Source organism: Brachyhypopomus gauderio, unplaced genomic scaffold (genome assembly GCF_052324685.1).
Source record: "Brachyhypopomus gauderio isolate BG-103 unplaced genomic scaffold, BGAUD_0.2 sc104, whole genome shotgun sequence".
NCBI classification, from domain to species: domain Eukaryota; kingdom Metazoa; phylum Chordata; class Actinopteri; order Gymnotiformes; family Hypopomidae; genus Brachyhypopomus; species Brachyhypopomus gauderio.
The window spans coordinates 323,156-390,609 of NW_027506925.1; the positions used below are offsets into that span (position 1 = coordinate 323,156).

General features: G+C 40.8%; 8 protein-coding genes, 1 long non-coding RNA gene and 1 other non-coding gene across 17 annotated transcripts in view; 3 read left to right on the plus strand and 7 right to left on the minus strand.

Annotated features, from left to right (window-relative positions):
• The first annotated feature begins 388 nt into the window (after positions 1-388).
• On the plus strand, positions 389-20,281 carry fmn1 (formin 1). Its single transcript, XM_076993139.1, has 19 exons — positions 389-709; positions 1,312-1,360; positions 2,498-5,355; positions 5,782-5,887; positions 9,285-9,346; positions 9,489-10,402; positions 11,250-11,391; positions 12,150-12,237; positions 13,753-13,814; positions 14,146-14,234; positions 14,609-14,738; positions 14,908-15,054; positions 15,253-15,312; positions 15,393-15,513; positions 17,617-17,709; positions 18,641-18,692; positions 18,880-19,029; positions 19,427-19,508; positions 19,908-20,281. Exons 3-19 carry the CDS (start codon positions 3,220-3,222, stop codon positions 19,950-19,952), a joined length of 4,479 nt encoding a protein of 1,492 aa, XP_076849254.1. The 5' UTR covers positions 389-709; positions 1,312-1,360; positions 2,498-3,219; the 3' UTR covers positions 19,953-20,281.
• Positions 20,282-20,582: 301 nt separating this feature from the next.
• On the minus strand, positions 20,583-21,974 carry grem1a (gremlin 1a, DAN family BMP antagonist). Its single transcript, XM_076993140.1, has 2 exons — positions 21,833-21,974; positions 20,583-21,543 (listed from the first exon to the last, which is right to left on the minus strand). The coding sequence occupies exons 1-2, from the start codon at positions 21,862-21,864 to the stop codon at positions 21,012-21,014; spliced, it is 564 nt and encodes a 187-aa protein (XP_076849255.1). The 5' UTR covers positions 21,865-21,974; the 3' UTR covers positions 20,583-21,011.
• A 413-nt stretch (positions 21,975-22,387) lies between these two features.
• On the minus strand, positions 22,388-24,829 carry scg5 (secretogranin V). 2 transcript variants are annotated; one of them, XM_076993136.1, is made up of 6 exons: positions 24,717-24,829; positions 24,057-24,282; positions 23,653-23,802; positions 23,277-23,389; positions 22,819-22,872; positions 22,388-22,670 (listed from the first exon to the last, which is right to left on the minus strand). In XM_076993136.1, exons 2-6 carry the CDS (start codon positions 24,268-24,270, stop codon positions 22,554-22,556), a joined length of 648 nt encoding a protein of 215 aa, XP_076849251.1. In that variant the 5' UTR covers positions 24,271-24,282; positions 24,717-24,829; the 3' UTR covers positions 22,388-22,553. The 2 variants fall into 2 exon arrangements, with proteins under 2 accessions (XP_076849251.1, XP_076849250.1); XM_076993135.1 differs by having other exon boundaries at positions 24,714-24,829.
• Positions 24,830-29,481: 4,652 nt separating this feature from the next.
• On the minus strand, positions 29,482-32,708 carry actc1a (actin alpha cardiac muscle 1a). Of its 2 annotated transcripts, none has more exons than XM_076993172.1 (9): positions 32,560-32,708; positions 31,480-31,630; positions 31,228-31,356; positions 30,885-30,995; positions 30,683-30,767; positions 30,416-30,577; positions 30,125-30,316; positions 29,832-30,013; positions 29,482-29,739 (listed from the first exon to the last, which is right to left on the minus strand). In XM_076993172.1, exons 2-9 carry the CDS (start codon positions 31,606-31,608, stop codon positions 29,596-29,598), a joined length of 1,134 nt encoding a protein of 377 aa, XP_076849287.1. In that variant the 5' UTR covers positions 31,609-31,630; positions 32,560-32,708; the 3' UTR covers positions 29,482-29,595. The 2 variants fall into 2 exon arrangements, with proteins under 2 accessions (XP_076849287.1, XP_076849286.1); XM_076993171.1 differs by having other exon boundaries at positions 31,480-31,649; positions 32,560-32,696.
• A 3,791-nt stretch (positions 32,709-36,499) lies between these two features.
• rrm2 (ribonucleotide reductase M2 polypeptide) lies at positions 36,500-42,949 on the minus strand. 4 transcript variants are annotated; one of them, XM_076993170.1, is made up of 11 exons: positions 42,929-42,949; positions 41,692-41,756; positions 41,461-41,526; positions 40,308-40,454; positions 40,099-40,215; positions 39,540-39,673; positions 39,117-39,211; positions 38,878-39,011; positions 38,686-38,790; positions 38,481-38,594; positions 36,500-37,303 (listed from the first exon to the last, which is right to left on the minus strand). In XM_076993170.1, the coding sequence occupies exons 2-11, from the start codon at positions 41,725-41,727 to the stop codon at positions 37,151-37,153; spliced, it is 1,101 nt and encodes a 366-aa protein (XP_076849285.1). In that variant the 5' UTR covers positions 41,728-41,756; positions 42,929-42,949; the 3' UTR covers positions 36,500-37,150. The 4 variants fall into 4 exon arrangements, with proteins under 4 accessions (XP_076849285.1, XP_076849284.1, XP_076849283.1 ...); XM_076993169.1 differs by lacking the exon at positions 42,929-42,949 and adding an exon at positions 42,225-42,887; XM_076993168.1 differs by lacking the exon at positions 42,929-42,949 and having other exon boundaries at positions 36,500-36,776; positions 37,113-37,303; positions 41,692-42,116.
• Positions 39,369-39,506, minus strand: LOC143497284 (small nucleolar RNA SNORD94). Its single transcript, XR_013125769.1, has one exon. It is a non-coding gene; the product is annotated as a small nucleolar RNA SNORD94 (small nucleolar RNA).
• A 594-nt stretch (positions 42,950-43,543) lies between the features above and the next one.
• LOC143497276 (uncharacterized) lies at positions 43,544-50,323 on the plus strand. 3 transcript variants are annotated; one of them, XM_076993163.1, is made up of 12 exons: positions 43,544-43,933; positions 44,631-44,846; positions 45,752-45,984; positions 46,404-46,537; positions 46,960-47,201; positions 47,296-47,493; positions 47,792-47,878; positions 48,417-48,670; positions 48,781-48,909; positions 48,983-49,123; positions 49,621-49,732; positions 49,811-50,323. In XM_076993163.1, the coding sequence occupies exons 1-12, from the start codon at positions 43,732-43,734 to the stop codon at positions 50,029-50,031; spliced, it is 2,169 nt and encodes a 722-aa protein (XP_076849278.1). In that variant the 5' UTR covers positions 43,544-43,731; the 3' UTR covers positions 50,032-50,323. The 3 variants fall into 3 exon arrangements, with proteins under 3 accessions (XP_076849278.1, XP_076849279.1, XP_076849280.1); XM_076993165.1 differs by lacking the exon at positions 43,544-43,933 and adding an exon at positions 45,470-45,536 and having other exon boundaries at positions 44,726-44,846; XM_076993164.1 differs by lacking the exon at positions 44,631-44,846 and having other exon boundaries at positions 43,546-43,933.
• Positions 50,324-50,699: 376 nt separating this feature from the next.
• On the minus strand, positions 50,700-54,653 carry LOC143497253 (uncharacterized). Its single transcript, XM_076993138.1, has 6 exons — positions 54,114-54,653; positions 53,576-53,709; positions 53,150-53,297; positions 52,809-53,057; positions 51,857-52,121; positions 50,700-51,300 (listed from the first exon to the last, which is right to left on the minus strand). Exons 1-6 carry the CDS (start codon positions 54,470-54,472, stop codon positions 51,103-51,105), a joined length of 1,353 nt encoding a protein of 450 aa, XP_076849253.1. The 5' UTR covers positions 54,473-54,653; the 3' UTR covers positions 50,700-51,102.
• Positions 54,654-60,543: 5,890 nt separating this feature from the next.
• Positions 60,544-64,274, minus strand: klf11a (Kruppel like factor 11a). Its single transcript, XM_076993134.1, has 4 exons — positions 64,098-64,274; positions 62,538-62,783; positions 61,414-62,323; positions 60,544-61,182 (listed from the first exon to the last, which is right to left on the minus strand). The coding sequence occupies exons 1-4, from the start codon at positions 64,134-64,136 to the stop codon at positions 60,887-60,889; spliced, it is 1,491 nt and encodes a 496-aa protein (XP_076849249.1). The 5' UTR covers positions 64,137-64,274; the 3' UTR covers positions 60,544-60,886.
• Positions 64,275-67,170: 2,896 nt separating this feature from the next.
• LOC143497262 (uncharacterized) overlaps positions 67,171-67,454 on the plus strand; it is a 7,271-nt gene continuing 6,987 nt past the window's right edge. Inside the window, exon 1 of the long non-coding RNA XR_013125764.1 lies at positions 67,171-67,454. This exon is cut by the window's right edge and continues 553 nt beyond it. This is a non-coding gene — a long non-coding RNA (uncharacterized LOC143497262).

Below are 67,454 nucleotides of genomic sequence, written 5' to 3' on the forward strand. Positions count from 1 at the left end.
GCACTACCGCTTAGTATCCATTGAGTGGCGCTCTTGGAATTCCCATTATGGTGTTCAAGTAGAATAAAAAGTTCAGGTTATGTACTGTACATGACAAAATTGCCATAAGATTTGTCTGGAGTTTCTGATTTATTTGTGCAGTATGTGTTATTACACTGTATGTGTTCAAAACGTTCTGGATCAGATTCAGTAGCTATAATAATTTATGCTGCTGAGAATCAGGATTGTCTTATCTAGGGGTGACCTGCAATAGTCGCTGATTCGACTATAGTCGACTATACCCCCTAGTCGACTATGAACGTCTTAGTCGAATGTACCATTCTAACTGCATGGAGGTGCCCAAGGATGCAGCTAAGCATTAGTTGTTACATGAAATGTCTTTGTTTTCGTTATATATAGCCTTTTGTCAAATAAAATCATCCAAATTTCTGTTAATAAATATTTAAAAAATGATGTTTGCGCATTAACAATAGGCATCTTCCTTACTACACATTAATACATCACACCCTGCTGTTGCACAATCCAAACGAGCGGAGCTGAACACGCTACAGAATACGCAGCATCTGCCGAGATTATAATGGCTACTAAAAAACTTCAAAAGTATTTTGAAAAACATAAAGATGAATCAAACAAAGTAAAGTGCAACTTATGTCATCAACGTCTTTCATTTCGCACGACAACAACCAATAGGGCATACCATTTAAAACGGGTAAGGCGAAAAAAATGTTTGTCGTTTCGGTCGTGTCGTCGCGGTGCGTCTCAAGTAGGTCTATAAACATTTTTTGTTGTTGTTTGCTTTTAAACCCCGTTACTTGAACCTTTCCTTGTATTTTTTTTGCTGTTGTGTGGCAATTTTTAAAATATTTTCAGGCAGGCATATTTTATTTAAAATATTTTTGACATTTTGCACGGTGCCTGTCTGACAGTTCGATATGCGAAATGCGCTCTGACGGTTAATGTTCTCTAACGTTTCATAAAAAAGTAAACAAATAAAAGCTGAATAAAGCCAACCTACCGTGTTTATTCATTTATCTAAGTGTTTTAGGTTTTTACTTTGAAGAGGAAAAAAGTCCTGAAGGAGAACGACCGTTTAAGGCGCTCTAAAAATAAATAAATAAAATAAACCCGATTCGACTATTAGTCGACTAAAGGGAAAAGCAGACGAATCAGATTCGACTATGAAAATCCTTAGTTGAATACACCCCTAGTCTTATCAGAAACATTTGGAATGAAAATAAATGTATTTTTAAATGGGTTTCTCAAATTTCAATTAATGTATTTTAATATGACTCATATTATTGGTCTCTACAGGTGAAGACACTTGGGCATTGGATCAGGACAAGAGTATGTCACACAGCAGGTCTGTGGTCCAGTCCTCTACACACCACCAAAACGACTTCAGTCCAGATCAGTCCAGATAAGAATGAGTTAATCACTGAGCCACGTTCCTCAGCTGCAGTTCATTGTGAGAGCTTCTAAATTAAATTATTTGTAACAAAATTGCAGTTGCATGCAGTAGAAAGTATAGGATTGTTCTGTGTCTTTTGTGTATTCATGCCATACCTGTGAAATGTACAGTATTGATCTCCTAAATTACACTTTAGCTCTCTGGTCTGCATCTGAGTAGATGTATTCAATTCTCACATAAGTTGAATATGAATTGGAATGCATATACAAGCTTAAGTTGTAGAGATGAAATGATGTTGTTTTCATTGTAATCAAACTGCATTGCTCATATTTCACATTTCCACTATATTCTGATTGCTGTTAAATGTCTAGTAACCTGACAATTTTGTAAACATGAAGCTGCTATTAAGACATCTATTTTGAACTGCTTCTCAACTGTCACATTTGTCTTAATGAATTTAACAATATTTCATTTTGATTTGTCGAGCTGGCGCCTCATGCCACTATATACACCACTATATTTACACAGTAGATCTATCACTCTCTTCAATGTGCACTCTCACTATTTCTCACTGGACTGAGTTCAAGTCATGTTACTCTAAACATAGCAATATGTTTCCTGGCCTTGTGTATATATATATATATATATATATATATATATATATATATATATATATATATATATATATATATATATATATATATATATATATAATTTTTTTCCGTGAACATTTTTTAGTATTTTCCACAGCAAAAGTCTCTCTACTCTCATTAATATGGGGAATGGCAGAGTAAGAGGGTACAGGCAAATTCACAGTGGACCATCTAGGTTGGGGGGCTTGAGACAGAGAACCTGCTTTGCTGTGTGCTAAGCTAAGGAGATCTACGGCCAGGGTAGTACATGGCCCTGCGAGTACACCTTGTACCAACCCAGAGTGACTCCCGGCTGGTGTCACATGTGTGTGTGTGTGTGTGTGTGTGTGTGTGTGTGTGTGTGTGTGTGTGTGTGTGTGTGTGTGTGTGTGTGTGTGTGTATGTGTGTGTGGGTGCATTTTCGAGTCTGTGTGTATACTTCTGTCTCTTAAGGAAGTCTGCAGAGGGTGTAGTCAATCATTGTGTCACCTGGCAGAGGACAGGAGGTGGGACACTCACTGCAGGAACAGAAGTGTGTACATTAGGGAGTGCACTTTGGGATGTGGTGGTTCTTGACAGGACGTACGGATTAAAAGGAAAAAGGATCTAAGTTACTGTTCCTGCAGATACTATTTGAACCCAAATCTGGAAATACAAGAAGCTCAAGAGAAGACAGGATGAAGTAACAAAAGTCACCTCAGCTGCAGAATGATTTAACTTTAAACTGCCATTATCGTATCTTGGATGCTTTTTCGTGCAATCGACTCCTCCGGGCTGTGACAGACTCAGGAAGAACTGAAGTCCACTTTTGTTTGGTCCAAACAACGTGATTTTCCTGGCCTTGTGTTTCTGGAAACTTCAGTGAAGTCAGGACATTGCAGTGACTTCCAACACACTACAAAAGGGCATGGAACAGTTCGGGTGAACCATTACATTTCAAAAATAAAGTTAACAAGAGAATGCAAAAAAAAATTCATGGCGATTAATGACATTTGACCCAAAAAGTCAAGGTTTTCCAGCTTGAATCAACATACTGAATGGATTAAATCATTTTAATGCTGCAAAAATTGAAAACTTGTGTCGGTGTTTACTAGTAAATCGTTTCCTTGCTTTTTCATAGTGGAATGTTTAAGTATGTATATGAAATAAATCCAAAATACTTTTAATCACAGGAAAAAAATGGAACGTGATGCTGCCACTTCAATTTCTAAAAAACACACTAAGATTTTTACTCATGAAGAAAAAACAGAGCAACAGATTCTAACTGGAAAAACACCTGTTTTTGCATTTTTACGTTCTTTATCTGAGAAAAGCCTTGCATTTCAGAATGCCAGCAATCAAAAAAGAAATTCAAAAACAGAGGATGAATTAACAAAAACAGGTGAATTTAGGGGTTCGGCCAGCACTGACAGCAATTTGGGACAAAGATCACTTCTGGAACAATTGAGTAGTGATGTTAAAACTGAGAGTAGCATTAACACTGACCAAGAGGGAATAAAGATTTGTGAAACAGCATCTCGTACAGAAAAGGAACCGTTGGACCTGCAGGTCAGCACACCTAAAGAAAATTCCTGCCAAGGCTCATCATGGTCTTGCCAAGCAGGTCGAGGTGTAGCAGATGGTCATGCTGACTTGTTGTCCAAAGCACTTAGCCAGGAGTCAACCGATGGCAGTCTGAGTTATGTAGTGCCAGCAGAGAGTGTGGCTCTATCAGATTTCAGTAAAGCAGATATGGTCAAACGAACTGCTCGTTTAAACAGTACAGCAGAATTAGCAGAGAAAGCTGAGGTTACGCTAGATGTTAATGACAAGGATGTGAGCAGTAATAAACACATGTTCAGTGTTGGGGAGAGTCAGGAGAGCCCTCTAAGCAGGAGGATCCTGGAGATGGTTACAAAGCTCACAAATGAAGCAATTTTGTCCATTGTCCAGGAGGAGAGGAAACGTCAAGAAAAAACTAATGCGCTTAAATATGCTGAAATCAAAACACTGCATGACTTGAGTGTTAACAAAACTAAGGACTCATACACGAAGTGTGAACATAAAGTGATCTCTGAAGACATCAATGATCCAGCCTCTGTTGATAGCAGTAAGGAGTTTATCAGAAAGAACGATGTGGTGTGTACCACTGGAAGTCTGGTTATATCTGGTTATAAAGAGCCTGTTCACAACCCATTAGAAGACACTACTTATCCCCAGGAAGAACGGGCACTGCAGATAGCTAATACAAGCTCCATGCCTCCAAGCTCACCAGCATTCTCAAAGACTGTGGTGATCACTCTAACACGTCTTGAGACTTTCAGTGACCACTCAGACGAAGACAAAAATAAAATTCATCCAGAGCTGGTGCAAAGACACACACTGGAGATGTGTGATGAAGGTGATGAAAAATCAGACAAGGATTCCAATTCAATGGAAGGTCATTTGCCAACCATGTCACTGGACTCTGTATCTAAAGAGCTCTCTGCTAGTTTACCGGACATTCCTGCGACTGAAGGAGAAAACAGTACAACTAACCTACCCGCCAACTCCAAAGGCAGCTCTGACCACTTGTTATTAAAATTAGAATTACCACCAGAGAGTCAATTTAACACACAAGAGGAGAGAGACTCGAAAAATGAAACACGAGATGATGCCGAACTAGAAATGAAGGAGAAATACGGAATCAGTGGAGGGGAAAAGGTAGAAGATGAGAAGCATAACTTAACACAAGAGAGAGGAAATGATACTAACAAAGACAAAGCCATAACGAAAGAGGAAGATCTAGAGAATAAAATACAAGGAGACACCAACTCCTCAAGCTCTGCTCCGGGAACAACCCAAAATTCACCTACCACGGAGAGTGCTTCCTACCATGATCCAGCTGGTCCAGAACCAACTGTTCCCGAGCTAAAGAAAGGGAAGTCTATTAAACGTAAACTTTTTGCTAATCAGCGGTCCAAAAAAGTAGTGAAAGGGAGCTTCCTTGAGCAGCTCTCCCAACTCCTGAGCTTTGATGCCAGCAAAATAGACCAGAGAAGAGACGAGCCAACCACAGCGGGGCCTCCGCTGTCTCCTTCCAGCCAGGGTTCAGAGTCAGAGGAGGCCGTCATAGATGAAAATGTAGAGGATCTTGATGTTGTTTCATCAGATGATATGAGCAAATCTCAAAATGCAGAGACAGCCCTAGAAGCCTTCAAGGCTTTCTTTACCCCCAAAACATCTAAGAGGGACACCTCAGATCGTGTTGACTTGAAGACGCTCAACAAAGAGGCCATACGTGCAGTCTTTGATAGAAGCCCAAACAAGTCTGCAGACAATGAAAACACCCCCAAAGTATGCAAGTAACAATATGTTTTGTAATTCATTTGTTTTTTAATAATTGGCAGTTTACAAAATCTTTCCAGGAGAAACAAAGTCAGAGTCTTTTCACAAAGATTGGCAGACCTAGAATGCTTTTAAAACATGGCTATACACTACACACATTAGGAGATGTTAAGAAATTGTATAGGATTTCATGTTCTCATTACCCAGTATTAAGAGCATGAAGGCTTATTTGGGAACTATACAATTCATACAGTTATTTCCACGACTTGGCATATTTTCTAGTATTTTGTGTAAAAAAAAGAATTACACAATCATTTCTAGACCAAAATATATATTCCAACCGGCATTTGTACTGTATTGATAATATGTATCGATTACTTGAAATCTGTTGATATATTCATGTATACATGTGTCATGGTTTGTATTTGCCTACAGTCACCTGAGAATGAGGAAAGAACTCCGGGGCGTCTGCAGGCCATCTGGCCCCCACCCAAGCCCAAAGACGAGGAGGAAAAGATCGGGTTAAAATACACAGAGGCTGGTAAGACCATACACACATGCAGGAAGGCAAAAGCAAATGTTTGCCCTGAGTCAGATGTTTGCCCTCTATCTGATGGTACAGTGCTCTCCAAACAAATGCAAATGTTTCTCCACCCACTATAAGTCTGCGGGATAAAAAAAATTACTTTGTAGTTTGTTAATGATGATTTCTTTTGTACATTTGAGTGAAAAGTGTTTCATGATTTTTTAAATGCAGTCTCTGCTTCTATCAGTGCCTTAATATACAACATGTATTAAGATACTTAAGGTAAACTGAATTATCTATACTCTGTTCTGTTACTCCAAACGTACAATGTTGTTGCTAACATTCTGTGTATGCTCAAGTAGCCTGATGTCCTGTAGACCAATAGGATGTGGAAACTACAGACACACCTTAGCACACAGTAAGATAATAGGCCTATCTCGGATATGCTTATACCACCCATCCATTCACCTATGCAAAGAATGTGACTCACATATCACTCATGATCAGATTTGAACTCAGTCACAGCTATACTGCCATCTTGTGGAAGATAGTAGCATTCCTTTTGAGTAACCGTAGTACATACGCACAAATATATGTCATAATACAGGCATTTAAAATCAAATAATATTCAAAAACAACACAACATTTCACATTCCCATATCTTTAATTAAGTCATGGTTTAAATCAAGGCAATACGTTAAAAAAATTGAACATATAAGTAAATGACACCATTAGAGTCGCATGTTCCAGTCACTTCAAGTTTGGCTTTGCAGATATCACGCAGGGAATATAACAGAATTATGTTGCATTATATGCAATTGATACAGTATGGCCAGTGAAATATAATTTCGCAGAACATTGCTTTGAAGAATACCTATTTAAACTAATTAGACAGGAATTGGTTTCAAAGGAAATTTTGGCCTCAATCAGGAGGCACTGCACTTGACATCAACATGCTAGACTCATTTGTGTTCGTAAGTCTAGCATAACAACAACACTGTGGGAGATTTCTGCAGAGGAAGCCACTGGTCTTCAAAAAGAATCAGTTGCTGCTTCAAGTTATTGATTGCTTCGATGTTCTAAACCACAGTTGGGTTCATCTTATTTGGACAGATGAGACAAACATCTTGGTAGCTACATGCAGTATTTTGTCCCCCATCAAACATATGGGGCTGCTTTATTGCCTGCATGCTTGCAATCACTTATACTTTTCCATTATGCTGGAGTCCTGACTAGCAAAACTTTTAAAGGGCCCATATGCAACATTTTTCTTTTCCTTCCATTCTTGATCTCCACTTATAAAGTTTGTATGACTTTTTGTACCAAAAATGATCGATGCATCAAAAATTATGTCTTAATGATTTTTTTACATCAGCCTTTAGCAATGTATCTTTACTCAATGTGTTTCTGTTACTGCTCCTTTAAGACCAATATGAGAAAGATGAGTTCTGTTCTGATTGGTTGTTTCTGGTGCCTCTGTTTAAAAGCAGTGAGAACTGAACCATGCCTGAGAACTGCAGTATAAGTGGGCGGGGCTAAATGTTTTTTAGGCTGAATAGGCAAATATATGTAAATTGGTTTGAGCTGTTTTTACAGCTTGGATTCTATATATGTAAACCTGAGGGAGGTGCGTTTTAAAACTTCAATAATATTCACCTGTTACTTCAAAATGATTTTAGGAAATCGAGGGAAATTCAGCTCTCCTCACAGAGACCCTTTATGAACAGACCCCTGTTTCCACTGATTTGAGAGTACAGTGATTTCATATCTGGATGTGGCTGTTCCCTAGACCAGAAGCAAATGTATATCGTTTAAACCACATGGTAAAAACGCTCTCCTTTGAATATTTTGATCCATGTCTACTGTGTATGCTGTTGTTCTTCTGCTTTTAGCTGTAAATAGCAGAAAGGCACCTCTCCAAGTACCCGTCGCTGCAGAAGCAAAAGTCCAGGGGGTGGAGCTGGATCTAAATCCAACTCCTCCCACCGTCCATAGTTTCTTTTGGTCGGTCCAGGGGGCGGAGCTGCATCTAATCCAACTCCTCCTACGTGTCGCTTACGTTTTCCGACCAGGAAATATAAATCCAATAAATTCACCCTTAAGACTTTTACCGTTTAAAGATCAAAATGTTCTTCAAATGTTAATTAAATAACACAATACACGTTTTTTAAGTTTACAAGAAAACGTAAAAGTGGACAGGAATAATGATATGTGATTGCCAACATAATAAAGTACAGTACATTTCTTAAATATGTACTATTTCATATTTTTTTATATACTTTTTTAGTTAGGTACACTTCAGGTGTTCAGAATGGATAGTGGTATTTACTGCAACATGTAGTGCACTGCACAACTGAAAGCGTCTGTCCTTTTTTCAAAACCGTGATATGCATCTATAGATGGAAAAATATAAATAGCATTATATTAGTTGTTGTGAAGTTTTTCAGTGAACTGGTTAATGAGGATCATGGCCGTTACATGCACGCACTACTGAATAACAATCCTCCTAGAAGTGTCCATGCGGTACTGAACACCACAACCATTACAAATTATAAGTAACTACAGCAAACACGAATTAATTTAACAGTTTATGTCCAATATGAAGAACACAACATACATAAGCATTTAATACATCTGTATTCTGTTTAGCTAACCGCTCGTCTTCTAACATCAGTTTTTACCATCACTTAGTTTAGACACCTCAATTAGATAAACTTAACAGTGGTTGTTTGTGTAAACACAAATAGATTTTGTATAATCACCAAAAGAAACTAGTTACTAGCATTAGCGAGATGAAAATTGGTTTATTATGAATTTACTTTCACATTCGTGATTGTTCACATATGAATGGCAAGCGAGTAAATAAGAATACAACTCCTCCTACGTAGTGCAATTACTTCAGACCAATGAAAACACGACGGTGGGAGGAGTTGGATCTAAGATTCAGCTCCGCCCCCTGGACCGTCCAAAAGAAACTATGGACGGTGGGAGGAGTTGGATCTAAGATCCAGCTCCACCCACTGGACTTTTGCTTCAGCAGCGACGGGTATCTCGAAGGCAGGTGAAGAGCGTCAAGTGGGGGTACTAGGGCACCACCCACTTGCATCACTTGTTCATTGGTTTTAGAGCAGAAAGATTATTGGACCACAAGGACACTGGTTTTGCCAGCTGAGATCCTTTTTTTGTGTTAGAAAAGTGTAGATTCATTGACGATATTGGCCCCAGTATTATGCCAGTGGAAAGTGCTATGAGAGACAAATATATTCCTCACTGTATGAGGAAACTCTGAAGTAAAATGTCAGGTATTATGGAACTGAAACATCTCAAAGCCTCTCATTTACCATTTTTATCCACCTCTTCCTAAAGTTACGATCAACAATGATCAACTTTATTTGTTTGTTTGTTCAAATAGAGCACCAGGCAGCTCTTCTGCAACTGAAAAGAGAGTGCAAAGAGGAACTGGAAACATTAGAGGCAAGTCACTCCTGACAAAGACTTAAATTATATAAAGATGCAAAGCTGTGCTTTTCAGTCACTTTATAACTGCACACATGCAACCGTTTATCAAGGGATTTACCAAAAAATGTCCCTCTCTCCCTGATTTTATACCGTACAGGCCGACTATAAGCTCCAGCTCTTCCGCTTGAGAGAGGAGAACGGCGAGTATGTGGCTGGACTGCAGGCAGCCCTGGCAGAACTGAAAGAGGAGACCATGCATTCCCATCGTGACCTTTGTGATGTGGCAGTGTCCACCGAAGACACCATCATGGCCCGTTCCGTACGCAATGTGTGCGTCCAGACGGACCGAGACACCTTCATCAGGCCCGAGGCAGGGGCGGTTCTGATTGCAGGCCTGTGCCCTCAGCCTTATGCACCTAAGAAACTGGATCTCACTTCAATTCAGCTCAGTCTTTCTGGAAAGCAAGAGCCAGCTTCCAAGCAAGGGCAACACCCTCCTCCACCTCCTCCTCCATCATTGCCTGGTCCTTGTGATGGTGTTTTTTCAAACCCTGATCAGCCATTGGATGGGCAGGCACTGTTGAAACAAGGCAATGGCCCGTCATCGGCCCCTACAGTCGAACATGGTCTTCCTCCTCCACCACCGCCCCCTACAGGTGGATGTGGTCTTCCTCCTCCACCACCGCCCCCTACAGTCGAACATGGTCTTCCTCCCCCACCACCGCCCCCTACAGTCGAACATGGTCTTCCTCCTCCACCACCGCCCCCTACAGGCGGATGTGGTCTTCCTCCTCCACCACCGCCCCCTACAGGCGGATGTGGTCTTCCTCCTCCACCACCGCCCCCTACAGGCGAATGTGGTCTTCCTCCTCCACCACCGCCCCCTACAGGCGGATGTGGTCTTCCTCCTCCACCACCGCCCCCTACAGGCGAATGTGGTCTTCCTCCTCCTGCTCCAGCAGGGTTGTCCATCTCTGGGGCTGAGGAGTGGCCACTCCGCAAGCCCAGAGTAGAGCCTGTTTGTCCAATGAAGCCACTCTACTGGACCCGGATACAGATCCAACACAACAGGTGCTACCCAAAACAACGCTGTCATTCACAACACTCACAGAGCAGTTAGAAAGACAAAATCTTCACAGTGCACTTACAATGATGCTATTGAGAGTTAATGTCTCTTAGATCCTGTTGGGCCACAATGATTTAACCACACAAATAAAAAAATGTCCAGGGCTTCTAACATTTAAATATTTCCATTACATAACTGATCACTCACCTCGTGAAAATGTAGATTTGCGAGTGAAAACGTGAAGCAGCCGGCCTGCTCTGGCCTCGAGGGATTATTAATTCTAACCACAGCAGACTGAGGGCTGCCTGAGGGGCCTGCTGTAGGCTGAGCGGGGCCCTGCAGGGCCTGTGGTGGCGGTTTGGGGTTTCTGTTGGATTCTGTACACCAGACATCTCTCTGTTGTTGCTCTATTCGACTCCTCGTGAAACCCTTCGGGCCCTCAGTGCGCATCCAGCAGGCCAAAGCTGTATCCAGCCAAGCCTAGCCCTGTTGCCTTCTGCTGGATCGCTAATTGTTTTCATGGGAGTAAGGGTTTAGCAAACCCGGAGGCCTCACATTGAGCCCCACTGATTTTATGTGTTTTTGGGCATCGTTACACAGAAACGGCAACACGGTATGTTTCCTTTTAGTTTCTGCATTTACTTGTATTAGTTGGTCTTTCCATAAGATGCCCGTCGTGTCTGTTTGAAGTGTGAAAATTGAATCTTTTTAGCTTCGTGGCAATGGGTGGGGGAAAAAAAGCTTCCCTATCCAGTATTATGTCAAATCCAAGAAGGGAAGGCGGCTGCTTGTCACCGAGGCTGAGTGGTGTCGGGATGTGTGTGTTCTTCTCTCCTCTGCATCGTCTGCTAGGAACGACACGCTGTGGACCTCACTAAAGGAGCCAGCGATAATAAACACAGACGAGTTTGCCGAGCTGTTCGCTAAAATGGCCACACACACCAGGAAGAAGCCCCTCTCTGAGGCCTACGAGAAAAAGGTCAAACCTAAGAAGGTATTGAATCTTTCTTATAATAACAATAACAATAGTGATTGTAATTACAACACTGGCAATTGAACACTCCTTCAATTTACCACTTTGATATTTCAGCATTCTGTATAATCAGTTACAGAGTCATTGATTGTAGACACTGATCAAGCAGTACCTGTTTGAATATTTCTTGACTACTTTGAAGACACATTGCTGTAACCACTGTTTCAGATGATTTTGAACAGCCTTTTCACTATGTTTTTTTGGCTAGACACATTAGCATCAGTTTTGCTGACTACTCTCTTGTTGGTGAATGTCTGATTTTAATAGTTAAATTACAACCTCCAGTTCAGCTCAGGCAGGGCAAACAAGTGAAATGAGGGCCATTTTTAGGACTAATAACATGATACCCTAAATGCTTCTGCTGTTGTTCTTGAAATTGACATATGTAATTATAAGAGTAAAGGGAACTGGATGAAAACTCTCAGATTCTCTCCAACATATTTAAGACAGCTTATGAAACATAGTCATATTACTGTTACACTTGGCCAAATATTGAATTTTCCACAGTTCTGTTGTTAGTCGCTGAATCCCCCTCCCCCATTCCCCTCCCCCTCTCCGTGCCCCCCCCCCCCTCCCAACCTTCTTACCAAACTCATGGAATTTTATTCTTTTTCAAGTAAATAAAGTACTTTTGACAAATGAACTGTGTTCGTGGTGCTCCTATACCATGTCAGTCTCACAGCCCTTGTTGTTGTTTTGAAACCTTTCCACCTTTTCAGATCATTAAGTTGCTGGATGGAAAACGCTCGCAGGCGGTGGGCATCCTGATCTCCAGCCTCCATCTGGACATGAAGGACATACAACAAGGTAGAGGGCCTCCCACACGGCCCAACTCACCAGGCAGATGCTCCGCTGGAATACACCGTGCTGTTATGCTGTGCACAAGAATGTCTCTGTGGAGAACGTGAGATATCTAAGATAGAGATTTGTCGTTGCACTGACGGTCGACGGAAAGGCGGCGTTACACGTTGATTTCAGACAGCTATGTGCCTTCCCATAGGAAACGTATCAGTGTGTTTTTGATGGCCTTTCATTCTGTTCAGATGATCTTGCATTGCTGGCCAAGGCTTTGTCTGGATTTTCCTTGTATTAGCTCCTAAATTAGCCCCAGAAGTCTGATTCCTCAGCTAAACGCAGCATTTTCCCTGAAATAAAGACCTCTCATTTGTGCAAAGTGATTATTTATGCTAAGACATGAGTTCTTTCTTTAATAATATATAGCATCTTTAATTGTTTTGAAATGTTTTTCATCACATCAGTATAATTATTATAACATTTATAACATTTTTACTTTTTTTTTACCCCTTTCAGTTCCCTCTCCTTACACTAACAGTTAGTACTGATTAGTACTGGTGTAGAGGAACAGGGATACCTGTGTTGTGTGGGCTGCCCATACATTTTCAGCCCATTAACTTTATTGTGTTTTTTTGGGGTTTTTTGCTGAATATCTCACAGCACTCAATGGAAAGGCTGTAGCCAGATGTTTTTTTAATCTTCAATTTATTACGTTGTTACTTTTAAATTTACATCATTAAAAGTTCACAGTTAAAGTTAAAAGAAAATATGTAACTTACTGAGAAATAAATAAGTGGCCACAATACAAGGAACCTGGGCAGCTAAACGCATGAAATCACACAAGTGCTAACTGCCAAAAACAGAACTGCCCTCTCCAGTGGTGGTTAGACATGGCAGATGTCCACACCTTCTGGACAAAGCTGCCATGTCCATGAGGCTCCAGATCTGATTGGCTCTTCAGGTTCTTTGCCCTTAAAAACTCTGCATTTGGAAAAAAAAAGGGAAAAAAAGCAACAGTAGATCACCAGAGCTCTCATCCATCGACATGGTCATGTGTTTCCTGGCCTGTCCTACAAAAGCTGGAACGCTCCTCATTCTGAAAGCCAGAGAAACCTTGGTGTGCCTCTAAACCCCCACACTGACATTCATCCGTTTTAGTCCAGTAAAGGCCAATGCCAAACATGGGAACGTTCTCATGAATCATGAATTCCGAAACAAGATTCACAAAACTCTACTGTCCGTAGAATTCCTCTCGCCCGAATGCCTTTTTCATCTTTCATCTCTCTTTTCCTTCCATGACTTTTTTTTCCTCTTCTGTCTATTGCTACATCCTATTTCACACTCACTTCAAACATTTCAGATGAGACTGCCCCCTAGCTGTGATTGCATGTGCTAACAGCCAAAGATTTACACACTGTAAAGATTAAATGTACACACTGTAAAGTTCCAGCAGGGGATTCTGTTCAGTCTTCTGCTGTGCAAGGATTGCCATTAAAACCATTCAACCTGACACTTCTATCCACTCAGCTGTTTTAATGCTGGACAACTCTGTGGTCGACGTGGATGCTATCGAAGCCCTGTATGAAAATGTGAGCATTTGCTTGTGCTATTTCCTTTTTTAGTACTTTATGTATCTGTATGTATGTGTGTATTACTGAGGTGTCAACAGACCATTACATTGAGCTAAGCTACTGAAGACACCGGGTCCATTAGTTAATCCCAGCTCTTCCAGCAGTGAGTGTGGCTATAAGTCAGTAGCTATAGTGCTAGCCTATATTGTCAGAAAACTACTAGCCTAGTGTATTATTGTCTTTAAAATGTTAAAACCAACAGTCTCCTCCAAAAATAAACAACACATGTATATGTACAGTATATTCATTGTTATTCATTGTATGTTTCATGCTTATCTCTGCCCTTCAGAGAGCACAGCCTGAAGAACTGGAGAGAATAAGGAAGCACTATGAAACCTCAGATGAAGAGCACGTCCGTCTGCTGGACAAACCTGAGCAGTGAGATATTGACCAGATCAGTGCTATAGTGTCTTTTCCCATAAAACACAAACACCAGGTCAAAGGATGTGAAACAAAAGTGAACATTCAAGTACAATTTTATAACGTATAACAAATCTAATATCTTTAGGCACTGGGACAAGTGAAACAACAACATTGCTTGTTTTACATTAGCCATCAAGTTTTCAGTGGTTACCAGTGGTTTTCAGTAGCTTTGTGTTAACATCTGTGGTGTTTATTTAAGTTCAGAGTTGGGCATAAGTGAACAGTGCAAGAGTCAATTCTGCACTCTAGTCTGTAGATTTCCGAGTGTATTACCCATCACAAATGAGCCAGTGGGCTAATTCCCCTGGTCTAATCCCCTGTTTTGCCAGGTTCCTGTATGAGCTCTCACAGATTCCTGAATTCCCACTGAGAGCACGCTGCATCATTCTCCAGTCAACATTCCCTGACGTCATTGCATCCATTCAGCGCAAGACAGAGACGGTCATTCGCGTGTGCCAGGTACAAAAGTGCTTTCAAACAGTTAACATACGTTTGTTAATTATAAAAGACGCCTAAGACATTTTCAATAATGCACACCTATTGTACATCCTCCTGTATGAAACCCACATGCACATACATTGGGATCAGCAGCGATGGCTGATGACTATCTTTCATTGACCTGTGACAGGACCTGTTGGAGAAGGATGCTGTGAAGGAGCTCCTGGGGGTGGTGCTGGCCTTGGGGAACTACATGAACGGGGGAAGCAGGACCCGGGGCCAGGCGGACGGCTTCAGCCTGGAGATTCTCCCCAAACTCAAAGATGTGAAGAGCAGGGTAAGCTTCTCCAGGGGTATGACCTCCCTGGACGCACTGATCAGCACGTTCTAATACACACCAGTCCTTCCGAGTGCAGTTGTCTCAATCCAAGCTTCAAGCCAGTATAAACCCATAAGTGTAAACTCTGAAATAAGCATTTGCATTTTTAAGCTCATCGGATATTTTTTTTTTTTTTTTTTCTAAAATTCTCCACAGGACAATCGCATATGTTTGTTGGATTACGTGGTGACTTACTATGTACGCAACATTGATCAGGTATGTGACTGCCCTCATGACACATTTGTTTACATGACCAACCTTTCATTGTTCAAATGTAACCTCTCAACTGTTGTCAGAACGCCGGGACTGAAGGGGGTGTCTTCCCATTGCCTGAGCCACAAGACGTCTTTCTGGCTGCCCAAGTGAGATTTGAGGACCTCTTTAAAGAGCTCCGAAAGCTAGGGAAGGACCTAGCAGGTGAGAGCCATAATGTTACCAACAAAGCCAAGCATCCAGTGTTACAATTCCCACCATTCTGTGGTATCACCCTAAGGTCCATCAGGCACTCTACCAAAGATGTTTAGGCAAGACTTCTTGTATGCCTGTAATCAATCAGTTTCCTCCATCCTGTTATTGTGTGGCTTTTCAGTTGTGTTTTGGGGTTTGAATCCTCTGATGGCTGACTATAACTCTGTCAGTGTCTCACAGTGGACCACTTACCCCAGACTGAGTTACCACCGCCTGGCTTTACTTTAATCGGGGTCGGATTGAAAGGCATCTTATTGCAACAAGTTTGGTTTTCTGCCACCGCCCACAGCCATTACAGAACCATGTTAGGACTGCAGCGTAAACTTTGATGTTTCCTCAAATGCCAGGAACTGTATTTCATACTTTTCTTTCTACTTTTCCTCTCCGTTTCTTAGCGTTTGCCGTACATTTTACAAACACAAAGGCTTTGCGAAATGGATCCGTAGGACGTCGTCCATCATTGTCACAGCAAGAGCTTGCTATCTCGCCGTGTGTCTGTGCGCGTCTGTGTGTGTGTGTGTGTTTGTGTGCGCGCATCTGTGATCGCGCGCACATGTCAGACGAAGCGGAGTCTGTGTGATTTTGCCATGGCGCCTTTTAGATATGTCTTAACCCTGCCCATCAGATGCCTCCGCTCTTGTAGGATTCCAGGGCTTTTGTTGCACACGTTGCTGGAGTAGAACTGCAGGCGAGCAGCACGAACCGCTCTTATGTAATCTGAGGGACGAGCGTCTTATCGGCCACGGACGGCGCTCTGTATCTGCGCGCATGCACCGGGGGTCTCCTGTTACACTGTATCTGCTCCAGTTCAGTGTGGCCCCGCAGATGTGTGTCAGAGATTCTTTTCTTTGCCTCTCAACAAGCCATCCTTATCGGGCGACTGAGAGACTGCCAAATCGGGCCCATCGCGCACTCCCCTTTGTGCCACTGTTTGAACCTCCCTTATGCCTGCCATGATCCGTGTCCTTTTTTCCTTTTGTTCTGGTTTGTTTTTTGGGGTTTTTTTTTTTTTTGTTGTTATATTTTTTGTTTGTTTTTCTTTCTTGTCATTTTGTTGTTTTTTTTTTACTTTGCTTTATGCAACTGTTAGTTTGTTTTCTCTGAGCACATAGTTTACGCTCACTGTGGGCATGCTCTAGGTGACCACGTTTGTCTCGTGTATTGCTGTGGCACGGGCATATTGCTGTGCCGACATATTCAAATGAGTCACTCTGGGAATGTCCCCGTTATCCTGTGTGCAGCAAATTTTCAAAAGGCCCAAGAGATGAAATTCCTTGTGTATACAGCTCTTTCATGTGTCAGCGGCCAGACTAACTGTGACACAGAACCAGAGATGACATCTGAACATAGCTCTGGCGGGTTAAACCACAGTTTTGGAGTCTCTCCTCACTCAAACAAGCATTTTACATGCGCTGTTTATGTGGTGAAAGAGGACCAGTTTTTAAGAAGACACACCAGAAGGCCTGTACAAAGGTCTGTGTGTGTGTGTGTGTGTGTGTGTGTGTGTGTGTGTGTGTGTGTGTGTGTGTGTGTGTGTGCGTGCGCGGAGGGGTTCAGCATAGCCAGTCGCCTCCACAGTTTACACAAATGCTGAATGAAAACAGTGGCGTGTGTAATCTTATCAGTGGGAGATGTGGATGGAGTGTATCCAGCAGACTCCCATCCCCATCTATTATGACTGCAGCGGGAGACTGGCCCCCTCTGATCCTTGGATTGGACAGAGGGCTGACGGGGAACAAATGGAGAGGCCTGGTGCCACCGGGCAGAGTGGCGGCTATCTGTGGCCGCCATCAGAGGTGCCTCTAAACAGCCTTTATCCAAGGAGAAAGGCGGGCGATAACCTCTGACTCCACCACAGGTGGAGGCCCTGCCACTTTGCCAAGGCCTAGCAAACCTGAGAAGATCAAACTAGGAAAGCTCATATGCAAACTCGTACTGGAGTCATGAAATCATTGCTAATGTAAAAATGGCGTATCTGAAGATATGAAGACATGGTGATACAGGTATTGATTTCTTATGCTCTTTTTGGGGGGGATTTGATGTTCCTTACAGTTTGTGAGAAGGATGTCGAAACTGTGTGCTCCAAGTCATCTGAAGAATACATTCACCCCTTCAAGACGAAAATGGAGGCTTTCATCTCCAGCGGTGAGCTGCACATCAGAATGCAAGGCACATCTTAATGTCACAACAGATGAGGAGAAAGTACTCCAGGGCCTGTCTGGTCATTTAGTTCTCTGGATTTAATAGGTCCTATCTTGGTCGTCTCATTTTGAATGCGTGAAACCATTTTAGGTGTGAAGCCTGCTGTGTTTTAATGACTCCCGTGACTACAGGGTGGTTGGTGGAAGGAGGTGCAGACCTGTGTCTTGGTGTAATATGGACTTGGTTTGTTTTGTCAAGCGAGTCCACGCATGAGCACATTTTCATTCAAAGCAAGTTCACGAGACTCACACAGCAAAGGAAACTACAGTAATTAACTCCTGTTTTTATGTACTACATCATTTTTTTACTATTTTTTGTAACACACTGTGTTACAGGATGACCTAACTAAATACATTTCTCACTGACATGCTTATTCCATCATGTCTCCGAATTACTCTACTGTCTCTACCACAGAGTAAAGATGTGCTCATTCTGTTGCCATGGAGAATATCTGTGATTGGCCCTTTCGGGGACCTGATAAGTGTCTGTGGTCTTCCTTACCTGAAGAAGATAGCTGGCGGTCAGGTTCAGAAGGCAGACAGAGAGATAGGGATCAGAGAGGCTTTGGCAATACAGGGACGTTTGAATGAAACAAGACTGCATTTTTCATCAGCACTGTTCTTAAGAGTTCTTTAATAAGTGGAATGCACCAAAGACATCCAGCAATACCTGATATGACTGAGCAAGCATAATGATTAGACATTGCGTTGTCAGTTGAAGTGTGTGACATCAATAGAATAAAGGCTTGTCAGCAGGATGTCAGGGCTTTCAAGCCAAGATTAATTCTTCATTTCTAAAGAGGCTTAAAATGTGCCTGCTTTGACTGCCTTACAGGCAAAATCTTCTCAGCATGAAAACATTTTTCATTTTTCAGCTCAAAATCAACAAATAGCAACTGAACGCCATCTAATATTGGCACAGAAAAGGTATGGCATTCTTTTTCTTCTCCTGTGATGTTGACCTTGCAAAAGCAAGCTAGCAATGTGTCAAGAAGGATTTGATCCATGTGAACATTTGCGAAATAAACCACAGTTCTAATAAAAGGTAAAGCCCATAATGCGAGACGCGCCCGTTCCCTTTGGTCCATGCCGACTCTCTGACTCTTATTCACAGCTTCCATGACCTGGTGAAATACTTTGGGCTCAAGCCCCGGTCTGGGGAGAAGGACGTCCTTCCCGGCTATGCTTTAATGCTCTGGTTTGAGTTCTGCAATGACTTCAAGACCCGATGGAAGAGGGAGAACAAGGCCATTTCAAAAGAGAGGTGAACAAGGAATGCTTTTCCATGGTTAAGGCCACTGTTCCTGTAGTTAAACAAGGGGCACTGCACTCTGGTCCTGAAGATCCAAAACTCCATACAGTTTAGTTTCAGATCTTGCATCTAAAATTCAGAATTTACAGAGACCTTTGATTAACTAGATCAGGTATGTTATATTGGGGTTAAAATTTAACTCAGTTAAATATAGATATCAAAGACCATAGTTAGCACCACTGTCTTAAAATCTACCTTGATTCCAATTCCGATCTTTTAAATTCCTGTTCACAACCTTCCCAGCAGTTTCAACATTAAAGTTCAAGATTAACTTGATTTTTAGTGTCATAACCAGAGTCTAAGCTGTGACAGCACTATAATGTGGAATCTAATCTCTCGTCATACCCAGACTGAAGGAAGCCGAGCTGTCAGTACACAACATCACAGCAGAGAAGAAAGTGGAGACCAGGAGAATCCATGCAAATGGCCTAGTAAGTGTCACATTAGCCCCATTAAGATCAGGTTGCAAGTAAATGATGCGCATAAAAGCATGAACAACAATAAAAAAACATACACCCTAACAATTGAGTGTTGTCAGTTGCAATCAGAGACTACATTGTCATTATTAGAGGATTCAAGGTCCCTCCCCTTTTTTATAAGCAATTACATGTGTGAAGGTATTTTCATTGCTACATGGCATAGACAAGTGCTAATCATTATCTTCATAGCACTCTGTTACGAGGTGCTGAAGCCTTGTCTGATGTATATCCCTTTACCCTCCCAAATTAATGAAAAAAATAATAGAAGTAACATTGATTATCATATTGCAAGATGTCAAATAGTGAAATGAACACGTAACAGCAACAGTGGCTGTTTTCTTCCTGTTACAGAAGGAAAGGCTGCTTCTGAAGCAAGCGAGTATAGCCACCACCTGAGACCCAGTCAGCAGGGCACACTGCTGCAAGGTGCCCATCGTGGACGAAAACACGACCTGTGGCTGTTTTGATCCAGGCATTTTCCTAAGTATAACTCTGGATGTGTTTGGCCCATGTGCTTAAATGTTTGTCAGCAGGAAAGTTTGAGATCAGATCCTGAAGCACTGCAGCAGAGTTTAGTGTTGGTCTACATTCATCCTACAAGGTTTGAAAAAGCATAAACAGATCCAGGATCTCCTGTTTACTCTGTGTATGGACCCTTTCACCATCTCAGATGATTAGATTGAAAGACCTATAAATTACTAACATATGCAGACAACTTTTGAGCAATCAATAACTTTATTTTTTTAAGTTCAACAGTATATTGTATTTCTGTTTGTATGTACACTTAAAACATCGAAATGGACTCCATTGAATAAAGTGTTATATTCCTGTGACATTGGACATACAGTAAACATATGTGAATGTCCCCTGTTTTGATCTCGCTGTAACAGTCAAATCAGTTTCCATTTCATTTGAAAGACTGGGGAACAATGATACATATTGATACATGTTTTCATAGAAATGAGAGAATAAAGTTCTGATTTTTTTCTGTTCTTTCTTTAACTGCTCAAAAACAAAATAAGAGGAAATAAATATCTATATATTGAAGGTGAGAATGCTTCTTGATTTATCATAGTTACTTAAATACATTATGTACAGAAGTTTTCATGCAAAATTAGTTGTCACATAAAGATAATTTGCATAATCCCCAAATTTGTCCACATAGTGGAGATTGACGAGGTTTTTCTCTGATAGTTACAACGACATACATTTACAATGAATGAAAATAAGGGGTAGAAGAAATTACACGCAATATCTGGGGAACAAATTATGGTAGGAAAGGTTATTAAAAGCTAACAGTGCAAGCATCACAGGCATTGGAAAAAAGAGCGCATGAATGTTGAACTCCTACGCATCCAGTATAGCCTTGCGAAAGATACTATCCATGGATTTTACGCCAGCAGTGGTATATTACAATTAGCCGTTTGAGAACGCAAAAGAGGGACCGAACTGATATTAATCCAGATCTATTGAAGTGCACCGGCACTGTTTCACACGCCGGATGCGTTTCCTCCTTATTCGTGGAGTCTGTCCCGGGCATATTAGAGCATATGTGACAAAGGTAAATGTTTTTGGTTTGCAGAATGAGCAGGACTGGAAGGCGCTATCTTCTGGATAGACGTGTCGGGGGATGTAAAATGAATTACACTGTCCATAACAGAAGCTGTTGATGATGGTGCGGCTGATGCAGCCCTCCTCGTGCAGCGTCTGTTTCAGCGGCTGCGTTTTGCACCAGTCACGTTTCAGATAGTTGCGCTCCGTCACGTGTAAAGCCTCCTGGCTGGACTCCAGAACCTCGTCCGCAGGCGGGGACTGCCCTGTCCAGGACCCACTCTGCGGTGTCTGCGGTGACTGTTCGGACTCGTTTGGGCTGTATTTATTGTGATGGGGAATGGCGCCTTGAAATCCCCCGTTAACCCAGCTCATCACTGGACTGCAGAGTAGCCACACAACCACGAGCGTAGCGAATAATGCATCTTTCGCCATCCTTTCGAAAAGAAATAATATTCACTATTAAAAAGTGAACGTTCGGCAGGAAACAGCAAATAATTCGATAGGTGCGTATAAATATGTCTTAAAATGTCGACATTTTTTCGATGACTCACTGTGCATGTAAAACTTTTATACTGATTGTATTTTGGGGGTTTTCGAGAAGATATCCGTCTACTTTGAGATAAGTGAGCAGGCTGAAAATTATATTTAAAAACTTTGACATTGAACTTCAAAAACCCTCTCAATTCCGCATCATTTTAAATAAACTTTACAAGTTTGCTTACCTTGTAAAACACCAGCTTGTCACTTTTTGCATAAAGTGCAGTAAAAAGTGCGTAGATTGTATGTAAAAGTCTTTACGAATGAAAGTAAAAGGAAAAGCAATTACAAATCCAGAGCTCGGCGTCAAGACAGAAAGTTGTGGCACATGCGCGCGACATTTAAGTGAAGGGGTAGGATGCGCGAGGAAGACCACGCCTCCTGCGACCTGGACAGCCTGACTGCTCACCATCGGGGGTTTTAGGTCATTTCAATGTGGTCATTTCGTGACTGAATTTTCTAAAACACAGTGACTGAAAGCATATGTTTTCATGAAAACAGGAACCAACAAAATGAACCGTTCAAAAGGTGTGTCTGTAAAAACATTCAGAGTAGCTAAGATGTAACTTTGAGACTAAACATAACAATCCCATAACAAAGAAAACTACTTGCACATCTCTATTAAACTCCTTACACACACACACACACACACACACACACACACACACACACACACACACACACACACACACACACACACACACACAGCTATATATAGTTAAAAACACACTTCAAAAATGTGTGCATGAACATGTTTATTTTACTTTCTTTTGAACACAAAAACCGTGTCAAGGAAAAATACATGTTAAGGGATCACCATCTTCGTCTGCATCATATGATCTGGATTCACTGTTTCACTAAGAAGTTCCACAGGTCTATTACACACACGTCAGTACAGTGTAAAGTTCAGGGCTTGACGCTGCTCGCGGGGGTTTCCGTTCCATCCTCCTCTGGGAAATGGGGTGCAGATTTCTTGGCCACTACATTGTCCAGTCTCTGTCCCATTAAATATGGGTTGGTACTCTGGAATTAAAACCACACAAGAAAAAAACAAAAAAACAAAATAGTCAAGAGTGGCCATAAAATGGATTTTCGTAACATGGCACAAGCACACACCCTCTTGTAGGTCTTCATGTAGCTGCGGTGAAGTCCCACCGACACTCTCACTTACCCTTCTTCTTCTCTTTGGTCCACCCTTCAGTTTCTCATACAGCAGTTCTTTATTCTGCAAGCACATTAAAAGAGAAAAGGAATCATTACTCTTCATTTTATACTCACTATATACTGAGAAAGGTATCCTTAACAAAGAACTATAATAATAATAATAAATAATAATAGTAGTAGTAGTAGTAGTAGTAGTAGTAGTAATGTTATATAGCAATAACAGAAGCAACAGCATGTATTAATTAATAATGTGATACTCAGGACATGTTTATAGCTGTTGCTTTTTCAGTATTCAGATATAAAATAGCTAAGAAAATAAACTAGCCTATTAATATAATAAATATTAATATTATAAATATGGCTTATTTAACTTGATGTATTTAACTGTTGTATGCAGACCCAGATCCAAACCTTCTGTCTACCAGAAAGGAGTTGGAATTGATCTTATCCAAACTGTAAACTCACCCACTTGGCCATGGAAGGGTAGTCATGCTCTGGGTCAAAGAGATGCTGGTGTTTCTGAAACTCTCGACTAAACTCTGCTGTGTCCGGTGAATTCTCCAAGCACCCATCAGCGGCTAAAGAACACAGTGTAATCCATGTTAGTCCAAGAAGAGCTAGAAGACCAACATTCTGTGGATGTACAGAATTAACCATGGCACTCATTCTAAATTAACTCTGACATAGCCTACCTTATCTTCAAAAAGCAAATGAGTAAGAAAACTAAAAATGTATCGTCATGCAAATTAAATCAGTTTACTTATGATAAACTCATTTATAAAAACAAAAGTGAGCTCTAATAAAACAAGCACATTTGTATGTAGACTAGACCAATGTGTACCCGTTTTTCCTAGGGGGCATGGGTTGGGAGGGTCTGGGTAGCTGTGGTCATCGCTGAAGTCTTTTGGCACATTGTCTCCAGTCAATTCTGCGACAATGTTGGGGATGTTTCCATATGGTCCGAGATGCTGCAGCCCCTCGTGAGCACCACCTAGTGGACACAAACATGCAGGACATGCAACTAGACCAAAAAATACAGGTCCCCGTGTCCCCATGATATAGACCTATTATTACATATATTGAATCGATCTTAATGCATGGTTATATAAAAGGCAAATTAAAAGACATCTACAAAGCAGTTGTAAGCTGATTCTTGTTCAAATTTATCTGTATGAATTTTGAACCATAATATCAAGTTCTTTAAAATTATGTTCAGGTTGGGATGCAACACAAGGTGCTCCTTACCCTGGATACTGAGAGGGCCCACTATATTGGTGGCCTGGTGAGCCGGGTACTCCACCCTGGGGCGGGCGATGCCCAGCTGCTCCATAACACCGTGTAAAAGGCGCTGGATGTCCGCTTGGTCCGCGGTGCGAGGACTGCGGCCATAAACCACTGCAGTCATACTCACCAGGAGGCTGAAAGCAACCGAGTGTGACATCTTGCCAGCCGAACCCATCACTGACACTCACTGCACCAACAGTCAAAAGCAAACATATCGACTTCAAGCATGAATTGTAGTGTATTAACAATGTTAATATAATAACCATGTTTCTAATGGCAGATTAACCTGGCCTACTTCGGTCCACATAAGCACACACGACAGCAATACGACTACAGTTGTTTTATTTTCGAAAACGTGAAACGTTCAAATGATTTAATGCAAATTCTACCATGATGCAGACAGATAAAACGAGATCAAGTGAATCGCAGCAGTAAAAGACAAATGCGATTTCTCCGACATTTCCAGCTACGTCGTTACAATAAAGACCGCACGCCGAGGTCGTCCTGCTTATGAAGGGAGAAAACGTGCGTCCGTATCTAATTTGAACACAGAAATGTCGACGTTTGGGTATTTTTTACATTTATAAACCGATAGAGCAAGTCGAAAAACAAGCTTACCACCTGATTCGATGAGGTGATGGAGATCAGAGAGGATGTTCACGGTTCATTTACGCTGTCGACAGCCTGCGTGTTCTTTACCTCCTCCAACTGTTATTGGTTCCTGCACCACGCACATGATGAACCGTGTTGTTTTATTCCGATACCCAGCTATCTAAATACAGGTTAAATACGTTTTATTCAATATATATCTTAAAAAGTGCGTACAGTATTTATACATATTAACAGGAGTTGACATTAAAATATAAAATTATCATTATCCTCTATGCTACACACAAAATAAAAAATAAAAAAGTTTGAAAACATTAATAGCATTACAATGACATATGTAGTCTTAATATAAGTGAGACTTAAAACAAGTGTGGCATCTTTTCAGCAAGCACAAATATTAGATACTATTAGTTTCAAAATTTGACTAAACACCACGTCTACTTCTACCTTAACCTTACTCTTGTGTTAGCTCTCTTGTTACCCTAAAAACAAATTATTTATCATCCATTTTGTTTCTTACCTGTTGGTTACCTTGTTGGGCTTCCTGATCCATGAAAGTATTGGTTTTAATGTTTGTTGATTTAATGTTTTGTTGTTCTTTTGTGAAAAAGGCAAAGACAGAAACACCTAACTGAAGATCAAATGGTTGGAGGAAGAGCTGGGCTGTTAGTTAACAACTGTGGGCTGTTAGTGTGTTTATGATTTCTAATCTAGTATTCTACTTGGGTCGAGACTGACCCTAACAACAGTAAAGGTCATAATTTTAACAAGAGCATCTTATAATTTAGTTAAACAATGTTTTTAAAATTTAGTTTAAATAGAAGTTCCTGACAAAGTCAGAAAAGTCTTGATGCAATAAGCAAATTTATGTAGTACTTTTTTGCATCACAAGTTGGTCACAAGTTACAACCCTAACACTAGTTGAAGGTTACACTTCATATTCAGAAGTTCAATATCATGACACTAAAACCGTTCGTTCCCTTTTGACTTTCCATTTATCCTTTCATTATCTGTCACTTTTTCATGGAAGACTTCATCCACTTCACATATTGGCAAACAGGAGTAATGTCACATTTTAAATGAAAACCACTACTCTCATTTTTGGAAGCCTCGAGGTGGTTGTTGCATCCAGAGAGGGAGTTCCACAGACACCGTGTCCCATAAGACTGTATCAGACTGTAGTTGTTACTTCACATGTCGCTGGGAAAGTGACATTGTCCCACTAGAGGACAACAGCTGGAGGTCTGAGCAGGGACAGCTCACCAGCAACCCCTGCTGCCTGCGTGCACACAAATTTATCTTTGTGAAGTCAACCTCATCAGCTTGAATCTGTAGGCCTTCGCAGCTGTCAGAGTCATTTTTAAACACTTCTGACGGGTTTGGCGAATCAGTAAGAAAATTCAGTTTTCAGGGCAATGTGCCCAGCTGTATTGAACAGGAAGAGGAGATTCTTTTACTCCATCCATGGGCATCACCTGCTGCTGTGCATCTCCACGCCTGCGGTGGTGCTGGTGTTCTTTATAAAAGGGCCTGCACTGTTTTCTGAAGATGCAATGTCATGGTCTGGAGTACCAGGACTGGGGAAGGTGTGTCCTTTTCCTGAGTATGAAGATGCTGGTCTTCTGGACCGTCTCTGGCTGGGGTGTGGAAAAGTGTCTTGGCAGGAGACAACATGAAGGCTCAGTTGACCATCTCTGAGAGAGATGAACAGAGATTAAGCACAATTCAATTGGCACTTAATTTTAATATAAAGGGGAAACCATTTGGCTTCAGTATAAAACACCTGTTGTTGGTTAAATGGACGATGACTCTTGACACGTCTACTTTGCTCACCTGTGACGTGTTCGTTGTCTGCTTGCTTCACTTCTCTCATCTATTATTGATCAGCACCTTATTTATGACTGTTATGTTTTTCTATGTTGGATGACTCTGGTATTCTGGAATAACCTGAAATTTAACTAATTACAATCTATCTGCTTACTAATGATCTAGCAACTGTGTTTCCTTGTAGTATTTGGTTTTAATAGGGTCGTCTTTACTTTGTGTAATGCAATGAAATGCTTATAAGTGTTGACATTATACTCTGAAGGAAAATCTGGAACCACATTAAGATTCCCTTGAGGCCCGTAACCCTAACCACCCTTGAGGCCCGTAACCCTAACCACCGCATGTTTTCTTGTTTGATTGACCCTGCTCTGCGCAAAGGTACAACTGAAATCTCAATAAACTATAATTGCACTCAAATGAACACACCTACCTTTTCATAGGAGTATTTTGTAGCAGAGCTGCAATTTTCTGAACAAGCCCTCAGATTCAGTCATATGCAGAAGCGCCCCCTAGTGGGCCCGCCGGCGGGCCCAGCTCCTTTACGGCGATATAAAACATATTAAACATTAATGAATCTCCGAACAAAAGCGCTTAAATCAAAATTTCCTATCCCATCTACATGCCTACCGAGTTTCAGCCGTCTACGTGCAGCCGATCGCGAGATATCCGGCTTTGAAGTTGACCACAAAAGTGCACCCCGCGGGGGGGTCTCCCGACATATCCGTTTACAAAACATATTTATGTTGTGAAATGTCTTAATGTTTTGTCACCTAAAAATCGTTTACTAATAAGGCTTTAATTTAAGACCTTAACAGCGTAGATCCGTTGTGGTTAAGTACCTTAAAAAGCTTGCTCACCTCACTGCAAAATTTTCCAAAATCCGCTTCCTGAATGAGACACTCCGACAAATCTGCCCCCTAAGCGTCACAGAAGCATTCTTAACGCTGATTTGACCCCTCATTACAAAGCTGCAGCGGTTCTGCTTTGATTTGAGTGGTTTTTATTGGTCTAAAGTGGGGTAGTGACTTTGAGTGACAGGTTTTACAACCTCTCCCACGGCGAGGTGCGAAGGGGAGGGGGGGAGGGTGAACCAATAAGCCCACAGAGACAAGCTGGCGCCTCAGAAGTGATTGAAAGCTGTTCTAACCAATAGTGTACATCCTTCCGAAGCTAGCCAGCCCTCATATGACATGATTGGTCAAGTATATTTTTAAATTGAGCCCTCGGAAACTGGCGCTTCATTTCCAATTTCGGCCGCTAGCATAGCAACATAAGCTAACCCTTTGCTAACCTAAGCTAAGCTCCCCAGAACACACTGTTCGGCGAAACTGAAGCAGCCATGGATTATTTTGTTCGTTTTTATGCGGATTGTGGATACTTTTGAACATAAACGGATTACTTTGTGTGGAATATATGAGCAATTTTCGGAATTTTCGCCAACCCGGAAGTAAGACGGTACACCGGCTACGACGCGATTCTACGTACTGTGAGTAACAATGGATAATTTTTCATAAGCGATATTGTACAAAATATATATTCTAATACTAAACATTAACTAAGCGTTAGATTATAAACAGTTTTAGAGCGTTTGAGTGCTGCAGCACTCTGTATCGTGTCGGATGCTACCGGAGTTGGCTACGGTAACCTAGCTTATGCTGTCGGACTATATTGGACATAAATATGATATCATAACGTTCATATTTGGACATGAAATTTAGTCATTGGAATTTTCTGGTCTTGCTGTAATATGTGCAGCATTGTTGTTTGTCGTAGCTCCTCGGTTTCGTGTAAGGAATTTGTTGGCATGTTAGCTTAGTTGGCTAATGGTGTGTGTTGGGTGTGGCATATTTAGACATGGGTGTGGTGCACTTGACATACCTTGGATAAAGCTGAATAACTTTTCAATGCTTGCATGGATTTGCTCCATTTTTTCTGTGTTGTTAGAAAAGACCCTAGCGAAATTTATTGTAATTTCTGATACCTAATTTGAATAACTATGTGAATATACATTCCAGTCATGTTCAAGTTCAAGTCAGCATTTGTGACATTCCTGGCATATTAGCATCTGCAATAGAGGCTCTAAAATAAACCAAATTATGTGAATATGATACTGAAGTGTATTAATATGTTCCCCCAACTGCCTACTTCAGTTTGAGCCATGAATGATAATTTTCCTATATGTACAACTTGAGATATCTAGTTTTAATGTGAACTATGTCAAAAATGTTAAAAATGGCCACCGGGTGTGCGAATCTGCAGTATAAGGTTAAGAAACTAATGAAAAAAAATCTAATACACTACACTACATAAAATAACTACTGAACAAATAGCAGTTACAGAACCGCCATCTTGCCATACCACTACATACCAGCATAAAAATATTCAACAGAGTTGGAGTGTGACTCACCATGGCACCATCCCATACGGTTTATATTTCATATCTACAAATGTTGAAGAGGCACATCTAGAATATTCCTCTGTGAAGTAGGCTACAATATGAAGGACCGGCAGTTTAACCCAGCATCCAAAGCTGCCAAATGTGGTAATAGAGGTATTAGTTTAAATGGTATTTAAAACAAAGTAAAATATTTCCTTGTTCTACATTACACCTTTTTTACACTAAGTTTTGAGTCAATTTATATACTGATTCTTGATGCCCATACAAACTGATTAGGGCTCAGGTAAAGCATTAACCCGTAATTAGGGCATGCTCTCTTCCCAAAGCATATGGGTTGTAAATTTACCTGTAAAGTGCACTAGTCTGAGAAACAGATGTTCGTGAGATTAGTGTCGGTTCTTAATGATGGCATGAAATTACAGCATCAAATTAGTTACATTAGGCTTACATTACTGTCTGAGGACGAGGCCGTAAGCGTTGATACTTCAAAAAAGTTTAAAAAATCATCTAAAATTGCATTTTAGTCACTAGCAAAACATGAGGACACTTGAATACTGTCACAGAAAACTATTTTTATTACAACAGTATGTTTATATACAATAAATGAAAAAGTACAAAGTACAAATGCAACACAAAGGGTAGAAGGATGGGTGGATGGGTGGAGGTTTAGAAGCACTTCCTGTGGACGATGGAGGGGCCTGCCTCGTCATACTCCTGCTTGCTGATCCACATCTGCTGGAAGGTGGAGAGGGAGGCCAGGATGGAGCCTCCGATCCACACGGAGTACTTCCGCTCGGGTGGAGCGATGATCTACACAGAAGAGGAGACGTTGTGAAAGTGTGGAGGAGTGGCCAGACTTGCATTTTCTGAAGTGTAGTTTCTTCAGTCAGATGGACTCTTACCTTGATCTTCATGGTGCTGGGGGCCAGAGCGGTGATCTCCTTCTGCATGCGGTCAGCAATTCCGGGGTACATGGTGGTGCCACCGGACAGGACGTTGTTGGCATACAAGTCCTTCCGGATGTCAATGTCACACTTCATGATGCTGTTATAGGCAGTCTCATGGATGCCAGCGGACTCCATACCTATAAAGGGCAAGAGGCAAAATCACATGACGCGTGTAATTAATAACCGGGATGAACGTGTTATGCTGGCAAGGGTCAGCCTGCTAAAATGAACACGCTGTACAGACGCACCAATGAAAGAAGGTTGGAAGAGGGTCTCAGGGCAGCGGAAACGCTCGTTGCCGATGGTGATGACCTGGCCATCGGGCAGCTCGTAGGACTTCTCCAGTGAGGATGAAGATGCGGCGGTGGCCATCTCGTTCTCAAAGTCCAGAGCCACGTAGCACAACTTCTCCTTGATGTCACGCACGATCTCACGTTCAGCTGTGGGAGTGGAGATTTAGTGAGTGGCTATGAAGGGTGTGTCCTGAACGTAATTTATGTGTGTAGATGTTTTGAAAAGACGTTTTTCACTGTACCCACCAGTGGTCACGAAAGAGTAGCCACGCTCTGTCAAGATCTTCATCAGGTAGTCAGTCAGGTCACGACCGGCTAGATCCAGACGCATGATGGCGTGGGGGAGTGCATAACCCTCGTAGATGGGCACGTTATGGGTCACACCATCACCAGAGTCCAGCACAATACCTGTGAGGCAGTACAGAGGAGAATAAAAGTGTGCTCATGTAAACACAGAACTGTACGTACTATATAACGCAGTTGAGGTTATCTGGACAGACATAGAATACTGACCCGTGGTACGGCCGGAGGCATACAGGGACAGCACAGCCTGAATGGCCACGTACATAGCTGGGACATTGAAGGTCTCGAACATGATCTAGAAAACAGAGGCCAGTCATTTTCAGAAGGGTCTAAAGTGAAGCGTCAGGTAAACAGTAGAACAATGTTTAAAGTGAGCGCAAAAAAAATTATATCCTCTTGGGGGCGTGCTCACCTGGGTCATCTTCTCCCTGTTGGCCTTGGGGTTGAGGGGCGCCTCAGTGAGCAGCGTTGGGTGTTCCTCAGGGGCCACACGGAGCTCATTGTAGAAGGTGTGGTGCCAGATCTGAAACAAGCACAATAATAAGTTTTATATCTGTACGGCTCAACTTTTTTATTATGCACAGCTGAAGAAGGAAGGACTCTAGCCAATCACTCTAGCTATACTGTATGTGTGTGTGTGTGTGTGTGTGTGTATGTGTTTTGGCTGGAGTCATTCGTCGGCCATATATATATATATATTCATATTCTCACTTGCCATAACAATCTGGACCAACTGGAGTCAGTGGTGCACCTACCTTCTCCATATCGTCCCAGTTAGTGATGATGCCGTGCTCGATTGGGTACTTCAAAGTGAGGATACCCCTCTTGCTCTGGGCCTCGTCACCCACATAACTATCTTTCTGACCCATACCTACCATCACACCCTGTTGGGAGAAATCCCATCAGAACTCACTCAGCAAAGTTTGCAAAAGGTTTTGTCAGTTTTAAACAAATGCTGTTGCTGCAGTGGGCGGTTCCTAGATTTTTTTTTTCCCTCGGTCATCTACCTGGTGGCGGGGCCGTCCGACGATGGAGGGGAAAACGGCACGGGGGGCATCATCACCGGCGAACCCAGCCTTGACCAAGCCGGAGCCGTTGTCGCACACGAGGGCGGTGGTCTCATCGTCGTCACACATGATTGGTCTTTTCAGAGATGGCCTTCAGAGGAAGAGGGTGACTGTGAAATAGGCTTATAGTAAACTGCCACTGAAAATTACAAATATTGAAGAAAAGCAAAAATTCCATCAGAATGCACTTAAAACTTAAAACCATCCCCATGAATGTGATTCGTTTACAAATTCATTTAATAAATTGTGACAAACTGTAGAAGACATTCAGCTGTAGTACGTTTTAGGATAATCTAATCCAGCAATGCATAAAAACAGAACTTCAGTTGATATAATCCAGAAAAACCTCACAGTGCCAACCTGCCGGATGATTCACTGTATATGATTAAAGCTACGAGTTCAGTCCATCACAGTAACAGTCAAACAAGCTACACAGCAGAGCATCCAAGACACATTTGCTATTTTTAAGCATCCGCTTTTGTAATTCCAAACTGCCTTCCTCACTCAGCCTCCTATCTGAAGTTACTTCACAGCCAAAGGAATCTTTCAGCTGACAAGCAACAGATCAGCCTCAGCTGACCAAACATACTGAATCTTCTCTAAGCAGCATGTGCTATAATACTGCTACCTCCAATCATAACATCCATTGGTTAAGCACCCAGACTCTCATGGACCCATACTGAAAATGGTACATTAGTTTCTATAATACATGATTATTAGTGTTGAGTAAAAAATAATTAACTATCACTCCATTGGTCTACAACTCCATTGGTCTTCCTGATCTCTCACGATGTTCTTAACACTTCTTGTAGAAGGCTGTACCACTTGCTACTGTCATGTTTGCAATGAAAATCAGTTCCTCCTGAAATTTCCCTGTCAGCCTTCATAAAGTTAAAAGCAGAGGGTTCTGCTCCATGCAGACAGTTCATTCTAATGTCCTAACACTGTATACATCTTGCTCCTGTCCCTCACCCCTGAGGCAGCCTGCAGAAATAAACTTAACAGAAGGCACACACTCACCAAGTTGTACAACACGGCTGGAATATCCAGTGGGACAAAGGGTGAGTGTGACGGATGCCCCTTAAATACGACAGTGGCCAGGGGGATGGGGGCTAGGGGCGGTCTTGGGAATTCACATAACCCCAAATAAGAGCTACTAAAAAAATGCCACCCAAGTAAAGGAATCTTGCACCTAATCTTCTGTCACAGGATGTCACTAAAATGGACTGATGGTACACAGGAGACAAGAGCCCCTCCCTCTGACAAAAAAAACAAGAGGTTTAAAACTGCTTCCCTTTATCTCTTCAGCTGAGATAAAAGTTTCTAGGCCTGCATTACATAAGCCAGGGAAACACACACACACACACACACACACACACAGAGACAAATGTATGTGTGTGTATGTTACCTCAGGTCTATTCATTACTTTTAATAATTTTAACAGCAGTTTATTATTCATTCAATACTTTGGCCAACAGGGACATGACATCATTGCTTAAAGTGATGTGAGAACCACAACCCCGTGTTAAAGCCACTGGTCCATTCAGGCATGGAAAGCAACACTGACCACACTGGCGAGCTGAAGTGCCTCTGGATAGGGGAGTGATTCACATTCTAAGAGAAGATGTTTAACTAGTTAAGAAACAAGTAGAGGGACACTCCTGCAGTGCTGCTCGATACAGCCTCTGTCAGTTGACCAGTGCCCTGGTATGTGTGATGATGTCCAAAGCATGCCAGACAGCTGAGGTGGGGTTTACGTGGGTGGGTGGTGTGGGAAGAGGGGCATGGATGAAGATTTCTGTAGTCTGTAGCTGCTGTGTTCTGATTGGCTCAGCTGTGTCCTTTTAGGGTCATGGTGACTAACAGGTGTTCCCAGGCATACTTTAGCATTGCTCCTCAGCACTGGCCACTCTATAGCACCTCCTTATTAGTCAGCCTATTGAGCCTTACTGAGGCCTGGGATGAATAGAAGCTCTTTCCCCTCAATTTAGACTGGGCTGAAACACTGCACTTCATACCAGGAGCTACCTGTTATGTTCCTAAAGAGTACAGAAAATCAATTTGCTCGTACATTTTCAAACCATCTTTAGACTAGACACTTATATTAGGTTAGAATATTAACCATCAGACATTAAAGAAGATCATTAGTCATCTGTGTCTGGGCAAAATTAAATACATGACACTGCATGCTTCTGACAGTGATTCTAAAAAAAGAGAACTTGTCCCTTGATGATGTTACAAGCTTGTTACAAACGATGTGAATTATATTTGGTTAATATTTTGTAGTAAGATAAAAGACCACAATGTTTTAAGGTGTGTTTATCATGACAAACCTTGATTTTCTTGTCACTCATCTCCTCATTTGAGAGAGGTGTGCCCTCATGCTCTGCTATTTAAAATTATTGGAGTTATTCAATAGATCCATGTGCCACAGTTGGATTATGTGTGAGCATTTTTGAGGCCCATGTTCAGGGTTAGAGGAACTATATTTAGAATATTTTCACACCAGACATATAGTCCATCAGTGAGGACAATCCTCGAGGATTCCCTTCAACTCTCATGTACTCTGATTATCACAGATCAGCATATCATAGCCATGTTAGGCAGGTATTGAGGCCACATACGAATCAAACATGGCTGCCTTGTAAGCTAGATATATACAATATATGGAAGTGGGTGTTGCACTGGTATGAGTGTATCATGCACACCGGGTTTGAGTTTTCATATGTGTGAAAATAACTGCTGGGTTGAGAGTGGCCACTTATTTCTGTGATGAGAAACTCAATACAAAGAAGAGCTGGTGGATATAACTGGTTGATAGAATTGGTGGATATAACTGGTTGATAGAGCTGGTGGATAGCTCCACACATGCAGTGCATGTCTTTTTCTACCTGTAGATCCACTGGGTATTTCTAAGCAGTAGATTAAACTAAAGTGGATGGTGATTGTATATTTAACTCACTTAGTACATATTTATGTGTATTATTAATTACGGTCTTATATAGTTAACAATAACAAACACTGATTTGTAGCTTTGTTTACCAGTTCATGGGCAGTGCCAACCATAGCCATTCCAGAGCCCCAAGCACAACTCTGGTGGGGACTGCTCTATACAGACACCTAGTTTATGTCAGCTGATGGATAATGCTACTTGGAGTGTATATACAGCTAACACTGGACCTCAGTAGGCATTAAAGGAGAAATAAAAAAAGACACTTTAACATAATATGGTTCATGAGGGGCCCCGTCAGTCACATTAGTCATGAAACCATTCTGGAGGTGCTACACCATTTGAATAGTTTGCATATAGGATGGCCTGCCACTGATTGTTGGCTATTAATAGCATGAAAAAGCTGTTGTCCAGAAACAGACAGAGTGTTCCACAGCAGGGGGCAGATAGAGCAGGTACCATGGTGCTTTTGCAGGGTCCTAGGCCCTTAAAAGGCAACAGAGGGAGGTTTGGATTTGCCCGTTTAGAACAGCTGCTGGTCCAACAGACCCTAATCTGCAATGCAGCAGTTGTTAGTCACAAATGGCTTTTTAACATCTATGGTGTCAGAGGGAATGGTTTGTTGAACAAACCCGTTTGTAACATTGCCTTAAGTTGGGACAGGAAGTGAGTGATATTTATACAAAGATGTAAATTTTTTTTAGATGTACATCAAACCTTAATTTATATTTGTAAAACAAGCTCAAACCTCTCCAACTGAGCATTATGAAACTTGTAGTAACTATTAAGAATTTTTTTTACACATTACAAAGCTCAATATTTTTTCAGCTCCACATTTTGAGGGTATGTTTGTTTACACAGCCATCTCTATTCCAAATTTCATAACACCACTCATTTCAGTCATTCCAACAGCACTAAAACAATTTGTCATGTTTGTGGGCCTCGTTCAGACATGCCTTGTCAGTTCAGTCCAAAAACCTTATACGGGCTTAAGGCCACTGATACTTTAAGGTCCTCCATCACAACTTTGCCTGGCTGGACAGAATCACTGTTCTGCTGTCCCAGCCCAGGACATAACCAAGTTTGATATCTTCAGATATTTTATTTCTAATAGTCCCCCGTCCTCATGCTACTGTCCATTTTCAAGTGCACCTGGCTTCTTCTGAAAAAACACTCCTGCCACCCAGAACACTTCACAGGTGGAATGGTGTTCTTCCTATTACAGATAGGAAACAAACACCTCACAGCAAATGGCCAGGCGAGATGGTGGGTGGTTTCCCTGACACAATTGTGTCACTTTAGTCTTTGTAGTGTTAAAACTCACCTTGCCTCACCTTTCCATCCCTACATCATCATTATGGCCAATCAAATTTTTTTTGACAAATTCTTTGAGGTGGGGGGTTCATTTGTATCCCTTCATAATTTATGCTTTTGTTTACCTCAGCATTTAAAATTTTTCATTTGCAGATGAGATTTTGCTTTCCGGTTTGGATATTGTTCCCAACAGGATCTTGTGGATTTTTTAGTTACTATTGGTCACATGGTAAATTGCAACAAAGGGCTGTTGTACGACCCGCCCACTAAAATAGTAGCTGTTAACATACCTTTCAGTATGCAAAATACTGACATGCTAATGACGCACATTAATCAACTACACCCAGGATCCCAGTGGCCCCCCTCCAGATTTGTAGTAAGTTTTCCTCCCATCGTTGATCCTCACATTTTTAGCACGTGCTTTTAGATACAACCCAAATATGCACTGGAATGTACACAGCAACATACCGGTCACCACGAGTTTGACAATGGCATGGTTCTTAGACCCCTAGACAAAGTGATGCGAATTACACTGCAAATAAGGCATGTCCCCAAAAGTTCATCTGGAGCCCATTAAACAACCTTTTCACTGCACTACCTAGCAGTGTCCTAGATAAGAACTATGAATATTTTAAGTGCTTTGAAAGTTTCCATGTTTGCAATCTGCCATGTACCAAGTGTACAATAATAAGCTCGAGGCCCACTTTTATTTGCCCTAAATTTATTAAAGCCAACAATAAGGGTGGACCCAGTCAAGTGCCATCACCCCTCCCACCTGCTTCAATCCATCAGCCCCCAGCCCAGGAGGAGCTATTTCTACAAAGCAGAGTTAAACACAGCAGGGCTCTCAAGGCCAAAAGTCATTGTCCATGTCTATAGTGACAATAGCCTCCTTTCCACCATGTTATTAAAGGCTTTGTTAGGATTTCCTGGTCTCGTGAAGACTGGTTATGGTTCCACATCCCACCCTGGGCTGAAGAACATGCACATAGAGTACAAGAGCGTGTAGGAAAATGACGGCACAAACAAACAAAACACTGTCCACTTATTTACACCTATAGTGGACTCAACAGGAAAATCTGGCATCTAGAGATTTCAAAGGAAGAAATATGCAGTTTGTACAAAAGTTATAAATATCCAGCACCAGTTGGCCAAGCTCTTGCAAAAAAATTACATACAATAAAAAAACGAATACAAAAGTTTAAAACGACTTATACTGATAATTTGACATTTACAATATTTGTCCCTTCAGTCCCGAGTGTAAGGATGTTGGGAACAAGATATGGGGAGGGGGTCAGTAGACCGTTACCTCTTCAAGTGTTAAAATGGTTAAAGTGCTCATTCACTTCAGAAGTCAGCATCAAGTCTGAAAGTGTTGTCAGTGGGTCCGGACATGACCCCCATCCTCTGGTACTCTCCCACTCGCTTCTCAAAGAAGTTGGTCTTGCCCTCCAAGGAAATGTTCTCCATGAAGTCAAAGGGGTTCTCCACTTTATATATCTACAAACAAACATGGACATAAGGAAGGATTACTGGACCATCTATTCAACGTTTCAGTTAGACTGGTGGCCTTCCTCCGATTAATTACTATATTCTGTAAACAATCCGAGACCAGACAGTTGGCACCCGTCCTAATCCATGAAGCACACCCATGTGCCTCATAACTGTATTTCTATTTCAAACAATACAGACCTTGGATAATCCTGCTACTAGCTGGTTGAGTGTCCAATTGCAGTTCATAGAAAATTTGGATTGTGGATTTTAGGGTGTCTGGTAAACGTACAAATCGATTTCATATATTGTGTGCCATAACAGCAATTCTCAACTCATGGAGATCTTATTAAAAATAACAAAAATAATACTCGAATAATATCGACTGCCACCCACCAAAGTGTCACTCGTATGCATACAAGGAAACTTAAAATTGGTTTCACAATCACATATTCGAACAAACATCTACAAATTAGTTTACGGCAAGAATAGACACATTTTAAAATAACATGTCTACTACTACAAATTTCCTCAACACAGACCCAAGTGGTGACTGTAAAGGCCCCCTGAACACAGTGCACTGAAACAGAAACAGAGTGTGCAGTGCTCTGGGGGCTTTACACTTGCATCCATGTTAAGATCATTTGTAGACAGTGACAGTAGTACATTTAAAATAACATGTCTAATTCCAAATATGGTAACGTGAAACCATCTTCCCCGCAGTTATAAGGAAGAAAGACATCAGGCATGTTGGATGGCAGAGACCTTAAAATAACAGCTGACCAGAGTGTTGCGAGGCTTATTAGTTCGTATATTAAAGCACCTAGAAAATTATTAGCACGATTTTTTCCCTTTTAGGAGCCACTGGCTTCTTGAGTTTTTTTTTTGTCTGGAGCCCTGCATGCAAACCATTCTTGTTGCCATGGCAAGTACAGTTGTTAACCCTTTTTTGTTATAACATTTGTATTGTATACAAGTATGTCACGACTTAATGACCATGAGAAAGTGTGGGTCCTGGGCTGAGACCAGCAGAGAACCCCTGCCATAACATTTAAATGGGGGCTAAAGGGGTGCAAACATAGGTTCCTACAGGTGGGCATGTCCTGACCACTAGATCCAGCTCCCTAGCACAGCAGCTGGAGAACTAGTTTGACCTTCCTGACACCTTGTCATTATTTCTTCTCACCTTCCTGAAGCCCAACTCCAACATGAGCCTGTCAGCCACAAATTCAATGTACTGCTTCATTAGGTCACAGTTCATGCCGATCAGCTTAACTGGCAAAGCCTGAGTGAGGAACTCCTAAGGAAAGAGCAGTGGTACAAAAAGGTCAGGTCAGTTTCTCAGAAGTCTCAATATGGGCACTTTTGACGGGCACAAACTGTGTAAATACCTGTTCGATCTGAACTGCATTCTCAATGATTTTCTTGACTGTTGCTTCAGAAGGTTTATTCACCAGGTGCTTGAACATTAAACAGGCAAAGTCACAGTGAAGACCCTGAAAGAGAGAGGGGACACAAACCCAGTCAGTCACCATGTAAACCTCAGTTGCCAGAACGGAGTTTTAATTGCACTAGAGTGCTACCTCATCTCTGCTGATGAGCTCGTTGGAGAAGGTAAGGCCAGGCATGAGTCCCCTTTTCTTTAGCCAGAAGATTGCAGCAAAAGATCCAGAGAAGAAGATGCCCTCGACGGCAGCAAAGGCCACCACTCGCTCACCTGCAGACAGCAGTGAAAAACACTTGAATGAGGTCACAAATGGATAAAGCTGTACCTACAATTTGTGCAGAACTGATGGGAAAATCAGATGGATGTGGACAATACCATATTGAGCTTCTTTGTTCCCGATCCAGTTAAGGGCCCAGTCAGCCTTCTTCTTCACACAAGGCAGTGTCTCAATGGCATTGAAAAGGTACTCCCTACAGATATGGGGATAGATAGATATATCGCATATAAGCATTCAGATTTCTGCATTTGGACCAGAGGGGGAAAGGGGGGGGGGGGGGGGTGTAATATTGCTGTTTGACGCTTGGTGCATTAGACTAGGAACCGTTTGTTTAATGGCCTAGGTTAGTGAGGGCTCAGTTAGGCGACTGTTTCATGCTGGTGCCTTCCGGGCAGCTGACCACATGCCTGCTGGTCCGGAGTAAACACCAACACTCAGCTCCCATCATCAGCTGAGGTCCGTACCCCTGCGCCTCTCATCACGGCCCTCCCGCCCGCAACACGAACAGCAAAGTGGCGTACCTTTCTTTGGAATCTTTGATGTAGGTGTCAATAAGAAGGCTGTACATCTCGGAATGAATGTTCTCCATGGCAATTTGGAAACCATAGAAGCAACGTGCTTCTGTGACCTGGACTTCCTGGGTAAAGCGCTCCACCTGGTGTTGAAAATGAAATCAAACGACAATCAAGGTTACTGTAGTTTCCAATCCCCTTTATTTTTGGTTACTAGAGAAAAAACAGTCAATTATTACAGTATTGATAATACAGGCTTGATTGAAAGCAAGTGAGGTGGAAGGTAGCAATGAGAATGGGAGAGTCCACAATCCACAGCAATGTTGTTGGAGCTTAAATTTACTCTAATGGGAACCAGCCTGTTGCAACAACCCAAACCACATCTATAAAATGTACCATGTTTTTTGGTTTAAAATGTACTACAATTATAAAGTTCGGTCAAGAGAATTTCTGAGAATAAACAGAGATCAAAATCTCTGATTGCATCTTTTGTCAATCATTGCCATACCAATTAAAATCTGTATTGCACTGCACAATTCTCATGTGTAAAAAGGGCCTGTAAACTCACCAAATTTTCATTAACGATACCGTCGCTGGCAGCAAAGAATGCCAAAACATGCGAGATGAAATATCTCTCTTCATCTTTCAGAGACTCCCAGTGCTGAAGGTCTTTGGACAGGTCAACCTGCATGGGAACAAAACGGAGATAGACGCTGTGTCAGCTTTAGGGGAGATTCAGAATGCTGCCACAGCTTACTGTGGATACAAGCAGCGCACCTCCTCAGCTGTCCAGAAAGAGGCCTCGGCCTTCTTGTACATCTGCCAGATGTCATGGTACTGAATGGGGAAGATGACGAAGCGTCGTGGATTTTCCTTCAGAAGAGGCTCCTCCTCCAGATTCACAGACTTGGCTTTTGGCGTTTCCTATGTTTATTTAAAAAAGGGAAACAGGATGTTTGTCACAAAAAAACAAACCTGGATACAAGTGTCAGTAGTCTACAAGTTTACGGTGTTTACAAGTTAACTACAAAATCCCAAAGCTCAGTGATGAAAGTAGAGAAATTCATCTTATCCATCAACATCCCAAATTACCAGTGTTGCACCAAAATGTGATCACCGAATTCTGACTGTAAATTAACGTGCTCTTATCCATTTACATACACTACCAAACAAGTTGAGCAACACTTGCTGCAAGAAAAGGCAACGTACTCCTGTATAGTCTTTGTATTTTGAGAATTGAGTCACCAGCTCATATTTATTTGCACAAATGTGTTTGTTTGGACTCAGTAGAGCCATATGACGTACAAACATTTTAATTCACGTTTATCATTACAGTACAGTGGGGACACAATCGGACGACTGAAATGGTGACTTGTATCTAGTCACTGAATTCGGTGGTCAGAGATTTCGGTGCAACGCCGATATAGATCAATTTAATTAAAGTAAATTTAATTTACATTTCCAATTTAAGCCAAATTAAAATTAAGTTAACCCTGCTTGTTGGTTTTTTGTATATATAGGCCCGATTAATCTTCCATAAGTTACCATATTCGTTTAGACAGTGACTCGTGTCACAGAAAACGTTGTACCACCTTGTCTTTATCATACATTTTAAAACACAATAAGCTAACTACTTAGCTGCCTAGCCATCTTGCTAGTTAAGCTAGCTTCCGCGCGCCAAATAACGTCAGCTGTTCAAAGCGAGGCTCACCGGATACGTGGACAACCAACGTTACTCAAATAGCGCCAAGATAGTCACTTCAGAGGTAACAACTCCCAACAAGACTGTAGTAGAGAAGCTGATCTCGAGGTGTCTCGATCAAACTTAACATTATTAAATCATAGCTAGTAATATGAAGACCGTTATATTATCCAGGGTGCAGACAATGAACACAGACCATGTCCAGGGCGTCAGGTCGGACAGACTTACCTCACAGTCGAAGATTTTACGCGCCGTTTTGGACGCCAAAACTCTCGTCGAGTTCAAACTAGGTGGCTGTGAAAATAAATAAATCAAAAATGTTCTTACATTGACAAAGTTCATTTCGCATCTAGTTCATTCAACAAAAGGGTTCATTCAAATATTTCGCTTGTTTGCGTGGGTTACTAACTAACAGCCCCTTGCTCGGCACTAACAAGTACAAATATCAATGCAACTCACCGTGTTTTCTTTATCGGTCAACGACATGGTTCCCATTTTGGAGGAAACCGAGTTTTCATTCTTGGCTTTGAGTGGAGAACGAGTGGACATCATTGTATAATTTAAAACAAATAGGTTAGTAAGAGAAAAACGTTCTCGTTATAAAACTATGAAAACTGCAGATAGGAATAAAATAACTTGGAGAAAAACGCACAGCAAATTTTTAAAAAAGCATTAATTAACTATCTGTACAGCAGCCTCAAGAATCTGCAGCGAAGCGAAGGCACAAATGCGGCTGTGGCTCCTTTTATTCCAAATTTGGCGCCCGACGGCCCAGCCAATAGAAGCAAAGCTCTGCGTGGCTATTTAAATCTCTTTGAGGGCGCGGGCCAATCAAGCGCTGAAACGTCGATAAATTGCGGGAAATTTAAAACTTTTTCAGATTGGTATTTTATACAAAGCATCAAACTGTCTATATAGGTTATTTTACAGCAAAAGCCCAGGATTAAGAAAATCAATTAATTTTCAAATTATCTTAACACATTTTCGCTTACCGGCGAATTATTCCATGATCACGCAAACGTTAAACAGAAGAAATTCCATGAACACAGTAAACATTAAACTGGTTGTCATGATCAAGAAACAAAAAAACACCTAAGTAGATATAGCTAGTGGTTCACAATTCCTGCTTCAATAGCTGCATTATTCCTTGACTTCTCTCAAGTATTGTGGAACAAAGCATTTAGTGGCGAGTATATTCCCGCCAGATTTAGGAGTAAACAGCTCAGTGTATCATCACACATGCTGTCTGTCCTTTGCACAGAACATGACTTAAGTTTGTCAGTGAACCACATCGTTACTCGTACTAGCTGTGTAGGTAACTCCATATCTAAATGTTTCATGAATTGGAGCGGTTGCAAAAAAATAACTTGACTAGCCCAACGATAACTAGAATATTTTCACTACACAGCACAATTATCGATTTAGAATATATCTATAACTAGTTACAGATATATATAATCCGTTTGTGATTCCACTGTCAAGAAAGGTGATATGTGAGGGCATTGCAGTAAATATTTCTAGCTATTGTTAAGAAATGGCCTCTAAACGTCTGCGAAACGCATGAAATATATGGCGGTCTTTGTCAATGCCTAACATTGGTGCCCACGTTTATATTAAGAATTTAATGTAATAAAGCTGATTACTTCCAGAAGCATTCCGATAAAAAAAATACTTAGCTATTAAGTTGCGTACATACATTATGCATAATTTGCTATATTTTCTGGTCTTCCTACATCGCGCGACAACTAAAACAGAGCGGAATAGGAACAAACAAGACGACACCACGAGCTCTCAAAAGTATGACTGAGCCGAAGGTACTGCCCTCTAGTGGTGGGAGAAGGTAACCCGTTTTGTCTGGCTGTATCACAGCTGATGAACAGTCTATTGTCAGAACCATAGACTAATCTATGGGCAGAACGGGACATGCAGGAAGACCCGCCTCCTGATGATTCTTATTGGTTCATTCTCTGTCGTTTTTAATTGGCTCGATCTCACATCATTCTTCCTACGTCGCACGGCTCTCGATAAATGACGGCAAAATGCACTTTATTATGGTATCGGTTACAGAGAAACTGTTTTTTTTAGTGCTGATGGGTCAACCTGATATGGGAGGTATTTCCTGCCAATAATAAAACTAAAATGAAAATACTAAAATGAAAATGAAAATACCGTTTTGCCATTTCTTTTTCCATACATGTGTGAAAATATTATGACAAAATTAAAAATAAAATGAAATCACTTAATTTGCAATTTAATTTTTCACTCGAGCACGGGTCATATGTGACAAATATAAAATTAAAATTAAAAAGGAGGATTGGCGCTACCTGCTGGTGATTTTCTTTTTCATTTTCCACTTTTCATTTTCTTTTTCCACTTTTCATTTTCGTTTTCAACTTCACCAGCATGCAAATACATGTAAATGAACAGTAGGCGGAGCTACAACTACAGAACCTCCCGCGAAACCACGAATGCTGCTGGTACGTCTTTGCTTAGGTACTAATGGCGAAGTCGGTTGCAGAGCTACTGCGGGAGGCCGCAGCGGTGCTGGAGCGAGGGCAAGGCGCTGGGTTACAGCAGGCAGCGTTTACTAGTGAACCGAGGGTCGTTGCTAGTGAATCGCAGCCTCACTTTCAACCACGTCCGGGAACCTCTCATGTACAAGAATCTCGAGCCGCTTCAGTGGCGAGAGAGACTGTTCAAAGTAAGTCGCTTGTTAGTTAGCTAAAGTAGCTAGCACTAGCTACTCTATTAACAAAGCTGCCCTTTCCCAAGCATCCACGTTTTAGTGTATAGGATTATCATTTAGTGTAATAATGTTAATGATGACATTACATTACATAAAACCACACTAACATTACATTAAGTAAAATTAGTTTGGATTAAAGGTTTTATAGCAAGTTTTAGCCAGTTTAGCAGTCACGTTTTAGTGCTTTCCTCTGCAATTTTTCATTCTCCCAACACACTTTATTTAACCTATTTAATCCCAAATTTTTCTACTATTACTATTATTGCCATCAACGTGTTTACTCATTCTTTGAGTAATTGCAAACGCAGGGCAGTCATGGCCTGGTGGTTAGGGAACTGGTCTTGTGACCGGAGGGTTGTGGGTTCAATCCTCAGACCTGAGGCCATGACTTAAGTGCCCCTGAGCAAGGCCCTTAACCCTCAACTGCTCACTTGTATAAAAATTGAGATAAAAATGTAAGTCACTCTGGATAAGGGTGTCTGCCAAATACCGTAAATGCATATATCATTATTAGACACCTTGATTGTACAAGCCAGAAAACTTTCTCTGGACCAGTTGTGAGAGAAACTGAGCCAGTAAAATTCATTTTGCAGACCAGTGTACTGTAATTACAAAATCTTTAGCCTATTTTGTGTGTTTGATTTTGTATTAGGTGAAGTGAGCAGACTGTTTTCTCCATATGCCCGCTCGAATGTCAAACCGGTTGGAATTTTGAGAAGGCCGACCCCACCCAAGTCCATGAAGAAACCCACTTACACTCATAAATTTTTTTGTTTGAATGGACGGCGTGACTGTGAAGTACCTAAGATCAGTCACCGAGCCGAACTTGAGCAGGCAGGGCTGGGAGAGCGGAAGATTGTTTTCCTTGGTAAGCTTCATCAGTAAGCTAACTTGTCTAGGGCAGTGTTTCTCAACCCTGGTCCTGGAAGCACCCCTGCTCTGCACAATTTGGTAACTCTTCCCCTGCATGTCCCCTGAAAGGACATGTTAATGAGCTGATTAGTTGGATCAGGTGTGTTGGGAGCAGAGAAACCACCAAAATGTGAAGAGCAGGGGTGCCATCTATAACCCAAATTATATTTTTGTCATTTATGTGTTATGGATTTTCTTTGTAATATATAGATCATTAAAACCTGAAAGAAGGCCTAAGTAATGGAAGCTGACGCTCAGCTGATGGTGGAACTAACTGGTGCAATGTCATATTGTGTGGTGGACGTTTTGTATTCTACATATGATCTTTAAACTATATGATGTGTTAGCTTGCCCAGATAACACTGGTAGAGAGAGATTTAATGATTTAATGATTTAAATATTTAATGATTAGTGACTATGCTGAATTTGACAGCATATTCACTTTGGGCTGTAGTTTTTTGTAGTAGCCAAGTGGATTGGATAAATAATGAAACTTATGTAATTACGTAAAACAGGTGCATGCTTGATAAAGAATATTTGAGTATCATAAGTACTAAAATACACCTATTTTTATTCAAGTGCAGAAGTATTGTAATTTGCCGTGGTTCATTTAGTTGTCTTAAGACACCTACACAATGCGTAATCAGTAAGTACTATTTGTTGTCTCATGCAAATCAAAACTTTGTGCACAAATACATTGTTTACTATAGCTGTGGGTAACCCTTAATTAGGCTAAAAGTAATTCACTATTAACTACTAAGCTAATTACTTCAATTAACTAGATGTTGTTGATATGAGTAATGGGTTGTTGTGGTAAAATCATTTGTATTGTTTTTCTAACTAACAAAATTTTTTTGACAGATAAATACTGCACTGCAAGTGAATTTGAAGCACAACTTCAGAATGAGTTTCCAAAGTTGAAAGAGGGAGGAGGTTTTGAGTTGCTGAGACCCTATGGCGCTACAAGGAGCAAGAATTTGGAGATCATTCCCTGTCCAGCAGAGGGATACACTCCAAAATATCTTGAGGCTTATGGAATTCAAATGGCAACCATCTATGTTAGACCTCTTCAGAGAGATCTCAGCATGGATAAGGTAAATTTGAAATGAATCAGCATTTAAAGGCTGTGGTAATTGTCAAAGCACATTTTGCTGCACAATTATATGTGAAGAGTTATTTCAATTTAGTTTTCATTTAGAAGAGTAATGTATTTACTTGTATTGTTTAACTTACATTTTGTTTGTTAATTTGGGAGAAAAGATAAAGATGTGAAGCAGGAGGTGGACCTCACTGCCAATGTTTCTATTGAATTGTTTTGTATTGTTTTATTGTTATTCCTGCTTTGAAATAAATAAAATTATATTTTTAAAAAAAGAAGAGTAATGTAATTACATAAATAATCAAATCATATGGAATTGTCTTTTTGTGCTTGTGATGATTGTTTAGCTCAACAAATCATTTCAAATAATTCAGTAATATGACTTTAATGTGTCTTGTTTTTCAATACTTTTAGAGTATGTTTACAGCAGCACATGGAACTCGGATGACTATACAGTGCATTTACTGCAGTGAAGTGTTCTGCCATGCTGAAATACAGGACCATGTAGACAAGTGCAACTTGCCTGGAACGGAGACCATTGCGATGGAGTACGTTACTTATGGTATTTATGGTAACCAATGTCCCCACCGCCATGACATCTGCCCGGAGCTCCCTCCTTGTCCTTGGGTCAAGCCTGGCCTTGGCACGGGAGGAAACTTTGAAAGGCCTTGGAAGGTTAACAGTAGTTCCATAAGCCTTTCACTTCCAGATGATGCTCCCAATGGTAGAAACAGACAGGCCCAACTCCTTGGAAAGGGTTTTGTACCTTCTAGTCTTTCCCATGTTGAGCATGTATGAGTGCTGTTCACTTGTTTGGGGAGGAGCTTTTATAGTCAGAATAGGTGGGAAAAAACAGATAATTAATCCAATCCAAGCATACACAGTATTTTGTTGTCCAGAATAGATTAACACACAAAACACTTAATACCTTTCAAATGTGGTTCTGCATAATCATTAAACATTATTTCAGGTCAGATGAACCTAGTAGCAGCAGGCAGAAAAATTGTAACCAGGAACAACAGACTATGGAAGAGAGCCAAGGAGTACCCTCAGATGATGATGATGGCAGACACGGTTGTGTTCAAGCTTTGGATGTCAGTGAAAGACAACATTCAGAGAAACATGGAGCACTGGAAGATGGTGGCAGCAACAATTCAGAATGCCGTGGTTCAGACTTGGAGGCCAGAGGCAGGAGCGCTGTGAAGACTCATGGTTAGGACTTAAAAATGAGAAGTATCTGGAGTTTTGCTTATTGCGTGCATGTGTGTATGAATAATAATTTCACTTCAAATTTGTATTTTCTTAGATTGGAAGCTTGAACCAGAGTTGAATCTTGCTGCTTATAAGTTTCGGAGAAACCTTCTTCAGGAAGCTGAAGAGCAACCTGAGCTAGTGGCAAGGATCGATTTCACCAGAGATACTCAAGACAGAGAAAGAGAAATACTGACATTTTATAAAAGGCATGAAATTTGCTGGGCCCGTCCATTTTCAGTCATCCTCAGGGGTATGTACAGTCTGTTTTTTCACTTTTTTTATTAAGGTGCCTCTGGAAGAAAATCTGTATCAGTTCACTGTATCTCTTAAACTATTTTTCCTTTAGTTTAGCAACTGTGAGTTTGTGATAGTATGAAAGCCTAGCCAGTTTCTTGTGGCTTCTCTTTTTAAACTGTAGTCATGGGATCTGTTGTCTGTGGTTGTCCAGCAACATGCATTTAAATAAATTTTGATTAACTCTCTGGTTTGTGCACATGCAAGCATAATTGACTATAAGTGTATGTTTTTAATTTCTTTTGCTCCCTTAGGTGATTCAGCCATTGGAGATGGTGTTGTACGTCATTTCCTGTCTTTTGTGATGTCCAGAGTTCAATTTGGGTTTGACCTAAATCTTGGTAAGTGTTGAAGTGTTTTGGTTTTTTTTTTTTTGGTTTTAGTTTTTTCCTTTTAATACAACCCCAATTCCAAAAATACACTGTGTAAAATGTAAAAAAAAATGGAATGCAATCATTTGCAAATCTCATAGACCCATATTTTATTCACAATATAACAGAACACATATCAGGTGTTGAAAGTGAGGCATTTTACCATTTTATATTTTAAAAAATGCATTAACTCATTTAAATTTACCTCGGTGGTAGAATGTGCATTAGGTAATGGTGACTAATTAAGACGCAACATAAAGATTTGTGGTGCAACCAGATTTAGTAAAAGGATAGTTTAAAACTAAGTAGTGTATACTATTAATTTAAGAAAGAACGTATGCAAACCCATTGCAATCTAGTACAGAGGTCTCCAGTTTGGCCCATGCATGTGGTATGAACCAAGGATTGATTGAGAGTTATTTATTTGCAAAAGACTACAATTTCTATGCAGTTTTCATTTTCAGATGTTTGTTTTTGATAAATCAGACTCATGATTTTATTTTTTTAGACGGTTGTGGCAGAACGCTGTTTTTTATTGGACAAGAAGATCACCTGGTGCCATCCACATCACGGATCCTGCTGGACAGCGATCTATTTCGTGCTGTTGGCCGCATGATTGGGCACTCTTTCATACATGGAGGACCCTTGATCACAGGACTAAGTCGCTCAATGTTCAGGCTGATGACTGGGGAGCAGGATGAACCAGTGATTGTGGAATTAGATGACTGTCCTGATACTGACATTGTGGAAATTGTGTCTGTTGTGAGTGTGATAAGTCTTGTTAGAATGGTAATTGTCCACTGTTGGCACTTAGAATTTGTACACTGTCCTGTTAGGCTTAAATCAGATATGTTTTATCTGATTGATCATAGCTTCAGGGTCCTGGAAAACTGACTGAAGCTGAGCGTAGGCAAGTGAATGAAGTGGGGATAAGCTGGGATCTGCCTTCAGTTACTGAGGAGAACAGGAAATGGCTGGCACAATGCATACTACAACATGCTGTAAGTCTTTTTTTGATGACCACTTATCCAGTTTAACTCTAGATTTTGGTTCATGACTAAGTTATTAATTTAGGTTGTTGGTCGGAGAGAAAAGCAGGTGCAGCAGATCAAGAAGGGTCTGAAAGATATTGGAGTTCTCTCCATGATTAAAGAACGCCCTGCTATAATTGAACGTCTTTTCCCAAGAGCTGCTTCTCAAGTAATTGAGCCAGAGGTATGTATGATGGCATTTATAACCCTTTAACAGTATAGAATAGACCTAATACCATCATATGCTGTGTACAGATTGACAGTGACTGTAAGTCCGTTCATCTTGTAGAGCCTACACATGGAGGTTTGTCTTCTTGTAGACTTCAGTGTGAATGCTTATCTCAACTAAACCCTGTGGTTTTGTATTTTTTACACAGTCACTTACGTTATAGCCTGAGTCACAAAAGCATAAACACAGTATGCTGTGCAGGAGAGGTTTTAGGACTGAGGTTTGGGAAACACCAACCTTCATGTTTCTTATTCTTCTCAAAACAGTACATTACAGTAAACAGTAGTGGAGGATTGCTGCAGCCAAACGTTCTGAAAACTACATCAATAGAAGGGTGCAATATTTTACATTAGTTCACACAATGTTTCACTAAACGTTGGGTATAAAATTTACCTGTTAGATGTGATAATACTGTTTTATTCTAAGATGATTTAAAGATGTTTGTTGTATAGATGATCCTGGACAAAACAATTTGGCCAGCACCTGATAGTGATGAAGACATGGACTACCAACTTGAAGATTCTTGCAAAGTGACTGGCTTCTTCCGCCAATACATTGAACATGGTAGGTCACTTGGATTCACTGCAGAAATCTTTAAATAAAGTTTCTTATTCCTCAGTACATTTTCATGTATTTTAACAGGCACATCAGAGGAGTTGAAGAAGCTGGTCCAGTTTTGGGTGGGCTGGACTTCGCTTCCGCAGCATCTGTATGTGGAGGTCTCAACAAGCGTCCCAATGCCAACTGCATATACATGTAGAGAGACAATCAAGCTCCCTGTACATTACAGAGCCTTTGAGGACTTCCGGAAGGACCTCCAAGCTGCTGTTTCAACCATTGAATATGGATTTGGTTTGATTTAAGTTTTTTCCACTGCTCAAAAAAGGTTCACCAGATAAAATATAGTTAAGTTTTAGATTTAAAGTTACTTTTAGTGTTTGTTTTTCAGTGCTAATGTAGTACCATGGGGGACCGCCATTATTTACATTTACTTACATTATTAGTTTCTTGTTAATGTTCTCATAAACAAGAGATTTTCATTATCAGATGTTAGCTGAGCCTATATGAAGTCTTATGCTGTATTTTAAAGATTTTACAGTTAATGGTGGTTTTTTTTTTTTTACCGTTAATGTTAAATTGCATTTTAAACCCTAGTTTGCGTGTGGGGGGGGGGGGGGGGGTGTTTGCGCACACCCCAAAAATATTTGTTCAGGAATGTTTTGTAAGTGCATAATTTTATTGTTCAAGTGTATTCTTTTATTCAGCAATACATTGAATAAACAAATTTGTATTTGGAGTTGGATTTTTGTTGGCTAACAAAGTATGCAGTGAAACAGACTAAGGTGTGTAATTATAGAACTACAAAGTGAGAGCTATATGGAAAATTAAGCCGACATAATGAACAGTTAGTGTAGTTACAAGGTAGGTATATTTCCCTGTACTTGGAAAACCCACTGACTGAAAAAAGAATAGGAGCAAGTTTCACTTTTTTTATATAAGTTGTGATGGGTAGGGTGAGCAAAAATCAATGAAGCGATCACGCCAAGTCTCAGGGAAAAAGGATGGTTTAATATGTAAAGTGTGCAAACCAAAACCCGTGAACTGATCCGAATTAAGGATATAATAACCAGCGGTCAACTGGTACAAAGACAAGACATATATAGACGAACAAACGACCCTCAGGTGAGACGGATCGCGGGCTCCGCCCACCTGAGGGACGAACACAACACCACACCCACAGGACAAGCTGCTGCTGTAGACGGGGGCGACCAGTAGGGGCCCGCCGTACCGTGACATAAGTACACTTACTACTGGTTCAACAGAAAGATTGACAACTACAGAATTATAAAACATTTTCAGACATTTTCAAAATTGTAAAACATTTCAGCTTGCTGCACACCAAGCAAGCTAGTCCCAATATAGGCCTCACTTAGTCAACGTAGTAATTGATTAATTTGGTTTACTGTGTTGCAATATGTGGCTACTGCATCTGAAAAGGGAACATGGGGATTTGGCAAAGATTCCACTTCTTCTGCTGTAAGTTCACGTGGTAGCTGGACTGTTGGAACTTCAATTCCCTCTTCCGTATGTCTTGTTGGGCCATCCCAGTCAATTCCGTAATTTTCATCCACCTATCATTACAATTCCCAAAAATATTATACTTTACATAATGATAAAGAAAGATTAACTTTGAAAACATGAGTATTATTTAGAGCTGCACAATTTTCAGTGAAAAATTACACTGCTAATTATTCTTGCAATATAGACAATATTAATACATTTCAAAATTTAGACAATTAAAATTAAGTAATTTTCACCAGAAATCAGTTATCCAACATGTCATGAATAATGCACTCGGTGTATCCAGTGGAGTAAAATTAACATTGTTGGGCAGATATCTGCCTTTTCTTTTGTATCAAGCAAATACATTTTACATTGCATGAGACATTGTACATCCTGCAATGTGACTACTGTGCATATTCACACTGCAATAATGCTGAAATGATATAATGTGCAGCCCTAATATTATCTAATACTGTTTAAATGTACTCATATTTAAAGTAGCAGTGGGGAACTCAGTGCTGGATTTGCGCATGTTTAGTGTGTTACAGCGTGGAATTCACCAAACTGTGTTGGTTCCCCATCCCTGATTTAAAGATTTCTCATTTGCATCATTTGAGTATTTACCTGAATATGTTCATTCATTTGTGTTCTGTGTCCCATCCAAAGCTGAATAGGAGACTGATTGCCTTCTGTTCTGAGCCCGTGGTGGTTCCACGCATTCTTGAAGAAGGCTAGGTGCCTTTGCAGGTGAGGAAGGAAACTCCAGTGGAGGGCAAAGATGTGGATGTCAGAGTCAGGATTGAGTTGTTCCTCTCTCTCTAGATTGTAAAAGATGTGATAGAACATGTCCAGGACATGCTCATATACATCTCTCCAGAGCCTTTCAATTCTGAAACAAAAACAAGTAATGACTCTTAAATAACCAGCTGACAAACTGGAGGGCACATCCATGCATAGTTTTAACAGTTTACCTAATTTATCACAACATAAAACTAGAAAGCCAATTTGCATGGTCTTAGTGTTTAACTAAAAATGTTATAAGAGGGCAAATAAATGTTCAAGGCTGTGTGCATCCCACTCAAAACTTAGTTTGACGTCCTGGACCAATGGTTCACAGTGCCAGTCCTGAGGGAATTTCACAAAGCAGGGTTTCTCTTCTTAGCCAGATAACTTAAAGCCCCTGGGTCAGTCACACACTCATTAGAATATTAGACCACACCATTCTCACAGAGAGATTTGAGGAGTGTCCTTCATATTTTGCGTTGAGCTTTCTATTTAAACTGCCCAGAACCACACCCAAAAAGTATTGTACAAAAGAAGTCAATATTGCAAAATCTGTTCCCAGGGGCTTTATGGTTAAAGCCAAGCCTATACATTTGGACAAGAGCTTAGAGGTTTTCAACATTAAGCTTAAGATCTCCTTAGGGGATCCAATGCTCAATAAATTTTTTTCTTACTGCTAAACACCTGCTACTGAATATTAACAATATTCATGTGCTGTTTTATGTTAAACAGATAAGATGTGATTAGACATAGGGGTATTTAAGTGTACACTAGTTATAAGTTGTAAACATACCTCTGATTGTGTACACTTCTCCCTGTGATGTGGGAATTTCTGCCCTCTCCTCTGTTTGCCACCATGAACTCAGCTACACCAATGTTCTCACCTCCTTTGTCTGAGCGCACACGAGACGGTAAGCCATATTCATTGACAGCGGCAATGAAGTAGTTAAGCACAGTGCATGCCTGGTTGTTGGTTGAAGCTGAAAGATAAACTATCAGCCGGGTGAAACCATCGATGCCGCCGTGAAGTACTATCCTCCATCTGAATGAAGATTATATGTAAATAACCAAATTAGTGTATTTTTAAAAATGGTAAATAAAAGATTTCTTGAATAAATATATTTATCCGAGTACCTGATAAGTTTATGATTGCCATCAATATGCCACATGGCATTGGGGCAGGGCACAGTGTACTGCCGACGCCTTACCACAGGTGCTGAAAGGGCCCTTATTCGTGACCCTTCAGGGTCCACTCTTCGAAGAGAGCATCGTACTCTTGAGGCTGAAACACAAGAGTAGTTGATGCATATGTTCTTAATAAGGTTAATTTGTAATGAATATTATATTATTTATTGTGTTTTTTTACATTTTTGTTTTATTAGATTTCTGTGAAGCTGCTTTGCAACTACAACAGTTGTAAAAATTTTGATTGATCAATGGATTCGTTTTTTCCAAGTCAGGAGTAAAACATGTATACAATGCACAGTGCCCGATTTAAATGATTTAATTACATATGCATCTTATGTACAATTATGTATAAGCTGTTCTTTTAATATTTACTCTGGACTCGAAGCCCTCTTGACCTTAGATGGCCATGAAGCATTCTGTATCCTGAGTTAGGGTACAATCTCTGGATTTCTTCAACAGTGTGGTCAAGGTCTGCATCACTGATGTCGGAGTAAAAGTCAGACACTCTAAAGATAAAATAAAATGTGGAAACATTTACTACCATTGGACTTTGTTATTGTCTCGAAACCTGCCCTGCACATTTTTATGTGCACACCTGATTCAACTAATCAGCTCATTAGCAAACCCTTTCAGAGTAGTACTGGAAGTGTTAAAGCAGGGAATTTACTAAAATTGTCAAGGCTTTGCGCTTCCAGTAGCAGGGTTGGGAAACACTGAGCTAATATATCAAGCAGACAAATTACAGACACTTAACATTTTGAGTCGATTCTCATACAGTAGAATAGCTTAACTGCTTTGGTGGTAGTTGTATTAGCTATGGTGAAAAGCAATTTAGCGTGCAAACACAAACAAAGAACGTGTAGTTCTATTAGTTTTAGGTTAGTAGGATATTAAATTTATTCTTCCTTACCTCAGTCCAAACTCTTCCATCCTTCGCCTTACTGTTCTCTCTGAAACGTCGAAGAGTCCCGCAATTTTCTGAGCTGTCATTCCGTATCGCGTGCAAGTCATCATGGCCTCTTCGTCAACGTCCAACCTAGGCCGACCTCGCACTGGGCGGTTTTCCATGGCCCCCAATCCAGACCTTAAGCGTTCTACCACTTCACGTAGATTCCGCCATACAACAGTATTTACCTGCATGTTTGTGAAAGCTTCGATATCGCCAAGCCTGTCTAAGATAACTTCACACCTAAGTAATATATAATCTTCGTCCTGGCAATTCGCCAACCTCACAATCTCATTTGCCGTTTCTAGTAAAACGTCAGTCATGTTGCCGTGTGCTGCCCTCTCTGGATTTCGCGGGAGGTTCTGTAGTTGTAGCTCCGCCTACTGTTCATTTACATGTATTTGCATGCTGGTGAAGTTGAAAACGAAAATGAAAAGTGGAAAAAGAAAATGAAAAGTGGAAAATGAAAAAGAAAATCACCAGCAGGTAGCGCCAATCCTCCTTTTTAATTTTAATTTTATATTTGTCACATATGACCCGTGCTCGAGTGAAAAATTAAATTGCAAATTAAGTGATTTCATTTTATTTTTAATTTTGTCATAATATTTTCACACATGTATGGAAAAAGAAATGGCAAAACGGTATTTTCATTTTCATTTTAGTATTTTCATTTTAGTTTTATTATTGGCAGGAAATACCTCCCATAACCTGACAGATAAAGTATCGTCATAGTAAAAGTGCCTCCATAACTAATGCTCTATTACATTGTCCTCAAGTGTTTCATATCTTTAGTCCACTAAATTACATTTAGTCATCGGTAAGTTCGAATGCAACCAAACGGTTACTCGAGACTGGACTATTTACATCGTGGTTTGTTTGTAACACATGATTCAGTTATTTTATATCAGTGTAAGAAACAGAAGGGTCGAGTTTGTCTACTAAGCTTTAGTGCCTGTCAATCATGTTTAGGCAAATCAAATTATATTAATCATTCATACACCTGTAGATCGAGTCTGTAATACATGATGGAACTACGCAAGGTACCTAGGTAACTAAAAATAATAATAATGAACAACTTGTAAAACAGATATGCTTAGTTAAACATAGTAAAATTCAAAGTTGTTTCATTCAAAGTTGTTTCATTCAGATAAATAATTTATACAGTTAAAATGTAATGTTAAGCACCAAATGCAGAGACACATTGTAGGAAACCTGCAAAAAGAAAAAAAAATGACTGAAATTAATAATGTAATTAATATGCTATTTGTTTATGAATTTACTAAGTTGTTAGGAATTTATTAACCTTCTTCATCTGAACATGTGCTATTGCATGTTTTTTAGTTTTTTAGATTTTTAGATTTCCACATCTTCACTGAACATACAACACTGCAGACTTGCAACCCTTAAAATGAAAGAAATAGGAATTTAAAGATTTGAAATGACTAATACTAGCATGCTGAACTCCAAAGTTAGAATATTGCAACAGAGGTAAAATTAATTGCAATTTAAAGCAGAAGTACTGTAGTTTTTGTGAACCTTCAGAATAATCTTAAAGAAACATGAAGGTTTGCTTTGGGAAGAGCTTGAAAAAGAGAATAAAAAACAAATAGCTCAATGCACAAAGCATTGAAAACAAAGATGTGGCAAAGTTATAACTGTCAGATCTGTTTGGGGATCATTTATAACACACAACAATATCCCTAATTCAATCATCAAATTAATATTCCTTATCCAATCTTCTGTAGATTTTATTAACCAATCAGATTAATTAAATATGTTAATTAGTTTCAGAATTTGCAGATTTCAGAACAACTGATGAGCACTTCTTTAAAGCAGTTATTTAAAGAAGAAATATGCTGATAGGAAGTGATGTATTTGGGAAAATGTGATTTAAAAAAGAGAAAAAAAACGCAGTTTCCATGTTGGTAGAGGACTAATTGTCTGATATTTCACAGCAGTTAAACTATTACATGAAATGTATTAGTAGGCCTGTAGGAATTGTCTAAAATAATTCTATATATTTACATTTATATTTATTTATATTTCTATATATTTACACACCTTCCCATTCAATGTTTTTTTTTTCCTTTAATTATTTTCCATACTGTATGGCATTTTCAGATAAAACAAAAATAGATTTTAATGAACAAAACAATGATGAGGCAAACGGGAGAATGCCGAGCACCAAACAGAAACATACATCAGTAAACAAAAAGGAGAAATGACAAACAGGAGACCCTCAATCTGAATTATAGGCTTGCAGGTTGTTGGTCTTTGTTTGGCTGGGTGTGTGCCAATGCATGACACGTTATGCATTAATATTGAGGACATTGAGACTATGAAGAAATACAAACGGAATTATGTAATATACAAAAAAGTGTTAAATTAGAATAGAATGTATTTTATGACTCTTTAAAGAAGCTGCCTTTGAGTTTTGGTGACAGCTTTGCACATTCTTGGCATTCCCTGAATCAGCTTCATGCTAATGTTAAAAAAGAAACAAATACAATACACACAGAGAAAAGGCTGAAACACATATCTGCATTCTATGGCTAACATGTTGAATCATCTTTGTGTTTGACCAACTGCTGTTGACATGGCTTCCAGATCGGTCTGATTGAATTTCATTCTATTTCTTAAGAAGCTATGCAAATCAAGATTTCATTAGTTAAGTTGTCAATTGTGATGTCTTCTGCAATTACCCATCTGTGCGGTGTGAACACACATGCACGTGATCACAGGGGGACTGTGGTGCACACGTTCCTAGAGCGGTGGGCAACCCTAACCCAGCACCCAGGGAGCACTTGGAGTTAAGTGCCTCACTCAAGGGCCTAGGAATCAAACCCACAACCCTCCGGTCACAAGACCAGTTCTGGTTTGTTTTTTTCATTCAGTACAGGTGTCTGAACTGCCTTTGCTGCGTTTAGATTGTTCTGAGAAGTTGTATAATGCAATGTACATTTTGTGGAGATCACATTTAACCATAAATTACTGGGTATTTTATCCTGCTACCAGTATGGTCTTACAGAACATTTTAGTTGTGTCTAACATCTACATTAGTAGTGAGTTTGTTGAAAGCATATACAAACATATAGTAAGGAAATACAAAGAATGCTAAGAAAACATGCATGGTGTTGCTTATCCATGATAATATAGAATTACAATTACAATAAAGAAAAAGTGGTTCTTAAGTGGTTCTTATTTAATTTCTTCAGCTTCAAAAATATGTTAAAATTAATTAATACACAATTCAAGAAACAAATATGTTAAAATCCAGATTAAATTCTTCATTTAATAGAGCTTTTGGTCACTAGAGTTCACCATTGGACTTTTCACTATATGATAGTTTTCTTCTTTTCAGATAGTGCATGTTACTTTTAACAAAGCCTCTACTTTAATCTCTATGGTCACAGACATCCACACAGTGTCCACTTTTCCATCAATATCTGCACTTACTATGAAACAATTAATGAATCCATTTAAAGGTATCACACTCATAACAGTGCTCACAGTATGCAATTGTGCCCATGAAATAATGTATAAAAGTTGTAAAGCAATATTTAAGAAATGTGATTTTATTTAGATAAATCTATTATCAATTACAGTTACTGTTAGTGTGTGTTGCAGGATAGCTGCAGATAGAAACAAACTGAAAAACAGGACTGGAAGTTCAGATGCACAGGTTTATTAAGTCCCCAGTGAGGAGTGCCTTCAAAACCCAACAGACATTAATAAATAAAGAGAAAAAAAACTAAAAAAAGGAAAACAAGTCAAAATAGACTAATTAACTCAATACACACATATCAACCAGGCCTTAAAACCTATCTGCATCCCAAGCCAGCTCTCCCTCTAATCACCGAGTTCTGCCTTTTACAAACCCATCAGCCTATTGGATTCAACACCACCCGCCGGCACGCCTGCAGGTAAGGTTTAAAATGTACAAAGTTCTAATTATATTTCTCTATTTTAACTTAACTCAAACATTTTATTATTTAGTCAATATTTTAGGATTAATATAAAACATTTAATATTAAAACATTCATGCTGGAACCTTAACCCCTTTTCAGAACCATGAAAGCAGGTTCCCCCCCCCCCCCCCCCCCTCATTTGAAAACCCAATAAACAGTTAAAAATGCATGGAAAATAATAATCCTCTATACTATCAGTTGGCCACCCTGAACAGTGCAAGATAATCACGATTGTTTATTTGTTTTTCAGAGTCCTGATGGTGTTTGCCACTGCAGCCCTGTGGGTCCCAATAAAAGAGTCTTTAAAACTTTGAGGTTGTCTTGTGTTTCTGTCCATTACAATAGCTCACAGCATGGAACGGACAAGATCTCCATTACAATGTGACGATCTTTGTGATGTGATTACAATTGGATAGTTAAGTGGTGCTTGTTCAGGACATTCTGTATGAAACATCCCATGTGCAAGCCATTTTCCTTTAGGTGGGTATAACAGGACATCTGCCAAAGTCTTTCCATTAGTGTCTTCAGAGGAGGGTTGAGTGGGCAAATCTGTGTACACATTCTCATGGTCTGTGGGATTTACCTCCTGTATCCCCTCTTGATTCAGTGGAGGTATTAGTTTCAGCCTCTTGTTAATGTTTCAAACACAGACCTTTTTTATGTCTTCACTTGACTACTTGCTTTTAACAATTTCTGATTAAATTTACATGTACATTTTCTGTAGAATGTGGCAATGAAGACAACAGTCCACGTCTATGGGCCAAATCAAAATGTATTTGTCTAATATGGATAGGATCATGTCCAGATGATTTTGCCATGGCAAATATATCAAGTTCATTGTCAATACACGTGGTGGGGAGGTGACCATTCTGCAGGAACATCGGGTTTGTAATATATGTAATATAAATTGCACAAAATGTGATTAATTTTGGTTTCTTTCTAAATATCTTTAGCATGATTATTGATGTTGAGGTTGTTGCTTTTTGACTGGTGTTTGATCTGATTCCTGTACCAGTGGTTTGTCCAGGGCCTGGACTGGTGATGATGCCTGGACTGGTGATTGGTCCAGGGCTTTGACTGGTGATTGGTCCAGGGCCTGGACTGGTGATGATGCCTGGACTTGTGATTGGTCCAGGGCTTTGACTGGTGATTAGTCTGTTAGATTGGAGTCAGAATAGGTGCTTGGGACACTGATCTACATATAGTCAATTGTTTTATCATCTGCTGTTTATGGAGAATTTTGAGAACTTAATAGCAGAATTTTCAAAAACCTGAATGAGAATGACGATAATAGTGATAACATAAACTTGCAGTTCATAAAATAGGAATAATTAAATGAGGGTGTGGATGTATAAATGATTGACTTGACTGCACTTATAATAATAAAAAATAACAATAATAATAACAACTATTATTATTATTATTATTATACGTGCTTGAGCCCGTGTGAGTGTAAGTGATGTCTTCAGGTGACTGTAAACGTCTTACAAAATCGCCTGATCTTGAACAAAATAATTTATAGAGAGGTCTGGGTTACCACTGGTTTCCCACCTCGCAAACACTGTTGCAGTTGCTTTATACAAAGAAGCAATCAAAACTATAAATGTAATATACATTTTGAAAACAACTAGTCAACAGCTTTGAGGAACGAATTGAACCGCTTAATCGTTTCGCCTGGTATAAGCACAAAGACATGTTTATACTCGCAAGTTCAGCCATAGCGACACTAGTTTTTAAAGAGGTTCATACAAACAAACGTAGCTCCAGCGACAGCTCCAGCTATCTTACAGAATACAGAATGCAGACGTTGCTTTCCATGTGGCCTATTCCGCCCCACGAAATGTAACGCCCAGCTGCGAGACGCAGCCAATCCTTTCTCAGAACAGCAGTAAGGCTAATGGGTGGGTCTAGTATTAACCAATCAGTGAGCACAGCACAGCTAATCGTCATCCGCGATTGGTCGCGCCCCCCCACCTCCCCCCAACTGCTTCACCTCAGCGTAATGTGATTCGATGAAGCGTGTTACTGGGTGTTATGAGTGTTGTGTAACTATACAGCGCTTGTGCCGTCAAATATCGTTGTGTGGTTGGATAAGAAACGTATTGTTTTGGTCTCCTCTGTAAGCTGTGTGGAAAGGAAATAAAGGCATCTTGAATCTTACTATATTGTAATATTATGTATTTATTTGTGAAAATATACAGTGATTGGAAATTGTACAGAGCCTGTTGTTGAGGCATGGCTTGACTATCTTTGAGAGAATAAATGACTTTCTAGTATCAAACAATTTTTAAATAAAATTCAGTTACGTTTTCTGGAATGAAACATTTGGACTACATAAACATGATGGTTCATTTGAAACTTCAGAAGTTCATCTTTAAATAATTTGCAAAGCAAGAGATTAGGTAGCATCACAGGTAAGAATACTGTTCACTTTACAGGAACTTAACATTTATTCATATATTGTCAATAAATGCACATTTGAATACACGTTACATTCATATAGATATGTTTATGTACAAATATACAATGGCATAATAGAAGTAACGAACAGACTCAAAGACTTTGGCAAAGGGAGTGCATACATCTGGGGAGACATAACTTATATAAAAGTAAACAATAATTCCTTATAAACAACCATGGTAGAAAAAAATCCAGTGCAAGGTCAGTTTGTTTTATACATGGACGTGTAGCAGCCTTGGTTTTCAGTTTCCCCTGTAAAGTGGTCAGTGGGATATTGTCCTGAGGTGACTGAGTGGCGTGAATGAACGCCTAGTTTGAGGCAGGTACGAGCACACTCAGGGCCAGAGAAGACTGTGTTGAAGGTGTTTGGGAGGGCGCCATTTTGTTTAGCTGGCGGGCCTCTGTAGGCCACGCCGCAGACCGCTTGGTGGTCATGTGACGGCGAGCGTGCTTGGTCAAGTGGTCGCTTCGCATGAATCGCCGATCACAGACGAGGCACACAAACTTTTTTTCGCCCGTGTGTGTGCGCCGGTGTCTGGAAAGTTCATCGGAGCGTGCAAATTTTTTGTCACAACCTTCCCAGTGGCAACTGAAGGGCTTCTCACCTGAGCAACAGAAACAGAAGTACATCATCAGCATTTTCAAGATTGTGTTTCAAACAAGACACTTTATGCATAACTCAGACAAAGGGTGAGTTAATATTTTTAATTTTTAATTAATATTTAATTTTAAAAGATGAGAATGGCTAATATCTTTACAAATGAAACAACCCAAATGCTTAATTCATTTAGTACAGGTTTTAGATCAGTTTGTGTTTTGTCTGAATATTTTCCAACCTGTGTGGGTCCTCAGATGGGCTTTTAGGTGAGAACTCTTGAAGTAAGTTTTTTTACATCCTGGGAAGCTGCAGACATAGTTCCGTCTGCGGGAGAAGTCAGTCTGTGCGGTGCCCCCACTGTGACCTGAGGGCAGGTACACTGGAGCAGGGGCCAGGGGCAGGAGCTTGGTGTTACCAACAGTCACAACGTTTTGTTGACATGGAGGTGTCTGAGACACTGGAGACTGAGGGACCACGAACATCACAGTGCCTTGAGCCACAGGAGGGCCCATGAGCAGAGGCTGTGAAAACGACGACGACTGTGGAAGAATGGGTTTGGGCCCAGTGGCCTGCATCTGAACGTGAGTCTGAACGAATGCAGAGAGGATTCCTGTTTGCCCATTAACAGGAAACACCTGGCAGAGGACAGGAGGGTTGGATATGGGTGACTGCGGAATGGCCTGGGAGGACTGGGACACAGGGGTGGGGGGGCTGACTGAGCGGGTGGAGGAAGCAGCTGGTGGAGAACCTCGCAGCTGTGGTTCCGTCAGTATGGCGAGTTGGGCTTTGGAACCACAGCTGAGCTCAGAGTGCTGGTCAGGGTTCTCTGAAGGGCAGAGTTTTTCCTGCCCTGGGGTAACGGAAGGAAGGCGACAGTCTAGAGATGTGTCTGCAGTGTGACGTATGACACTGGTAGCCATAGCCCTGTAGGGTGCAGAGGATTCGACTAGCGGAGGTTGAACAGAGCTCGAAAGGAGTGCACCCTGCTGGCTAGTCTGGGTCACTGCACCAGTGGTTGGACCGGGGCACACTGTGGACTGTGAGGCGCTTGGTTTGAGGCCCAAGCCAGCTAGAGGAGACACGGTGGTAAGAACAGCAGAGGTGGTAGGTGTCTCAGCAAAGCTAGGGCTGTGTGGTGGGGTCATGCACTGGTGGGGAAGAAGAGAAAGTCAAATTAGCATGTGAACTATGTAATTTTTTCCAGAGCTTAAATTCCAAAACACTTATTTTTTCTTTATTTTACCATCAGTTCTTTAGTATATTCATAAATCATAGTGTCATATAGATAAAACAAATAATCACAAATAATGCTGATTCTTGGGTGTAAAAGTATAATCCTCAAAACAATCAAAAACAACTCACTAGTGAAGATAGGGACACTAGATCTCTGGGGGACTCCAGGGTTTCGGGGTGCAGACTGAGCGAGTCACAGGAGTCTGAGGTGGGTGTCAGCGGGCGGGGCTTCTGGGGCCCCTGGACCCAGGAGCTCATGCACACCAGGGCCTCTGCAGCCTCAAGGTCATGATACTCCAGAGAGGTGGGGCAGGACTTCACACTCTCCATCCTGTTTCTCTCCATCATCACCTCACAGATATCCACAAGATTGACCTGAAGCAGGTAAAAGAGGCAAAGCATGTTCATTAAGATAATATTGCATTCGTTAGGCCACAATCACAACCAACAACATTTTAAAATGTGATTCTCCATCTTAATTTGCTCAACTGTGAATAACAACAAATTATTCAACAGAATATTTTTGCTTCTCGCTTGAAATTACATTTTAATTCAGTACGAAACCATGTGACCAGCAAGCCATGTGACTATCAGGATACTGGAGTAATATCAGCCATTGCTCTCTAGACTCAGGAAAAACCTATTTTACTTTGCATCAACATATAACCTCACATCCATACCAGCAACCATAATTATATTTCACATTTAGCTATTAGGACCTCCGACTGCATTTATTACAATGTCAAGTGTAAACCAAAGTCCTGTGGCAGAATTGATTTAGGTGATAAAGTGGGAAAAGGAAATAGACGACCTGATTATTTGTCAAGCGTTTGCAGAAAGCTGAACTGCACATAGCAACTGCTACTCATGAGAGAGGGGGCCCATCTCTGCTCTGCAAATAACGGCTACACCACAGGCCCTCCGGTAACGCCAACTGTACTGGGAACCTCCCATTGCCAGAAATAGACTTAAGAGTGACGTCCACTCCACCAAACCGCCTTGTGAGTTAAAATGTTAAAAACTCTGCAAGGGTGTGCACATGAGGATGAGGAAGTACTATAGGCTACACCTCAAAACTGTTACAAGGAAACCTTTAGAGTCAACTACACTACTAAAACCGTTTTCACAGAGAACACAGATAGACGAATCATACTGATAATTAGTGTATACACGTACATACTTCTGATGCGAACTGATATCATGCACAACTACTTACATTCATACGTTATTCAATCAATCGCTTCATCGTTACTTTAAATAAGAAGACAGAACTGGTCTCACTGCATTTGCTGCAAAGATCTTTAGCGGCACTGCAGATACTCTTCCAGTGGGCACCGTGCACAACACTGATTGCGGCAAACGCTTTATTGTCTACCACAACTCTGCACACACTTCTAATGCGTAAAAGTGCATTAACGTGGAAAGGAAACTCTTTAAATATGTATTTTAAATTATTGAAACATGGCCAGGTGTAAATAAATACTGATTTAATGTTTCATCCAATCAAATCCAAGACCGCACTGATATGGAAAAAAAACTGCAATTATGTTGTGAATAGCCCAATTAGGGAATATGCAACTTTGTAAAAAACAAACAGGACGCGTCAGCTCGTTATCTCCACCGACTCTTTGCGCAAATTACGCAAAAGTGGCAAACAGACAGTTAACCCTTAATAATAAATCAACTTACCTGGCCAGAGTCTGGTGCAAAAGTCGGCATGCGGAGCATCTACGAGTAACAAAGTCAACAGATAACAACAAGAGCGCAGAAGCACAACAGCCGTTCGGCGCACCCCGGACACATAAGTGTAATCACTTTTTTACAGCGAGGTCCAACCCCAGCTGAGTGAATCAGGAACGGAGAAGGGGGGAAAAAAACAGAAACAAAATTCAGAGCAGTCTGGCGGGTGGTAACGTGTCGCCAATCAAAAACAAAGGTGTAGCAAAAATTGGCCAATGGGAGCCAAGAAAGCGCGTGATCGGTACGTGACCAGAAGCCGATTGGCGGAGAGGGGGTGCGTGGCTGTTGGAGGGCGTGGCCGCGGAGTCAACGGTGTCAGAGTAAACCCGGTGAACTCGGCGCTCGAGAACTGGGGGAAAGGTCGAAGAGGCGCACGAGCGGAATCGTGAGATACTCGCACGCGTCTGGCTTGCCGTGCCAGGGAAGTCTGGCATGCGCAGACGAGGAGACAACGCCTGCGTGGACAAAGCGATGCAGGGAAACATAAACAATCACATTTGATGCCACGGGTCGAGGCTGGTTTAAATGTCCACAGTAGGGCTCACGAGACCCAGACCTGTTCGAGAACTTTCGCTGGGCATTTATCTGGGTTACTTAAGATAACAAAGGGGGGAAAAGTATACATGTAGGTTACAAAACGATGCTTAAGGGGAATCTGATGAAGCTATCAAAGTAATCGGTCTTTAGTCAGACAATTGCTTCTCCGTGCATTTAATTTCATATCAAATAAACAAAACAAAACGACGTTTTTGTGCTAAATGTAACAGTCTGAATCTGCACCCTTTTGACGATCGCATTTGATTTCCAGGCGGTAGAAGAAGGGGGAGGACTTGCCTTCCTAGAGTGGGTGTGGGGGAGTTGAACTCAAAAACCCTCAGCTCAGAGGCTGTGAACTGCTTCCCCTTAGAGAAGCCTAGGGTGGAGCCTAGCAGAAGCCTGTGCCTCTTTGTTGTAGCTGTGTTAACCCTGAAAACCCTTTTGTGTCTCCTAGTTCATCCGGACACGCACTGCAAAACTCGTAGTACGACGTGCGACACAAAGGCTATAGGCCACTTTCAGGAATCATAGTAAATGTTTTTTTAGAAGTTATGGGGAAATGTTATAATACCACGATGAGATCGTGTCGAGCTGTCAGAGATTGCAGAGAGCGGTGGTTGTAGACAAAGAGCGTCTAGAGTCCCACCCTCTGTTTCAGATCTTTATGTGGAGAAACCAGGGCAGCCTGATTTGACTGTGTTTTACTGTGCCCGTTAAGAACGGGTTTGTTATTGTACAAGGCATTCACGCTGATGCATTGAGTAAATGAAGTTCTCATCATATGACAAGTGCAATTTATTTAATGACAGATGTATGAATAAATACATATATGGGTGAATAAATAATGAACAAGGCATGTCAGACAGTGCTGCATCTATGCAGCAAAGATTGATAACCACCATTGTTAAAATGGGAAGCTCCAGCCTGAAACAACCCATAAACATATAATCTTTTATCCATACACGAATCAATAGTGACATCAGACAGACCTGCCTTTGTTTCGAGGGGATCCCAAACACATGTTGTCATGGGAACAAGGGCAACTAAAGTGGAGTTAGTGTCGAAGAGAAGGATGGTGCTTTGTGATATTTCGGAGGTGTTCAGTGTTGCTCTCATTCTCTTAATATGTGGCATGGAGTCAGCTGAAAAGTCAAACGTCTAATCCATAATAAGGAGGGAAGCCATGCCATTATGAAATCACTGTAATACAGAGAACGATCACTGAAATACAGAGAATGATCTCCAGTTGAAAGATTATATGCACACAGTCAGACATGCACCCACCCGCCCACTCACACACACACACACACACACATACAGTATATATACCTTTAAACCTGTCGAGCATGGCTCTAGACAACCTCCAGTCAAAGAGAAAAGGCAGCTCAGATCTCCTTCCCCCTCAGCTGACAGCTGTTCCATGTACACACAGAGGAAAAAAACAGACATGGCCGCCACGCTGCCTCCACGGTCCTGCGTGCTTTTGCTCCTCGGGTTTTTGTTTCCAGATAGTGCTGCACATCTCATCATTTCACTCACTTTGTAAGCTCATTTTCAATCAATCAGAAATGACATCACGAGTATAATAAATTAAGTGGGGGTACTGATTAAATTCTGTTTTATAAATAGATATGGGATTAAAAAGCTGTGTTTGAATATCAGTAGGCAAGCAATGTAAGACTGCATGTTTGCAACTATTTCATGTTACAGCTAAAATTAACTAAAATTCTGCATGACTGGAAGAAGACTGAGATTGAGCAATGCTATGTAAACAAGGTGGGTAATGTTTACAATGAGACCAAATCACAGCGCTCCAGTGCCCAACTGACCTATATTTCCATTTTTACCTTGTATAGTCATGTTTTCATAATGTATGGGCGTGCCGTGTTTATCTGAAGCTTCGCTTTTAAACAGGGGACCCTAGATGAGAATTTAATTGCATACTAGAAATTCATCCATTACCTTGACACAGTACCATACCAAATGCTAATTGGGTGGGTGTTGTCTTGGAAACCACAGCAAATAACGCTGTTTCTACCAACACTTGGAAGTAAATAGGCAAAGAGGTGCAACTCCATCACCACCATAAAGAGGTTAAATCATAAAAGCAATCTGAAGGACTTGGACGCCTCAAACAAATATGTCTGATATGCAATGTATTCTAGAAATAGTAAGTGGATAGGCTTACTAAATGGATATTCTTTCATGGATATCATTCTTTGAAGTTAGCTCAAATGTTAATGCTTTTTTTGGCATTTGGCAAACGTTTTTATTATTTAAGTTCCACAGTTTATCTTAAAGTGTCGTGGTTTCCCTTCTTCTCTGCGTCTAAGCTCTTGAAGTGCATACAGTGAGATGTGGATCTGTAGACTCGGTACTTATGACCGAAAGATCAAATTCTGTTGATTTTATAGACCCTCCCAGAGTGAGGAGAAGGTTTCTAGGAACACACCCTCTGCATTCATCCAAAAGCCACCGTAAGACATGTGGTGAACGTCAAGAAGCATCGAAACGCAAAATCTCATCGGCTTGGTGGAGTGATTATTTGGACGTGGTGGAATCTGAAGAGGGTGTTGGTTGGGGCCATGTGTAGGGGCAAGGCATGGGAGGACATTGTGTGTGTGTGTGTGTGTGTGTGTGTGTGTGTGTGTGTGTGTGTGTGTGTGTGTGTGTGTGTGTGTGTGTGTGTGTGTGTGTGTGAAAGAGAGAGAGGGGAAGGAGTGCAAGTGGGAAGTGAGCCAACACATTTCCTACGTAGAGGGCTCGGTG

What these genes read in the sequence shown, in the direction of transcription:
- klf11a (XM_076993134.1), bottom strand. Translation starts at nt 64,136, where the DNA reads ATGCTCCGCATGCCGACTTTTGCACCAGACTCTGGCCAG. An exon ending in TTGCACCAGACTCTGGCCAG is followed by an intron (nt 62,784 to 64,097) that starts GTAAGTTGATTT and finishes TACCTGCTTCAG; the next exon opens with GTCAATCTTGTGGATATCTG. An exon ending in TAGTGTCCCTATCTTCACTA is followed by an intron (nt 62,324 to 62,537) that starts GTGAGTTGTTTT and finishes CTTCCCCACCAG; the next exon opens with TGCATGACCCCACCACACAG.
- rrm2 (XM_076993168.1), bottom strand. Translation starts at nt 41,784, where the DNA reads ATGATGTCCACTCGTTCTCCACTCAAAGCCAAGAATGAAAACTCGGTT. An exon ending in ATCAAAGATTCCAAAGAAAG is followed by an intron (nt 39,212 to 39,539) that starts GTACGCCACTTT and finishes CCATATCTGTAG; the next exon opens with GGAGTACCTTTTCAATGCCA. An exon ending in TGGAGTTGGGCTTCAGGAAG is followed by an intron (nt 37,304 to 38,480) that starts GTGAGAAGAAAT and finishes GTTTGTTTGTAG; the next exon opens with ATATATAAAGTGGAGAACCC.
- LOC143497253 (XM_076993138.1), bottom strand. Translation starts at nt 54,472, where the DNA reads ATGACTGACGTTTTACTAGAAACGGCAAATGAGATTGTGAGGTTGGCG. An exon ending in AAGAGGGCTTCGAGTCCAGA is followed by an intron (nt 53,298 to 53,575) that starts GTAAATATTAAA and finishes CTTGTGTTTCAG; the next exon opens with CCTCAAGAGTACGATGCTCT. An exon ending in AAATGAATGAACATATTCAG is followed by an intron (nt 51,301 to 51,856) that starts GTAAATACTCAA and finishes TTGTAATGATAG; the next exon opens with GTGGATGAAAATTACGGAAT.
- fmn1 (XM_076993139.1), top strand. Translation starts at nt 3,220, where the DNA reads ATGGAACGTGATGCTGCCACTTCAATTTCTAAAAAACACACTAAGATT. An exon ending in AAAAGGTCAAACCTAAGAAG is followed by an intron (nt 11,392 to 12,149) that starts GTATTGAATCTT and finishes CCACCTTTTCAG; the next exon opens with ATCATTAAGTTGCTGGATGG. An exon ending in GCTAGGGAAGGACCTAGCAG is followed by an intron (nt 15,514 to 17,616) that starts GTGAGAGCCATA and finishes TGTTCCTTACAG; the next exon opens with TTTGTGAGAAGGATGTCGAA.
- LOC143497276 (XM_076993163.1), top strand. Translation starts at nt 43,732, where the DNA reads ATGGCGAAGTCGGTTGCAGAGCTACTGCGGGAGGCCGCAGCGGTGCTG. An exon ending in ACGGAGACCATTGCGATGGA is followed by an intron (nt 46,538 to 46,959) that starts GTACGTTACTTA and finishes ACATTATTTCAG; the next exon opens with GTCAGATGAACCTAGTAGCA. An exon ending in AATGCATACTACAACATGCT is followed by an intron (nt 48,910 to 48,982) that starts GTAAGTCTTTTT and finishes TTATTAATTTAG; the next exon opens with GTTGTTGGTCGGAGAGAAAA.
- actc1a (XM_076993172.1), bottom strand. Translation starts at nt 31,608, where the DNA reads ATGTGTGACGACGATGAGACCACCGCCCTCGTGTGCGACAACGGCTCC. An exon ending in CTACTCTTTCGTGACCACTG is followed by an intron (nt 30,317 to 30,415) that starts GTGGGTACAGTG and finishes CCACTCCCACAG; the next exon opens with CTGAACGTGAGATCGTGCGT. An exon ending in CCAGCACCATGAAGATCAAG is followed by an intron (nt 29,740 to 29,831) that starts GTAAGAGTCCAT and finishes TCTTCTGTGTAG; the next exon opens with ATCATCGCTCCACCCGAGCG.
- grem1a (XM_076993140.1), bottom strand. Translation starts at nt 21,864, where the DNA reads ATGCAAAAAGTGACAAGCTGGTGTTTTACAAG. An exon ending in ACAAGCTGGTGTTTTACAAG is followed by an intron (nt 21,544 to 21,832) that starts GTAAGCAAACTT and finishes TCTTTTCGAAAG; the next exon opens with GATGGCGAAAGATGCATTAT.
- scg5 (XM_076993136.1), bottom strand. Translation starts at nt 24,270, where the DNA reads ATGGGTTCGGCTGGCAAGATGTCACACTCGGTTGCTTTCAGCCTCCTG. An exon ending in GGGCCCTCTCAGTATCCAGG is followed by an intron (nt 23,803 to 24,056) that starts GTAAGGAGCACC and finishes TGTGTCCACTAG; the next exon opens with GTGGTGCTCACGAGGGGCTG. An exon ending in ATGCCCCCTAGGAAAAACGG is followed by an intron (nt 23,390 to 23,652) that starts GTACACATTGGT and finishes TGTGTTCTTTAG; the next exon opens with CCGCTGATGGGTGCTTGGAG.